This window comes from Oratosquilla oratoria, chromosome 12 (assembly GCF_046742065.1).
Source record: "Oratosquilla oratoria isolate Oo_2021 chromosome 12, ASM4674206v1, whole genome shotgun sequence".
NCBI lineage: Eukaryota > Metazoa > Arthropoda > Malacostraca > Stomatopoda > Squillidae > Oratosquilla > Oratosquilla oratoria.
The window spans coordinates 1,961,809-2,033,897 of NC_134788.1; the positions used below are offsets into that span (position 1 = coordinate 1,961,809).

Consider the following 72,089-nt stretch of genomic DNA (forward strand, 5'->3'; position numbering starts at 1 on the left):
TTTGAACAGTTTTCCTCTATCATAGACAAAATGATGTGTGGCTCTGGTGTGTAGGGGCACCCCATATAAACCCTAAAGCGGCCCTGAAAGGCTTTCATTGCGGACCTTTCTCCTAAAAATAAATAAACTATAGTGCGGCCCTCAGGAAAATACATTTATTTCGGAGATTTCTTATTTTTGTGATCCCAATTTAAATCAAATCAGTAACAAACTAATTATCTATCTTTATCGGTATAATATCACATAATATGTCTTCGATCGTATTAAATAACATGAAATAGCAAGGTTATGTGGCCCTCCATAACAAAAGAGTCGTGACTAGTGGCCCTTTGGGAAAAAAGGTTGCACACTCCTGCCCTAAAGTATCAACTGCATGCTACTTTGCCACAATTACATGCAGCTAATACCCCAGATGGGGTATTATTCATTATTATTATTATTGAGTGAGCAATCTATTATATCCTTGTAAACCCACTCGTGCCTTGTGATATCTATGTAGGTGTCATGGTATCAAAGAGGCTAATAACTTATGTATTTGAAATACTTCTCAAATTTGGCTTCCCATAAATAAAACAAATCATTAGGCATGTATTTTATTTCCACTGTTTTATTTCTTTTGTGCCAATTTTGTATTTCAAGAGTCTTCTGTGTGACAATGAAAGCTGACATGTATATATATATATATATATATATATATATATATATATATATATATATATATGTAAGCGGAATAGGAAACACAGGAGTCTTAGTCTTGAGTTTATTCCTGACTAGTTTCGCAGGTATCCTTTGTAAAAGCATACCTGCGAAACTAGTCAGGAATAAACTCAAGACTAAGACTCCTGTGTTTCCTATTCCGCTTACATCAACCTGTCAGAATGTCTCAACAATATATATATATATATATATATATATGTATATATATATATATATATATATATATATATATACATATATATATATATATAATTTTATATATGTATATATATATATATATATGCAAAAATATCACAAAACCGTGTGATCTAATAAATAGCGGATAACCACAAAGGAAGCTGCAAAAGAAATTAAATTCCCAAGCACTTTTGTGATATTTCACATCTTTAGGGGAATACCTGAGGATGTCAAATATTATGAAAGCACTCGATAATTCTATTTTTTTTCAGTTTCCTTTGTGGTTATCAGCAATATATATATATATATATATATATATATATATATATATATATATATATATATATATATAAAACACTGGACTAAGACCTTGTTGACAGTTTGCACTAAATGCTAGGTTCCTCCGATGTCCTTCTCTCCTGTATGGATCCTCAGATGTGTGAGTGAGAATGACAAAGGTCACACACTGGAAAGGCCTCCCTTGTGTGAGATTTCATATGCTTTATGAGAATCTTTTTTGTGAAAGTAGAATCACATTGGAAAGAATTCTCCCCAGTGTGGGTTCTCATATGCTGTGTGTGCGAGATCCCTTGCATGAGAAAGCAGAATTGCACAGGTCACACTGGAAAGGCTTCTCTCCTGAGTGGGTCCTCATATGCTGTGTAAAAGAATACCTTCTGAGAAAGCAGAATCACAAAGGTCACACCGGAAAGGTTTCCCTCCTGTGTGGATCATCATGTGATCTTTGAGATTTTGGGGAAAAAAATGTATATGTATTGCACAGGCCACACTGGAATGGCTTCTTTCTATAGTGGACCACACAGGCCGCACATGAATGGATTCTCTCCTGTGTGGATTGTAACATGATCTCTGAGGTAATTCTTTTGAAACCTTTATTGCACTATGTGAGTCTTCATATGCTGTGTGAGAGAAAATTTGAGTGAGAAAGCAGAATCACAAAAGTCACAATGGAAAAGTTGCTCTCCTGTGTGGGTTCTCATATGCCGTATGAGAGAGACATTTTGTGTGAAAACAGAATCACAAAGGTTACACTGGAAAGGCTTCTCTCCTGTGTGGGTTCTCTTATGCCGTATGAGAGAGACATTTTTTGTGAAAGCAGAATCACAAAGGTTACACTGGAAAGGCTTCTCTCCTGTGTGGTTCATCATGTGATATTTGAGGCGATTCTTTTCTGAGAAAGCTGCATCACACAGGCCACATTGGAAAGGCTTCTCTCCTGTGTGGGTCCTCTTATGCACTGTGAGGGAAGACCTGTGTGAGAAAGCAGAATTACAAAGATCACACTGGAAAGGCTTCTCTCCTGTGTGGATCCTCATATGTTTTTTGAGACTACTCTTTTCTGAAAACGCAGAATCACACAGGTCACACTGGAAAGGCTTCTCTCCTGTGTGGGTCCTCATATGCTGTGTGAGATTACTCTTTCGTGAGAAAGCAGAATTGCACAGATCACACTGGAAAGGCTTCTCTCCTGTGTGGGTCCTCATATGCTGTGTGAGATGACTCTTTGGTGAGAAAGCAGAATCACACAGACCACACTGGAAAGGCTTCTCTCCTGTGTGAGTTTTCATATGATTTTTGAGAGAGATCTCTTGTGAAAAAGCACAATCACACATGACACACTGGAAAGGCTTCTCTCCTGGATGGGTCCTCATATGCCTTGTGAGAGAGCCCTTTTGTGAAAAAGCTGAATCACAAAGGTCACACTGGAAAGGCTTCTCTCCTGTGTGGGTCCTCATATGCCGTGTTAGAGACCCTTTATGTGGGAAAGCAGAATCACAAAGAAGACATTTGAAAGGCTTCCCTCCTGTGTGGGTCCTCATATGCCGTGTTAGAGAGCCATCTCGTGAGAAAGCAGAATCACAAAGATCACACTGGAAAGGCTTCTCTTCTGAATGGATCATCATGTGATCTTTGAGGTGTCTTTTGTGCCCTTTGAGATTACCTTTTTGTGAGAAAGTAGAATCACATAGATCATACTGGAAAGGCTTGTCTCTGGTATGAGCCATCATGTGATATCTAAGATGACTTGTGGTATAGCTGTGACGCAGATGTCATACCAGATTCTCTTCATCGTATGACACATATGGAAGCTACAGATGGCTCTTCTAAAGACATGGTGATACTCACTCTCATCCTGAAAAAAAAAAAAATGTAATTATAAGATTGACATCTCTCTGAAATTGTGTAATTCACTGTAATAGGATTGTGGATATTTCATACACAAATAATTTCATACTCAAGTCCCTTTGTACCTAAACAGACCCTTTGTACATCCCATCACCTAACATAGATTAGGTAGAAATACTAACACATATGGTGCTATGACATTACAAAGGACACAAAGGCAGAGCATCCCAACAGGAGACATTTTGGTCCTTAACTAGGTCAGATGTGGGAAAAAAGTACATAGAGGAATAAAACAATTACAAATGATAAGCAAAGATGCTTTCTACTTTATTAGAAATATGCTGGAAATCACTGAATAGCTCAATGCATACTCAACCCACCACAACCAGAAGGACTCAAATTTTGCTCTAACTTTCTTCATCACATCACAAGATTTGGAGGTTTGGAATGGCCCAGCTGGCCACAGCAGTCGGGTTTAACAAAATGCCATCACACTCCATGTTTGGGCTCACAAGACCTGAATCTACATATGACCTACTCTAAGAAGGTTTATTCAATTCATCTCACCCATTTGACTCAAATAAGTGATGTAAGTCACATTACAAAGGATTACAAAAGAGGGGCATGCCAACTGGAGACCTTTTGGTCCATTACTAGGTCAGATGCAAGGAAGAAGAAGAAAAAAAGTAAGTGGTATACCAGTGTTATTACTTTAGGAAAACATATTAAATTCATTTAAGAAATTGTAAAGGTATTTCCCATAGTTTTTGTTACTTTCATTAGAATACCTCGTCTAATAGGAAAAATACTGTGCGTCATTTTGACAAATGGAAATAAGCTCCACCACAAGGACTTGAACCTTTGTATTAGCGACTGCTTATTCTGAAACAAAGACAATAGCATCGAGCCACCCAGGCCGTACAAGACGTAACCACCTGATTCCCGACCTGGAAGTTCCCCGATGGTACTAGGGCAGCTCGGTCCCTATTCTAATTTCACCGAGTATCTATTATGGCTACCCATCCGACAAGTTGTAAAATCTGGCTTCCGCAAAATAGGGACTCATTAAATCAGGCTTCTACTGTAGTACAGTTGTGGGCAAATCAGGAGACTACATATAATTTTGAGGAAAGTCTTACTAGTGGACACACCTGGTCAAGGTCAACTGGGGCAGACATCAGAGGCCTGACCCACCCATGCTGGAAGTGATCTGGACAAATATGTCATATGATCTGCATCCAATATCTATGTAAGATTTGATGTGGAAAGGTATAACTTCTCATACTATAATTCAATGACTTGTAAATAATACAACATAGATTTGTGCAGTGAATATCAAGAAAGTTTTTACTTGCTAGAATATCATAATCAGTGCGCTGTGAATTCAGAGCAAACTCCATAAATTCTTGATTATCGTACTGACAAAGACAAAATGGAGCCCCTTCCTCCAACAAAAATGTAAGAATAATGAAGGCATACAGGACACACACACTGATAAATAAGAAAATACTTGCCAGTCTCTCTCTCTCTCTTTCCTTACAATATTACCAACATTAATACTTATTCGCAATACTTATATTGGATTCAAATTACTTAATGATAAGAACTAGCTAATAACAGAAGTAAGAATTGCAGCTGTGAGACTTGACCAGTACTTACCTAACCTACACTCTTGGGAAACATACAGATGTTTGCCTATCTATCTATCTGTGTGTGTATATATATATATATATATATATATATATATATATATATATATATATATATAATATATATATATATATATATATATATATATATACAGATAGATTTCTAATACCTACTGGCGTCACTACTAGTAGTTTGTAGTACTTATATACAGAGTTCGGAATACAATGATAAGAGCTTGCCGATGACACAGGTAAGTGTAGCCGTGAGAATGGTAAGCATCATGACAAATACCCACACATCCATTGCTCAGAAAGCCAAACACAATCATCAATGCGAAACGGGAATTGAAGTGTAGCAAATGCCAAATGCGAACACTCAACTCATGCATTAAGCTACCTTACCTCTATATGATTGCACTTACGAATTCGAGAAGAAAGCACACTTGTTTGCCCTGTGCAAGGCACAGCCACAAAAACAAGCTCTACAAGTAGCTGAACGAGTGATACTCTAGGCTAGTCGGTCTATAGCGTAAAATGTAAACACACATGATATAAGGGAGTAGGTGTAGGTTCTCTATTTTCTATATATATTTTCTATTTTCTTTTTTTCTAGCTTCTATTATGTGTTATGGATATTAGATTTTCATATAATTTATAATTCATATCTTAGAACTTATATCTCATTTTCTACATTTTCTATTTTCCGCTTTCTATTTTGCATTTACATTTTCGTATATTTCTCTGTAAATTAGAAATGCATAAATGCAAATGCAAAATATATATAGAAACATAAAATACAAAGAGAAATATACGAAAATATAATTGGAAAAATAGAAATCGGAAAATAGAAAATGTAGAATTTTAAATATATTATCTAAGATATACATTATGAAATATAGATTATAGGAAAATCTAACATCCATAACGCACAATAGAAACTAGAAATAGGATAATAGAAAATTTATATAGCAAATAGAAAACCTACACCTACGCCCTTATATTTTATCATGCGTGTTTACATTTGACGCCATAGACCGACAAGTCTAGAGTTACACTCTTTCAGCTATTTGTAGAGATTGTTTTCGTGGCAAACAAGTGTGCTTTCTTCTCGAATTCGTAAGTGCAATCATATAGTGGTAAGACAGCTTAATGAATGAGTTGTGTGTTCACATTTGGCACTTGCTACACTTCAATTCCAATTTCGCAATGTGTTTGGCTTTCTGAGCAATGGATGTGTGGGTATTTGTCAGGTAGGATCCCATTCCTGGACATTTCGGTCATAAGAGACCCGGACCAATTGTCCTTTACTGTGTATAGGAAGCCAACCCACACAGGGAATTACCTACACTTCTTTAACCACCATACGGATGATATTAAATCTAGTGTTGCATCGGGCCTATATTTCAGAGCCCTTAGGATTTGTAGTCCACAATTCTTGCAAATAGAATTTGACATCATTCATAAACAACTCTCTAACGTAGGTTATCCGGAATATTTTTTAAAGAAAGCCCTACATAAAGCCAAATCCATACATACACATACCAAGGCTTTTTCCCCCTTACAAGGGAGGTAGCCAAAAAGGGAAAGGCATAAAATCACTCCCACCCATTTCATCCCTAAATATACTCCACACCCCTCCCACCCTCCCTCTTATCTGAGCACCTCCTGGATGACGGGTCATCCCTGCACCTTGCCCACTGCCCTGGGTCAGAAGCAGTGTCGCAAGACACAGCACATCCACAGCAAAGCCGCTTCATTAAATCGGCGACCCCCCCCTCTCCGTCCCCCCATGCATAAAAGGGGAGGACGGGGAGAAATCCCTTCGGGCTGCGTCAAATTTTGCTCACACATACTACCTCACCCCCCACCCCCGCCCATTCCACCTCATGCAATCACATCATCCATATACAACCATTCTCCATTCACCCCTGTCTTCCGTCCTCTCCCGTCCTTCCTCAACAGACATTCCCCTCTTCCCCAAAGCCCCCTTCACCCCATCCATCCACCTCATCCTAGGACGTCCCCCCATGTTCACTCCCTCCACATCTGCCTTCCATACCTCTTTTACTAGTCTTTCTTCACTCATTCTTTCTATGTGTCCAAACCATCCTAATACTCTTTCATCAACCCTATCTCCCAACTCCTTTTCCACCCCTGTTCTCCTCCTCACCTCCTCATTTCTCACTCTATCTAGCCTAGTAACCCCCACCATACTTCTCAGACACCTCAAATCCAATTTTTATAAACCAAATAACTCCAGGGGGATGTTTAAATGGGGTAACAACATCATGGTACCATTTAATGAATCTATCAACTCGGTCTCCAAACTTCTACCTAATAACCAAATCAAATTGATTTACAATTATCCAAACAGCATTTTTGGAAAGGTAGTAAATGTACACCGGAGGGATGATGTGGACCAAAACTCCGGGGTATATAAATTGCCTTGTAAAGACTGTGATGATGTCTACTGGGGCCAAACTGGCAGGGATTTGTCCACGAGATTAAAGGAACATAAAAACATAATAAAATATGGACAAGTTAACTCCACTGTGTTCCTTCATGCCAGCCAAAAAGACCATAGATTAGATTGGGATAATGCATCAATTATTTTTAAATCACACTGTAGCTATCAAAGAAAAATTGTAGAATCTTCTCTAATAAAACATTATCCTAACTTTAATACTTCAAAAGGTCAGTTACCCCCCAGATTGTATTACGAAGTTAGCGGTCAACAAAATAATGTCAAGAGCGGTCGGACAAAACACCACCAACTGTCCTTCCTTGACCCAATCATTTCAAGGGCATGTCACCTGAGTCCCCCCACTTTCCCCCATCCCCTTTTATGTACCCCTCACTTCCTCATATATACTTGAACCTTAACACCTTGTAAGCATTCTGCTGAAGAGGACTACAGATAGTAGTCGAAATATACAGTTTCCCTGTACCTCCGTCATTTTGTCTCCGATAGTGGGTTAATAGTGAACTAATAGTGAATTTGTCATGATGTTTACCATTCTCACGGCTGCACTTACCTGTGTCATCGGCAAGCTCTTATCACTGTATTCCGAACTTCGTATATAAGTACCGCAAACTAGTAGTGATGCCAGTAGGTATCATATATATATATATATATATATATATATATATATATATATATATATATATATATATATATATATATATATATACCGTATTTTCCGGCTTAAAATGCGCATCGAGTTATAATGCGCACCCATGCACTTCGTTATCTCAGTACACAGATAGCGCGCACCGACGTATACTGCGCATGCCCGATCGTAAGAAAAAGTTGGAACTACATGTACCGGTATATGACTCATGTTGTGCATAGGTCCCTTATTACTTTGTAGCTTAAATATTTTGTCGGAAATATGATCTAAAAAAAGTTTATGGAAAGTAAAATACAACCACTCCTCGTTTAACGACCTACTCGGTTAATGACAACCCGGAGTAACGACGGGCTTTATGACAGACCCATATTCGTTTAACATAAATCTCTCGAAGTTACGACGTCGTGTACGATAAGTTGGCTGAGGCAAATTTGTATGATGTTATAAATGAACTTGTACGGTGGATATTAGCTGTGAGGTAAAGTGTTCTGAAGCTTAGGTCTACATTACCATCCTGCAAGTTGCAAAAACTGCCTGGGGTACAGTATATACTGGTATTGGTACATTTTTAGTTTCGACCATGGGCGCAAAATAGCAATAGAAAATTAATCATTAATTTTGTAAATTATAATGTATCAACGTAATATGCAATTTTGTGAGCGGAAAAAAAAAATAAAAAAGGTGCTGAAATAGATTTCGTAAGTAACGAAGTCGCCATGTTTGTTATAATAGATGCCGACGTCGAAGAAATGAAAGGATGATGAATTCGTCTAACCTAAACTAAACTAACCTAATCTGTGTTTAATAAATCATTACCTGCAAATTAAATGTCATCCGGCTCGTCCTCATTGGACCACAAGGTATACACACACTCACAAATATTGCAAACTACAGCTATTCACACAACACTATACCCGACATCTGGAAGCATGGTAAAATAATCGCCATTCCAAAAACGAACAAAGACCCAACAATCCCAACATCGAACCGCCCAATCACACTTCTCTGCACCCCCTCTAAAGTCATTGAATGCTTAATACTTCAACTTGTCACACCACATATTCCCCTTGCTGACTCACAACACGGTTTTAGGCCACTACACTCCACAAACACTTTTCTGATAAACTTCACACAAAGAATTTTAGATGGCATCAATTCAGATAGGCCCCACCACAGAACACTTCTTATAACATTATACATTAGTAAAGCTTTTGATGTTATCCCCCGCCACAACCTAACAAATAAAATATATAACACAGACATGCACAATAAACCAAAAGATGGCTGGCCAATTATCTGGCAGGTAGGAATGCTTACGTGTCATATAATGGCCAATCATCGCACATCAGAAACATTAAGAATGGAGTACCACAGGGCTCTGTTCTATCCCCACGCTCTTTAATCTATACATGCATGACTTACCCACACCAGACACCTCAGAAATACAAATCTCTTCCTACGCAGATGACATAACAATCACATGCGCACATCGTAACACAAAGCTGCAAAAATAATCCAGCCATACATTGATACACTCAACACATGGTTCATCACAGACTCAAAATAGCTCCAACCAAATCTACAGCAACACTTCTCACCAACTGGACAAAAGAACACAAAGACATACCTCATCTCTACATCAACAACACTCTAATAACACACACAAACACGCCAAAAATTCTTGGTGTAACATACGATACATCCATGTCTTTCAAACAGCCCATCACAAACATAAAAATCAAATGCACACATAGACTTAACTCACTTAAGTCAATCGCTGGAACAACAATTGGACAAAACAAAGAAACTAATACAACAATATACAAACAATGCATACACTCAGTGATGAATTATCCGAGTCCTACATGGGCTCCTAATCTCAGTGAGACACACCACAACACCCTTCAAATCATACAAAACAAAGCCCTAAAAACAATCACAGGCTGCACAAATACAACACCTACAGACCATTTACACCATGAAACAAAAGTCCTCAAAGTCAAGGACCACCTCGACATGAGAGGCACACAAACACTTGCCACAACCACCACAAACACATCACACCCGCTACACTACATAGCAGAACACCCACACACACCAAGAAACATTAAAACAAGACCCAAAGACCTTTATCACGCACAGATACTTTTATCTCTTCCTCCACAACCACCAAATACCAGCCTCCGGAAACATATTCATAATCATATCACTTGTCATTATATGCACTTAATGTATATCAATTCTTTGCCAAATAAGTTTGTTATATATATATATATATATATATATATATATATATATATATATATATATATATATATATATATATATATATATATATACATACACACATATATATATATATATATATATATATACATACATACATATACCAAGGCTTTTTCCCCCTTACTAGGGGGTAGCCAAAAAGGAAAAGGCATAAAATCATTTCCACTCATTTCATCCCTAAAAACACTCCACACCCCTCCACCCTCCCTCTCATCTTAGCACCTCCTGGATGACGGGTCATCCCTGCACCTTGTCCACTGCCCTGGGTCAGAAGCAGTGTCGCAAGACACAGCACATCCATCAGAGAAATTCATCCCCCACCCACCATCGCGGGTCACAGTTCTATCAGACTCTAGATCCAGTCTGATAGTTATTCAAAGAGGCCACTGCACCTCGCGCCTAGTCATCATCAACGATATCGTACACCTCTCGGCTGAGTCTGCCAGGTCAGGAATCCGCCTCCGTCACCAATGGGTTCCATTTCACGTGGGACTTGACGGTAAGGGAGTGGCGGAGAGTGCAACCAAACAAGGTGCCCAGACACTCAAAGAAAGCTTAATCCCAGTCCAGCTTACAGTCAGTGACGCACTTAAAAATATAAATCGTGCCGCCTGGATGGCAGACGACACTGTCACTGTTGCTCCACGTGATGGCCGACGTCCTGCCTCGGAGCGATTTCCACGACCCTAACCTCACTGTCCCCACACAATAAGTAGCACACCCAGTATACCGGTATATACTGCATTTGTGGCACAGAATTGTTATTATTCCGGCACTACCTCCTCCTCTGCCCAGCACCGCACGACCATTTCCGGCCACTAAGGGCCCTTCTGGGTGAATAGTGAAAAAGATCTTGGCATAATTATCAGTAACGATCTCAAATCATCTAAACAGTGTATTTCAGCCTCTGAGAAAGCAAATAAGATTTGTAGGACTGATTGCACGATCTTTTGACTTCAAAAGTCCATCTCTCATTAACAAGCTACATAAATTGTTAGTCCATCCATATTTAGAATACGCTGTTTCCGTATGGTTACCGCATCTCATTATACATTGATAGATTGGAAAAAATACAACGGCGAGCCACAAACCCTATTCCAAATATAAAAAATAAATCATACAAAAACTAAAACATATGAATCTGTTTTCCCTAAAAAAACATAGACTCGGTGACTTGATACGGATTTCTAAGGTTCCAAGGAGAATTGGCATCAGGTAAAAATCTTCACACTAAATAAAAATCCAAAAAGAAATAATGGTCTCAAACTGTCTGGAAATAGATTTAATTTGGAAGTGGGTGGAAACTTCACCAAATGTGTAGTTAATGAATGGAATAAACTTCCTGCAGAGGCAGTGCAATTTAGTTCAGTTCGAAGCTTTAAGATTCGTTCAGGTAAACACCTAAGCAGGATGCTGTAATGGCTGTCATTTATATTATTTTTGTTTTTATTATTTGTCTATGTTTATTTGCTTATCACTTATCATTAGTTATGCCAATTATTTTCTACTTACCTATTTGTTATTTAACTTTGTCTAGTTATTTCATTATCATTTATATTATAATTTCTGTTCATTTACCATTATTTTTTTTATTTTTTTTATTTATTTAATTATTTTTTTTTGCATCCGACCTAGTTATGGACCAAAAGGTCTGTCGGCATACTCCTCCTTTGTAATGAGGTAGAGATGATGATTACTCTCCACCAGATGAACATGTGTGAATCAATTATTAGCCATCATCCCTCACAAAATGATCTTGTAAACTTCACGATAACAACAAATTCAACACAAGGAAGAACAAGCACATACAAGGGATACTGCTTGACACCATGAACAAGCTCTTCTTTGCACAAATAATAACAAAATAAAACCGTTCAACAAACTGGATTTATTCGTTGTCAACAATGAACAATTCATCATATGACATCTAATATTCTTGTAAAGACTTCACTGAAATGTGATAGTAGTGCCTCAAATGATAAACACTACTGAGTATATTATCGTAGATATATTTACAGCAACACAAATTACAAGTTACATGGGCAAATGTTCCAAAACACTTTACATAATAGTAAACAGAACTGCACCCTTCATGATATGTAGATATCTATAATCACCACTTACACCATTCTAAAAATTGTGATTTTTTTCTTTTTCTTTTTTATAATCACAAAAACTTTTGTGCACTTAATGGAACACTTAGGAATCTTTGGTTATGAAAAAGCAAAATTGCAATAATCCAATGGAACCAAAGGTCACTCAAATAACTGCACAACTGAGATTAAAAAACTAACATTTACTCTTACAGCTGACATTATGCGTGTGTGATGACTCATTTACCAAACATTAGATCAATACTTAATAGCTGAAAATACCATCATACAGGAAAATGAAATCTCTCAGGTCACATTGGAAAGGCCTCTCACCAGCGTCAATGATCATGACCTAACGCTGTACAAGATCAACCTTTCGTGAAGAAGTGAGTCACTACGTGACATTTCAAACAAATCCTTCATGAGAAAGCGGAAAAGCCGTCTTTCCTGTGTGGGTCACCATGTGATGTCTAAATTTACTTTTATTCTGAGATAGCTGCATCACACATTTCACACTTCAAAGGCTTCTCTCAAGTGTGGTTCACTATATGTCGTTTGAGACTACTCTTTTGTGAGAAAGCTGTATCACACATGTCACACTTGAAAGGCTTCACTCCAGTGTGGGTCACCATGTGGTTTTTGAGAGTACCCTTTTGTGAGACAGCTTTATCACACATTTCACATTTGAAAGGCCACTCTCTAGTGTGAGTCACCATGTGTCGTTTGAGACTGTTCTTAAGTGAGAAAGTTGCAGCACACAGGTCACATTTGAAAGGCTTCTTTTGAGTTTGGTTCAATATGTGTTGTTTGAGACGGCTCTTTTGTGAGAAATTTGCATCACACAGGTCACACTTGAAAGGCTTTTCTCCAGTGCGGGTCACCACGTGTTGTTTGAGATTACCCTTCTGCGAGAAAGTTTTATCACACAGTTCACATTTGAAAGGCTTCTCTACAGTGTGGGTCACCATGTGTTGTATGAGATTACACTTTTCTGAGAAAGTTTTATCACGCAGTTCACATTTTAAAGGCTTCTCTCCAGTGTGGTTCACCACGTGTCTTTTTAGATCACCCTTCCCAGAGAAAGCTGCATTGCTGCACAGGTCACATTGGAAAGGCTTCTCTCCAGTGTGGATCATGAAATGTCGTTTGAGGCGGCCCTCTCGAGAGAAAGATTAATCACACAGGTCGCATTGGAAAGGCTTCTCTCCAGTATGGGTCACTATGTGTCGTTTGAGATTACTCCTCTGTGAAAAGGCTGCACCACACAGGTCACATTGGACAAATTTCTCTCCAGTGTGAGTCATTGCGTGACATTTAAGATGACTCGGGATATAAGTAGGCTGTAGACTCCACACCAGATTCTCTTTATAAATGATGGATATATGGAATCAAGGAAATTTGTATATTTACCTTGACCTGAAAGAAAAGATATAAGTTTGACATTTAATCTGTTGAGAGCATGTAATAATAGTAATACAAATGTACTGGGACATTAACCAAGCTGCAGTAAGGAATGGGAACAAACAACTCTTATCAAAGGAGCTTAATGGAAAAAGAAGTAAATGAAACGCTGAGCAAATACTAAAAATCAAATTCAGCAGAAAATGGATATAGAGACTGGATCAGTATAAAGTAATCAGGAAAGAAGGTCAATAATGCCGAATAAATACTGCATAGTTGGGAATAAGTAATGTTCGACAAATTTTCGCTGATGACCACTACAAACACACACACACACACACAGACACAAACACACCCACATACACACCCACACACACAGACACAAACACACCCACATACACACACACACACACACACACACACACACACACACACACACACACACACGCCCAGACACAAACACACCCACACACACACACACACGCCCAGAGAGGGAAATAACTGTCGATCACGAGCCCAACACGTAATCCAAGACCATGGTGAATCACACACACACACACACACACACACACACACACACACACACACACACACACACACACACACACACACACACACACACACACACACACTTTCGTCGGATGGACGGCGAAGATTGGAGTTCCGAAGAAAAATCAAATTTTACGTGGATCTCAACGTCAAGAAAGTACGAAGATTGGAGTTCCGAAGAAAAATCAAATTTTACGTGGATCTCAACGTCAAGAAAGTATTTTATTGTTTCTTACAGGGAAGGGGAAAGCTTGTGATGTAGTGGGAAGGTGAGAAAAAAGGAGAAGGGGAGGGATTACTGAGGGAAATGGAAGGAAATGAGGAAGGGGAGGACTTGGTCCAGGAGGCCAGGCGTCTTGTAAACAAACGAAGGACTGAGGATGTTGGAGAAGAAGGGATTAACAAAAATGTAAAGATTAGAAATATAGATAAGAGCAGCACAATGGATGGTGAAGATAATAATTTCCAGGGATTTAATGGGGGGGGGGATACCAACCTCCCCCGATTAGCAAGACTAGAGGAAAAACTTGAAAAAATGAACGAACATTGAGAGAGTAGGTTCGGTAACAGCAAAGATTGCGCAGAGAGTTGTAAAATTGGAAGAACTAGAGAAGGTGAACAAAATCTTAACCAAAGAAACAGAAGAATTAAAAAGACAGTTAAAAGATGTAAAAGATGAGAATGAGGAATTATAGAGGAATAATAAAGACAATAAAAAGGCCGTAACAAAAGAAGCACAGGGTTGGAAAAAAAATCCAAGAAAACAGTAAAGTTGCATTTACTGACATAATAAAACAGCAAATGAAAGAACAAACTGAAGACTCAGTTATTAAAGTGATGAGACAGAAGGAGAATATAGTAAGAGACTTAGTAGATAAAAAGAAATATATAATTATATTAGGAATGGAAGAGAAATATAACCTAAATAGAACCACAAGAATCAAAGAGGAAAAAAGAAAAAGTAAGCAGTTTACTAGAATTAGTTCAGGAAGATGAACCTGAAATCATGAAACAAATTGAAGAGATGTATAGACTCAGAAAGTATAGTACAGATAAGACCAGACCAATTAAGATTAAATTCAGGTCACAAATGACAGCAGATAATATCTTAGCAAAAACAGGGAAACTGCAAGTGAACAATATAAAAAGGTATGGATAAAAAGAGAAATGAATAAAGAAGAAAGAGAGGAGGAAAAAATTAAAAGACAAGAAGCTAAGAAAAAAAAAACGAGAACAGAACAGAGTCAGAAAAAGAGAAATTCTATCGGAGAGTAGTGAATATGAAAGTAAGGAATTGCGACATACTAGAGAAAAACAAAAGGGAAACAGAGAATACAATGGAAGTGGCAGATAACTAAAAGTGTCTTACACAAATATAGATGGATTGATAACAGGATTGAATGAGCTGAATGATTATCTGAAGGAAAAAGAACCGGACATAATGGGAATTGTAGAAACGAAATTAAAAGGTCCACTACCACCCAACAGTCTAGGACATGATGCATATAATCATTGGATTAGAAACAGAGAGACAAAGTTAGGGGGTGGAGTTATGTTCCTGACTAAGAAGGATATAAACGTGAGGTGTGTCACATATGGAAAGAATACAGTAGAGATGATTATGATCGAAGTGGAAGACAGAGATAAGAAGAGCAAAAAGTTTGTGATAAATTATGTGCCTCCAAAAACAGCCTCGTGGGAAGAGAGTGAACATAAAAGTATGTAAGAAGACACACAAAGATAACATTAGATAAGATAATGGAAGATGGAGGAAGAATAGTTATAATGGGCGACTTTAATTGCAAAGAAGTCTTTTGGGAAGAGATGACAGTAAAGGGTGGAGACGGCTCATGGGGAAATGTTCTACTCAAGATGATTATTGACCATACAATGACACAGTGGATACAGGAGAACACTAGGTATAGAAATGAAGAAGAACCATCGAAACGAGGCCTAATAATCACATCTGAACCTAGAATAGTGGAAAAGATTGAATACCAGGCACCAATAAATAAAAGTGACCACATATTGATTGCGCTAGAACTAAATGAGGAAAAATACATGAAAAGAAATGAACAATATAGAAAAGGAAGAATGATGTTTGATTTTTTTTATATAAGATAAGAGAATTCTTTCAAAAAAGAAACTGGGAAAGAATATACAAAGAAGAAACAAAAGTGGAAGAGAAATGGAATATTTTGACAAAAATTTATAAAAAAAAAAAAGGAGTGGAAAAGTATGCCCCAAGACAAAAACAAGAAAAAGAATATGTAAAGTGCTGGTACAACAAAAGTTGTAGGGAGTTAAAAGACAAAAGAGACAAACCTTGGACCAAACTGAAGAAAGACAAAAGACCTGAAAAATGGAAAAAATATGCTTGTTATAGAAATGAATATGTACATGTGTGGAGAGAGGAAAAGAGAAAATATGAAAAAGATGTCATAGAAAAATGTAAAGATCAACCAAAATAATTTTATAGATTTGTAAACAACAAACTGAAAAATGAACAAGATTTAGAGAAATTAAGACAAGGAGTTGAATACACAGAGGAAATAGAAATGGCAGAAATTATGAACAAACATTTTAAATCAGTGTTTATAAGGGAGAACAAATAACCTGAAGAGATCAAATGGAAAGAGAAAGTTCCCCCTATGGAAGAAATAGGAGTAACAAAGAATTAAATAATGAAACACTTGAGTAATCTTGATGTCAGAAAATTGCATGGACCAGATGAAATAGCAAACTGGATTTTGAAAGAATGCAGGAATGAACTGGCAGACAAAATACATAGCATAATAAACAGTTCCTTGGAAGAAGGAAAAGTTCCAGAAGATTGGAAAAAAGCAAATATAGTACCTATCTATAAACGGGGGAAATAAAGAAGACCCTACCAACTATAGATCAGTCTCTCTAACAAGTATAATAGCAAAAATTTGTGAAAGAATTGTCAAAAGTAGATGAGTAAAATATTTAGGAAAAAAACAACAACAATGTGCTAAATCCAAGGCAATTTGGATTCAGACAAGGACGATCATGGGTCACCAATTTAATATGTTTCTATTCAAGGCTAATAGATATAATACAAGAAACAGATGGATGGGCTGATTGTGCATTTCTAGACCTAAAAAAAAAAGCTTTTGACAAAGTACGACATAAGAAGTTGCTTAAGAAATTAGAAACTGAAGGAGGAATACAGGGCAAACTGCTTAAATGGATGGAAGACTTTTTGCAAGAAAGAAAAATGAGAGTAGTGATAAGAGACCAACAATCAAAATGGGATGAAGTAATAAGTGGTGCTCCACAAGGAACAGTTCTGGCCCCAATAATGTTTGCTATTTGTATTAATGATATGGATGAGGAAATTGAAAGTTATATGAGCTTCTCTGCAGATGATGCAAAACTATTAAAAAAAAAAGTGAACACAGAAGAAGATTGTGAGTCACTACAGAGTGATCTAAATAAAGTATGGGAATGGAGTAGGAAGTGGGATGTGGAGTTCAACACTAAAAAGTGTAGTATAATGGAATTTGGAAAAAGCAAAAAACAGAATAACAGGATCATATAAATTGGGAGAAGGAATAAGAAAAAAAATTAAGAATGAGAAGGACCTGGGAGTCATTGTTATGAATAATATGTCACCTGAGAAACATATGAATAAGATTTTTGGAGAAACTTATAATCTAATATGAACAATCAAAGTGGCATTTACATACCTGGATGAAGAAATGGTGAAGAAAATACTAGTCACTCTGATAAGACCAAGATTGGAATATGCAGCAACGATGTGGTCACCAAGTAAAAAAAAAAAAAAAAAAAAAAAAAAGTATAAAAAAACTTGAAAGAATAGAAAGAGCAATTACAAAATTGGCACCAACGCTCTCAAAACTATGAAGAGAGACTAGCAAAACTTGAGCTACAGACACTAGAGCAAAGAAGAGAGGAGATTTGATAGCTATTTACAGAATCATGAAAGGCATAGAAATCATTGATAGTGAGGGTCTAATAAAATGGGATAATAGAAATACAAGAGGACACGGAAAGAAAAATCAAGAAAGACAGCTATAGGAGAGCTCTGAAAAAGAACAGCTTTCCTCACAGAGTAATAGACAGTTGGAACAAGTTAAATGGGAAAGTAGTGTGTGCAAAAACAATACATGAATTTAAAAATAGTTTAGATAAAATGAGATATGAAGACGGGACACCACAAGCATAGCTCCCCTTCCCGTAAAATACAACCAAGTAAATACAAGTAGGTAGGTAAATACACACAAACCAATCATGGCTGTCATAACCCAACATCTGAGAGATTCATGAGAATCTGGTATCTATTTCTACAATAAATATTTTGTATTTCATTTTTCGTACAACCCCCTCCACACTCCCCTAACCATAGGGTTGGCGGTAAAACGAGTAGCACTTTTCAATAAAGTATAAAATTTGGATTTCTGATACCCTGGTTTGAGAAATGAATTCTCATCAATATATCCTAGCCTGTCCCTACCTACACTTAGGTTAGGTATGATTCTCCCCGCCCAATACTAAAACACGGTTAGAGTAGCTTATCGAGTTGTATCAATTCAGTTAAAACAGCCACATGAAATGAGTCATAAGTAATTTACATGAATATTTGTGCCCCGTAACAACCTTACCCTTAATTAGTATGAGATTTAATTTCTTAGGTTATGGTGAACGACGCTAATTCTAGAACATTTCGTGAAACTTCTAATATCTCAGAAGTATCATGAAAGTATGCCAATACAATGCAGTATCTACCATAGTTCAGCATGTAAGAGAACAAAAAATTGTACCAAAGAAGCTTAATCGAAAAGGAAGAAGTAAAAATAATGGACGACTGAGCATATATAATGATGGAAGGCTGACACAGGAAATTTGTAGATTATCAGAGAAATTAAAAGTCAAAAGAGTATTACAAAGAGAAAGAAGTAATGATAATAATAATAATAATAATAATAATAATAATAATAATAATAATAATAATAATAATAATAATAATAATAATAATAATAATAATAATGATAATAATGATAATAATAATGATTAGAATAATGATATTAATAGTAATGATAATAATAATAATGATAATAATGATAATAACAATAATGATAATAATAATAATAATAATAATAATAATAATAAATTGGAGTACAAGTTGATATATGGCTCATGTGTTTCTAGTGATAAATGTTGTGATATGAACCATGGTGTACTTCATTTCCTTCGGAAGTGCGTAGTTTTATAGATATTAATTGCTAAAGTAATGCACTTTGGCCTACCTCTCCTCCCGAACGATCTGGGGGGGGGGGGGAAATGTGGGAAACCGGGGTTTTTGGGTGGGGGGGAATGTACACACGGAGTATTGACTGTTGCACTATATGTCTAACACACAAATTAAAGCGTGATATCCAATAACACGATCCGAATTTCCAAATAGTATGTAGGGATACCGGGTCACAACTATTAATCCTTCATATTTGTTATTGTTATTGAATCACGCTTACAACGAATAGCTATATTAGCTACTTTTGCACAAGTTACCTATTCCTTACGCCACTCAGGTCTACCTACGTTCAATTGTGTTCTTGGTGTGGAAGATTATTACATCAATTTACCTCCGCTACCAATATCACTCAGATATGGTACAAAATATTAACAAACATAAGCGCGAGCGTAATCTTTTTTTCGCTACATTCGAGCGTTATTCTCAGAGTATCGTTGCCGACTGCCTTTTTTCGCGCTACATTGGAGGCATGTTCGGTGAGTATCGTTGCCTCATCTGCTACATTCCCAACTGTAGTGCTTCGGTTTGGGTTACTTATGTTCACAATTATGAAACGATTTCCTATGTTAGGTAAGGTAGGTTAGGTTAGGTTAGGTTAAGTAACGTATTAACAAGATCTCCGTGACCTATTAACATTGGAGTCATGTTCGGTGAGTATTGTTGCCTCATCTGCTAAATTCCCATCTGTAGTGGTTCTGTTTGGGTTACTTATGTTCCCATGTATGAGACTATTTCCTACGTTAGGTTAGGTTAGGTAGGTTAGGTTAGGTTAGGTTAGGTTAAGTAACGTATTAACAAGATATACGTGACCTATTCACAAGATATTAATGTACATCAACGCGAGCGTATCGTTGCCACACATTTCGTTTTCGCTACATTGGAACTGTAGTGGTTCTGTTTTGGTTACTTCTGTTTCCATGTATGAGACTATTTCCTACGTTAGGTTAGGTTAGGTAGGTTTGGTTGCCACACCTTTCTTTTTCGCTACATTGGAACCCTGTTCCGTTGCCACACCTTTCTTTTTCGCTACATTGGAACCCTGTTCCGAGAGTGGTTCGGTTTGGGCTACTTATGTTCCTACTTATGAGACTATTGCTTACGTTAGGTTAGGTTACGTAGGTCAGGTTAGGTTAGGTTAGGTTAAGTAACGTATTAACAAGATATCCGTGACCTATTAACAAGATATAAACGTACATCAATGCGAGCGTATTGTTGCCCCACCTTTTTCTTTCGCTACATTGCAACCGTGTTCCCAGAGTATCGTTCCCTCATCTGCTATATTCCCAACCTTTGTGGTTAGGCTTTGTTTTGTTACGTTGGGTTAGGTTAGGTTACGTAAGTTAGGTTAGGTTAGCTTACGTTAGGTAAGTTAGGTAACGTTATGTATTAATAAAATATACACATACATCAACGCGAGAGTACTCGGTGAGTATCGTTGCCTCATCTGCTACATTCCCAACTATAGTGGTTCTGTTTGGGTCACTTATGTTCCTACTTATGAGACTATTCCTTACGTTAGGTTAGGTTCGGTTAGGTGTGAAAAATGGTTTGGTTTGGTTACGTAACGTATTAACAAGATATACGTGACATATTAACAAACCTCAACGCGAGCGTATCGTTGCCCCACCTTCTTTTTCCGCTACATTGGAACCCTGTTCCGAGAGTATCGTTCCCTCATCTGCTATATTCCCAACCTTTGTTGTAGAGGCTTGGTTTTGTTACGTTAGGTTAGGTTAGGTAAGTTAGGTTAGGTTAGGTTACGTTAGGTAACTTAGGTAAGGTTATGTATTAACAAAATATACACATACATCAACGCGAGCGTACGTTATACGCTTGTGTAACCTCATTTGTTTTACGCTCACTTCACACAGCCTGATTGGCTGCTAAGTTTCCGCCGCAATTACGTTACTCATGTCTTCCTACGTACAATTGTGTCCTTGGGGTGGGCGAGCTTAGGTTACGTTACGTTAGGTTTGGTTAGTTTACTGTTAGGTTACGTTACGTATTCACAAAAGATCAACATACATCAACGCGAGCGTATGTTTGGCCCATACGCGAGACGCACTTCAATTGTTTTGACCTAGCGTGACCCACGCATGCTACATTGACCTGACAGTTTAACAATGGCCACCCAGTGCAGTGGATGTTCCAACACCTACTTCGATACGATCCAAGTGTATTTACGCGACGACGCTGCCGCAACAAACTTCCTAAAAACACACGGAACAATCAACCTCTTCAACACAAGCCTCTACTTCATCAGCATAAGGTAATCATAATGCTATTATTGTACGGTTCGGAATACCTCTACTGATGTGTTATATTGCTACGTTCTGAGGCTGCATAGATTAGGACAACTTCATATATGTCTCATGTGTTCCTAGTCATAAATGTTGTGATATTAACGCTGGTGTAATACATTCTCATTATATAGCCTTTCTATTTTCTTTCCGGTGTTATTAAATGCGGGAACAGTGTGGTACGAACTTTTTTATGAGGCTCACTATTTATTTCCCATGTTTTATTGCTATGTTCTGAGGCTGCATAGATTTAGACGACTTCATATATGTCTCATGTGTTCCTAGTCATAAATGTTGTGATATTAATGCTGGTGTAATACATTCTCATTATATAGCCTTTCTATTTTCTTTCCGGTGTTATTAAATGGCGGAATAGTTAGGTACGAATTTTTTATGAGGCTCACTATTGATTTCCTATCGTAGCATTCAAATTCATTACGAAGACAGGTCAGCCAAGGCATACAAATACACATTATAGCAAGGTATTTAGCGATTCGTCGCTGCAGACTGTAAACCACAAAATGGCGGCCATCTATAGACCCGAGTACGCTTCGCTAAATGTAGCGAATCATCGCTGCCGCTTGTAAACCAAAACATGGCTGCCATGTATAAGCCCCAAAACACGGCACATTCCCGTCAACAAAGTTGAATTATTTGTATTTCAATGACATTCCTGGCTATAGATCTTAGAGCTGTGATCTTGCATACGCCCATTACTCCATTTATTGCTCCTCCCCGCCCAAAAACCCCCTTCTCCCACACGTCCCCTTCAGATCGTTCTGCTAACCGAGGTAACTATAGACTTGAGTGCGCTTCGCTAAATCTAGCGATTCCTCGCTGCCGCTTATGAACCACAACATGGCTGCCATGTACAAGCCCAAATCACGGAACACTCCCGCAAACCGGTGAGGTTTTTCCCTATTTCTATGATATTCCTGGCTCTACATCGCATAAATCCGTGCTTTTGCAAACGCCCATTACCCCATTTATTGCTTCTCCCCACCCAAAAACCCCGTTTTCCCACACGTCCCCCTCAGATCGTTCTGGTAAGCGAGGTAACCCAAGTTACATATCTTTCATATTCAATATCTCAAGAACTACGCACTTGTGAAGGAAATCAAGTACACCATGGTTCATATCACAACATTTATCACTAGGAATACATGGGCCATATATCAACTTGTACCGTTGTGTTTCATATAACCAAAAAAGAAACGATAAGCATCTCAGTGACACAGAAATATATGTGGGTGTAAAAGTGTTAGAGGAACTGCACGACTCCCGTGTAACAGCAAGAAAATCTGAGTTGCAGGGTTTTTTCCAACGCTGCCGTAACTTTATTTCGGTGGCTTGCTGTGAAATTCAAAAGAGGTATGATTTCAGTGACAGTGTCATCTCAAAATTGAATTGTCTGACTCCAACTAATGCTTTTTCATTGAATTTTAGGAAGTCCGTTCCTTCTTTGGTACCCTTAGTAACTGCATTGCCCCCTCTTGTACCTCCAAAAGACAGCTCATTATTTCAAAGACTGGATGCCCAATGGCGAATATTGCCACTGAAGTGTAACAACTCAGCCTTGAATACAGAGGACAGTGATAAGTTTTGGGTTGCATTATTAAAAGATAAACCAAACTTAACAGACCTTTCACAGTTTGCACTCTCCATTCTTAGCCTACCCCACTCGAATGCAGAATGTGAGAGTTTTTAGTAAAATGAACCTTTTCAAAACTAAGGCAAGAAACAGATTGAAGACAGCAATTACTGTAAATGGGGCACTGCTAGCAACAGAATGTATGACGTGTACTGGATCATGCTGTAATTTTTTCAAACCAACAAATGATATGTATTCTCTCTTGGCAGCCAAGGAACTATATAGTAACACCTCGCATTTTGACTGAGTAACGTTATAAGCCATAAGGTATATCTTATGTCTAGAATATGAGTAGTTATTTTTAATTACATACAAATGTGAAAGTTTTTCTTTTAAAATGTTTCATTTCATTACTGATTATGAGGTCTATTATACATGATTTGCTATTGAGGTACGGTGCTTGTTAAAATGTGACTATTTGATTATTTCTAATGAAACACTACTTTGTGAAAGATCATTTATTTGAATTTCTCAATATTGATAAAAATTAGAAATGATGCATAAAGTGTACATTTAATTTATCTCAAAGGGTAGATATTAGATCTCAAAATGTACGATAATTTATACGATATTTCTTTAATAACTACCATAATTTCGTCATGAAAACAATAATTTTGAGGTCCCTGTAGGAGAAACTTGTGTTCAGAATCTGGCAACCCTTGTACTAGCGTCATTAAGTGATGATCTGCACTTGCAGAACATAGATGGCAGGCTAGCGGTAAATTTGTAACCACTAGTCTGTAACTTTGCAGAAGCTATAAATATAACTCCTCTTTGGTCAAATTATATGAAAATCACACATTCAAAAGAAAAGAGTTGAAATAATTCAACTATATGCATTCTATTACACTAATAACACAATAGTAAGAAACTTAATAGAGTGAGGTTTGATCCATACCACCAATGATCATTGAGGATGGGCTGGACGAATCGAAGCTGTGGTCGGTAATTTTGTAGAGGATAAAAACGTAACTTCTCTTTGATCAAAATACGTGAAAGTCACACCTTTGAAAGAAAATAGTTTAAATAATGCAACCATATGCTAATTTGTTACGGTATTTGTAGCTGTGGTCGGTCATATTGCAGAGGCTAAAACATAACTTCTCTTTGGTCAAATTACATGAAAATCACACATTTTAAAGAAAATAGTGGCAATAGTTCAACTATATGCAGTCTGTTACACTAATATCACAATCGTAAGAAACTTAAAAGAGTGTAGTTTGATCCATACCACCAGTGATCATAGACGGCGGGCTGGACGAATCGTAGCTGTGGTCGGTAATTTTGCAGAGGATAAAAACGTAACTTCTCTTTGATCATATTACATGGAAATCACACATTTTAAAGAAAATAGTTCAAATAATGCAACCATATATATATAGAAGTGTGTATTTGAGTAAAAACCGTCCTTGTTTGGGTTCTGTTGGTTTGTTCGGCTTTTATCGGTTTGTTCGGTTTGTTCAGCAATTAGTGACACCGGGCTGAGGAGGAGGTTACTTCTGAATGAATGAAACACTGACTGTTGTCAGAGTGAAAGAAAGAGTGGCATTCAGTACTATGGAAAATGTTGTGTCGCATGAACACAGGCCATGCACTTCCTTCTTCTATCAATTTACCTCTTACTTGGGTATTACTTTAGAAATGCACAGCTGAGCTTATATGGTAAATCTTTAGAATTGCACACCTACATGATAAGGCAATAAAAAGTTGAATATTCATTTTGTAAATTGTAAAATGTACATCAATGTAATACATGTTTACTAGGTGGAAATCTATAACACAAAAAGTTGATAAAACAGTACACTAATGAATGGAGCCATGATGACTGCTCAAGATGCCTTCTTTGTTTTGATAGATGTGGAGGTCAAAGAAATTAAATTATGACAAATTCTTCTAACCTAACATAACCTGTAATGTGGTGCATGTAATTCTAGGTCGTTGTCGTTGGGGATGTTGATGGCTGGTTTTGGCATCTGATCAGACTGTGGGGTGTAGTTTCATAGCTTGAAGAATAGAATGAAGCTCAGCTCCATTGCACTGTTTTAAAAATATGTAGAGTTGTGACATCATTTGGGGCGGGAGAATACCCAGTACATGATATCAACACCTTTGTCAAAAAACTGATATTGACCTCACTAGACAAACAACAATATGCCTCTGATTGGAGACCAAAGCCTACTGTCACCACAGTCCCTGACAACAACAAGCTTGATGACCTGTAGGTGAGGTGAGACAATTGTTAGGAGGTTAGGTTAAGTTGAAAAAAAAGTCACCCCTGATTTGTGCTTCCTCACCCGAAAACTGGCTTTCCCGTCACCTCCCCATTGTTCTAGGGGTGATTGGGGGGGGGTAAGGGCAGAAAAGTGGTTTCCACCAAATTTGAGCGTCAGATTTGAATGAAACACAAGAAACTCTAGGGGGAAATGTGCATTGAAAAAATAGTTGTGCATTTGTAAAAACTTACCTTGGCTCCCCCCTTGCCTTGAACCACAGATTTGTGAATTTGTGAAGGACACATACTCTCATTTATTCTTGTAACTAAACCACCTCCAGTTGGTCTGTTTTGTTCTTCCAATTCATTCACAAATCCTGTTATTTCATTCTTTTTTATACACATCATGACTCCCATAGCACCTCATAATCCACTACCTCCATGCAAGATTTTCTCCCTTAATTCATTACTTTCATATATGATAGCACAACTGTTGCCTCATAAATCCCCTTCATATCTTCTACTGACATCCCTTTATTTCATCATAGTACTCTCAAGGATTGTCCTGCCTTTCACTCATTGTATGAGCAATTCCTACAGGCTTCTATATCACTTTTTTTTTCTGAACTGTCACTAAATAGTCAACCCCCCCCCCACTTCCCTTTTGAATTCACTATTTCTCTTCTGCCATGTTTGTTCCACCATTATCCTTTCTATGATAATCAGTCAGTCTGTTGCACAAGACTCACAGTCACCAGGGAATTTTGTTGTTTGGAAAGAGTGAGTGGAGGGTAATGTAGTATAAGGTGCTCTGTCTTTGGTGTAGTAGTTGCATCAAGAGCAGTTGGGGTCTGTTGTCAATTCTGTATTGATACTGTTTAAGTGGAAGATACCTAAATATAGCCATACCAATGCAATTCTTACTTGTTCTGGGAATTATTTCATTTGGTTTCTGAGGGAGTTTCAAGTATAGAAAACGGCAGTCTATCATGGAGTGTCAGAGTGTGTATGTAATTTTTGTATTATTGTGGGGTATTAGGGGTAGGGTTGTAGGTGGCTGCGTAGAATATTGCTTTTTAGTGGAGCTGCGTTTTATATGTGTGTCTTCCTGCTGCCATCCAGTCATTGAGTGCAATGTGAGGTGCCTAGGCTTGGGAGAATGTACTCACACATTCCTGCCCCACATGTCCATTCCATTCCTTCCCACCAATTTTGTGTTCATAATTCTCTTGCTCCCTCTCTCTCTTCCATGTTCTAGATATCTTTGAACTTTCTTTATATTATATATACATATATATATATATATATATATATATATATATATATATATATATATATATATATATATATATATATAGCGTTTGTTGACTTAGAAAAAGCCTTTGACAGGTTACCAAGGAAGATGATTTGGGACACATTGGAAGACCCTATATATGGTGTAGATGGATTACTTGTTAGAGCAATTAAAAGTCTAAATAGTAAATGTACCAGTGCTGTAAGAACACAAACTTGCGAGGATAACTAGTTTGATGTAAATTCTGGAGTAAGACAAGGTGAGGTTATATCTCCATTGCTTTTTGTACATTTTATGGAGAGATGTATGAAAAAATTTGAGATCTGGAGAAGGAGTTTTCACTTTGGCATACACAGATGATATTGCACTGGTTGCAAACAACCCCATTGAGCTTCAAAATGCATTAACTGCTTGGAACAGTGCATTGAAAAGAGTGAAAATTAAAATGAATACAAATAAAACAGAAGTAATGATGGTTGCAAGGCAAAAAGAGATAGCAATATGGTTGGAAGGCGAAAAACTGAAATTAGCTGAAGAATTTAAACACCTAGGAGTAAAGATAGATGAAAGGTGTCAAATGGAAAAAGAAACATTTAAATAGAATACAGTACCATACAAATAAATTAAGAATGTTATATCCACTGATGCGAGAAATACTCATACCCAGGCAGGTTAAGATACCGTTGACAATTTACAAAACCATTTTAAGACCATATGGATCAGAAACATGGGCATTGACAGAAAAGCTGAAAAGTAAGATACAAGCAGCAGAGATGAGAGTACTGCAAATATTAAAATGTGTAAAAAGGTGTGACAAAATAAGAAATAAAGAAATAAGAAGAGAGCTGGAAATAGAGCCTATATTAGAATATGTAGAGAAAAGCCAATTAAGATGGTTTGGCCATGTCATGAGGATGAATGAGCAACAGTACCCATTCAAATACTATCAGTGGCAGCCACAAGGAAAGCGACCAACAGGAAGAACCAGGAAGAAATGGAGAGACGGTATCAGACAAGCCATAGAGTCAAGAGGAAGAACTATGGAGGAAGTGGAGAGAGTGCAGCTGCATGCAGATAGGGCCTTGTGGAGAGACTTCGTGAGGCATCATCGCTGACAGGGCAACGCCCTACCTGGTGTATGGTGAGAAAGGTGAGAATGTATATGTGTGTGTGTGTATATATATATATGTATATATATATATATATATATATATATACATTATATATATGTATATATATATATATATATATATTGTGACTTCATGACAGGTGTATGAATGGTAAGAATGGAAAGACACTATTGGGAACAAGAGATTTTATTCCTGACCGGTTTTGCCTTTGGGGCTTCTTCAGAGGTAATATTTACAGAGAATGAATTCATTGGTATTTATAGGGCAGTTACTGTGGTTCAAGAGGGACGCGGGGTGAGATTCTGTATGCTGCTTGGTTTGGTGGTCATGTGGGGTCAGTGTGTGGTGGGCAGAGGGAGTTGTTTGCTTTTTGTGTGAGCAATTGTCTCATGGCGTATTTGGCGGCATGTTTTGCAATCCCCTGTTCTGTTGTTGATGCAATTGCTGCTATCTAAGTATACTGCTTCTAATGTTTTTCTTTGTGGTTTGTTTAGGTTTTCATGTAAAATGTCTGCTTGGTGCCAATGAGGTAAATGTTGTTTTTCTTCTCTGTAAATATTACCTCTGAAGAAGCTTCAATCGCAAAAATGGTCAGGAATAAAGTCTCTTGTTCCCAATCGTGTCTTTCTATTCTTACCATTCATACACACACACACACACACACTTTCAACGAACGGACGGCTTGAAGAACGTTCTGAAGAAAAGTGCAGATTGTGGATCCCAACGCAAAGAGAAGTGCCTTTTTGTATTTGCAGGGTGGGGGGAAATTGCTCGTGGGGTAGTGGGAAAGTAAGGAAAGAGGAGAAGGGGAGGGATTGCTGGGAAAATGGAAGGTAATGAGGAAGTAGAGGACTTGGTCCAAACAGACCGCCGTAAAGTAAACAAACGACCACAAGACGAGCTGGAGGACGACGGAATGTCTAATGAGAATGTAAAGATTAGAAGTATAGATAGGAACAATACAGTAGAAAGTGATGAGAATATTTTCAAGGGATTTAAAGAGAGTGGGGGGGACACAAACCCCCCCCGACTGACAAGACTAGAGAAGAAGGTTGATAAGGTGATCGAGGACTTGGAGAGTAGGTTAGGTCATATGAACACCATTTTACAAAGGGTTGAAAGATTGGAAGAACTGGAAAAGGCGAATAAAAACTTAACTGATGAAATAGAAGACCTAAAAAGACAGTTAAGAGAGGTAAAGGTGGAGAATGAGGAATTGAAGAAGAATAGTAAAGAAAACAGAGAAACGATAGCTAAAGAAAGTAAAAATTGGAAGAAAACCCAAGAAGGAAATAAGGTTTCATTCACTGACATAGTCAAACAGCAATTGAAAGAACATACTGAAGACTCAGTTATTAAAGTGATGAGACAAAAGGAGAATATAGTAAGGGATTTAGCAGACAAGAAGAAATGTATAATTATATTAGGAATGGAAGAGAAACACAACACAGATAGAACCACAAGAATCAAAGAGGAAAATGAAAAAGTAAGCCAATTACTAGAATCAGTTCAGGAAGATGAACCAGGAATTATGAAACAAATCGAAGAGAAATTTAGACTCGGAAAGTATAGCACAGACAAGACCAGACCAATTAAGATTAAATTCAAGTCACAAACAACGGCAGAGAATATCTTATCCAAAACAGGGAAACTAGCAACAATTGAACAATACAAAAAGATATGGATAAAAAGGGAAATGAATAAAGAGGAAAGAGAGGAAGAAAAGCAGAAAATACTGGAAGCTAAGGCAAAAAACGAGAACAGAACGGAGTCAGAGAAAGAGAGATTCTATTGGAGAGTAGTGAACATGAAACAAAGGAAGTTCGACATACAAAAGAAAAACATAAGGGAAACAGAGAACACAATGGAAGTGGCAGAAAACTAAGAGTGTCTTACACAAATATAGATGGATTAATAACAGGATTGAATGAGCTGAATGATTATTTGAAAGAAAAAGAACCAGACATAATGGGAATTGTAGAAACAAAATTAAAAGGCCCACTACCACCCAACAGTGTAGGACATAATGCATACAATTATTGGATTAGAAACAGAGAGAAAAAGCAAGGGGGTGGAGTTATGTTCCTGACTAAGAAGGATATAAACGTGAAAGGTGTCATATATGGAAAGAATACAGTAGAGATGATTATGATAGAAGTGGAAGACAGAGATAAGAAGAGCAGAAAATTTGTGATAAATTATGTGCCTCCAAAAACAGCCTCATGGGAGGAGAGTGAACATAAAAGTATGTTAGAGGACACAAAGATAACATTAAATAAAATAATGGAAGATGGAGGAAGAATAGTTATGATGGGCGACTTTAATTGCAAAGAAATCTGCTGGGAAGAAATGACAGTAAAGGGTGGAGACGACTCATGGGGAAACGCTCTACTTGAGATGATTATTGACCACACAATGACACAATGGATACAGGAGAACACTAGGTATAGAAATGAAGAAGAACCATCGAGACTAGACTTATTAATTACATCTGAACCTAGAATAGTGGACAAGATTGAATATAAAACACCAATAGGTAAAAGTGACCACATATTGATTGAACTGGAACTTAATGAAGAAAAATATATGAAAAGAAATGAACAATATAGAAAAGGAAGAATGATGTATGAAAAAACAAACTTTGATAAAATAAGAGAATTCTTTCAACAAGAAAACTGGGAAGAAATATACAAAGAAGAAACATCAGTGGAAAAGAAATGGAATATTTTGACAAAAATTTACAAAAAAGGAGTGGAAAAGTATGTCCCAAGACAAAAACAAGAAAAAGAATATGTAAAATGCTGGTACAACAAAAGTTGTAGAGAGTTAAAAGATAAAAGAGACAAAGCCTGGACCAGATGGAAAAAAGACAGAAAACCTGAAAAATGGAAAATATATACCAGTTATAGAAATGAATATGTACAAACATGCAGAGAGGAAAAGAGAAAATATGAAAAAGACGTCATAGAAAAATGTAAAGATCAACCAAAACTATTCTACAGATTTGTAAACAATAAACTGAAAAACAAACAGGACTTGGAGAAATTAAGACAAGGGGGAGTTGAATACACTGAGGAAATGGAAATGGCGGAAATTATGAACAAACATTTTAAATCAGTGTTTACAAGGGAGAACATACAACCTGAAGAGATTGAATGGAAAGAGAAAGTCCCCCCTATAGAAAAAATAGAAGTATCAAAGAATGAAATATTGATACAATTGAGTAATCTTGATGTCAGAAAATCACATGGACCAGATGAAATAGCAAACTGGATTCTGAAAGAATGCAGGAATGAACTGGCAGACAAAATACATAGCATAATAAGCAGTTCCTTGAAAGAAGGAAAAGTTCCAGAAGATTGGAAAAAAGTAAATATAGTACCTATATATAAAGGAGGAAATAAAGAGGAACCTACCAACTATAGACCAGTCTCTCTAACAAGTACAATAGCAAAAATTTGTGAAAGAATTATCAAAAATAGATGGGTAAAATACTTGGAAAAAAACAATGTACTAAATCCAAGGCAATTTGGATTCAGACAAGGACGATCATGCGTCACCAATTTAATATGCTTCTATTCAAGGCTAATAGATATAATACAAGAAAGAGATGGATGGGCTGATTGTGCATTTCTAGACCTAAAAAAAGCTTTTGACAAAGTACCACATAAGAAGTTGCTTAAGAAACTAGAATCTGAAGGAGGAATACAAGGTAAATTACTAAATTGGATGGAAGACTTTTTGCAAGAAAGAAAAATGAGAGTAGTGATAAGAAACCAACACTCAAAATGGAATGAAGTAATAAGCGGTGTCCCGCAGGGAACAGTCCTGGCCCCAATAATGTTTGCTATATATATTAATGATATGGATGAAGGAATGAGCTTCTTTGCAGACGATGCAAAACTACTGAAAAGAGTGAAAACTGAAGAAGATTGTGAATCACTACAGAGAGATCTAAATAAAGTACAGGAATGGAGTAAGAAGTGGGAGATGGAGTTCAATACAAAAAAGTGTAGTATAATGGAATTTGGAAAAAGCAAAAACAGAATAACAGGATCATATAATTTGGGAAAAGAAGGAATAAAAAAAGTAGAAAATGGAAAGGACCTGGGAGTCATTGTTATGAATAATATGTCACCTGAAAAACATATAAATAAGATTTTTGGAGAAACTTATAATTTAATAAGAACAATCAAAGTGGCATTTACATACCTGGATGAAGAAATGGTGAGGAAAATCCTAATCACCCTGATAAGACCAAGATTAGAATATGCAGCAACAATATGGTCACCAAGTACAAAAAAATGTATAAAAAAACTTGAAAGAATACAAAGAGCAATAACAAAACTGGCACCAACACTCTCAAAACTATCATATGAAGAGAGACTACAAAAACTTGGACTACAGACACTAGAGCAAAGAAGAGAGAGAGGAGATTTGATAGCTATTTACAGAATCATGAAAGGCATAGAAATTACTGATAGAGAGAATCTGATAAAATGGGATGACAGAAATACAAGAGGACACGGAAAGAAAATAAAAAAAGACAGCTATAGAAGAGATTTGAAAAAGAACAGCTTTCCACACAGAGTAATAGACAGTTGGAACAAGTTAGATGAGAAAGTGGTGTGTGCAAAAACAATACATGAATTTAAAAATTGTTTAGATAAAATGAGAAATGAAGACGGGACCCCACGAGCATAGCTCCCCTTCCCGTAATATACAACTAGGTAAATACAACTAGGTAAATACACACACTTTCAACGAACGGACGGCTTGAAGAACGTTCTGAAGAAAAGTGCAGATTGTGGATCCCAACGCAAAGAGAAGTGCCTTTTTGTATTTGCAGGGTGGGGGGAAATTGCTCGTGGGGTAGTGGGAAAGTAAGGAAAGAGGAGAGGGGGAGGGATTGCTGGGGAAATGGAAGGTAATGAGGAGGTGGAGGAATTGGCCCTGACGGGCCGCCGAAAGGTGGACAAACGACCGCAAGACGAGCTGGATGATGACGACATGTCTAATAGGAATGTGAAGATTAGAGGTATAGATAGGAGCAATACAGTAGAAAGTGATGAGAATATTTTCAAGGGATTTAAAGAGGGTGGGGGGACACAACCCCCCCCCGACTGACAAGACTAGAAGAGAAGGTCGATAAGATGAACGAGGACTTGGAGCGTAGGTTCGGTAATGTTGACAGTATAATACGAAGAATTGAAAAATTGGAAGAACTAGAGAGGGCGAACAAAAACTTAACTAAGGAAATTGAAGAATTAAAACAACAGTTAAAAGAAGTAAAAGATGAGAATAAAGTCTTAAAGGAGAATAATATGGAGAACAAGGAGGGTTGGAAAAAAATTCAAGAAAATAGCAAGGTTGCATTCACTGACATAATCAGACAGCAAATGAATGAACAAACTGAAAACTCAGTTATTAAAGTGATGAGACAGAAGGAGAATATAGTAAGAGACTTAGCAGACAAAAAGAAATGTATAATTATATTAGGAATGGAAGAGAAACATGACCCAGATAGAACCACAAGAATCAAAGAGGAAAATGAAAAAGTAAGCCAATTACTAGAGTCAGTTCAGGAAGATGAACCAGAAATTATGAAACAAATCGAAGAGAAATTTAGACTCAGAAAGTATAGCACAGACAAGACCAGACCAATTAAGATTAAATTCAAGTCACAAACAACGGCAGAGAATGTCTTATCCAAAACAGGGAAACTAGCAATAAGTGAACAATACAAAAAGATATGGATAAAAAGGGAAATGAATAAAGAGGAAAGAGAGGAAGAAAAGCAGAAAAGACTGGAAGCTAAGGCAAAAAACGAGAACAGAACGGAGTCAGAGAAAGAGAGATTCTATTGGAGAGTAGTGAACATGAAACTAAGGAAGTTCGACATACAAAAGAAAAACATAAGGGAAACAGAGAACACAATGGAAGTGGCAGAAAACTAAGAGTGTCTTACACAAATATAGATGGATTAATAACAGGATTGAATGAGCTGAATGATTATTTGAAAGAAAAAGAACCAGACATAATGGGAATTGTAGAAACAAAATTAAAATGCCCACTACCACCCAACAGTGTAGGACATGATGCATACAATTATTGGATTAGAAACAGAGAGAAAAAGCAAGGGGGTGGAGTTATGTTCCTGACTAAGAAGGATATAAACGTGAAAGGTGTCATATATGGAAAGAATACAGTAGAGATGATTATGATAGAAGTGGAAGACAGATAAGAAGAGCAGAAAATTTGTGATAAATTATGTGCCTCCAAAAACAGCCTCATGGGAGGAGAGTGAACATAAAAGTATGTTAGAGGACACAAAGATAACATTAAATAAAATAATGGAAGATGGAGGAAGAATAGTTATGATGGGCGACTTTAATTGCAAAGAAATCTGCTGGGAAGAAATGACAGTAAAGGGTGGAGACGACTCATGGGGAAACGCTCTACTTGAGATGATTATTGACCACACAATGACACAATGGATACAGGAGAACACTAGGTATAGAAATGAAGAAGAACCATCGAGACTAGACTTATTAATTACATCTGAACCTAGAATAGTGGACAAGATTGAATATAAAACACCAATAGGTAAAAGTGACCACATATTGATTGAACTGGAACTTAATGAAGAAAAATATATCAAAAAAAATGAACAATATAGAAAAGGAAGAATGATGTATGAAAAAACAAACTTTGATAAAATAAGAGAATTCTTTCAACAAGAAAACTGGGAAGAAATATACAAAGAAGAAACATCAGTGGAAAAGAAATGGAATATTTTGACAAAAATTTACAAAAAAGGAGTGGAAAAGTATGTCCCAAGACAAAAACAAGAAAAAGAATATGTAAAATGCTGGTACAACAAAAGCTGTAGAGAGTTAAAAGATAAAAGAGACAAAGCCTGGACCAGATGGAAAAAAGACAGAAAACCTGAAAAATGGAAAATATATACCAGTTATAGAAATGAATATGTACAAACATGCAGAGAGGAAAAGAGAAAATATGAAAAAGACGTCATAGAAAAATGTAAAGATCAACCAAAACTATTCTACAGATTTGTAAACAATAAACTGAAAAACAAACAGGACTTGGAGAAATTAAGACAAGGGGGAGTTGAATACACTGAGGAAATGGAAATGGCGGAAATTATGAACAAACATTTTAAATCAGTGTTTACAAGGGAGAACATACAACCTGAAGAGATTGAATGGAAAGAGAAAGTCCCCCCTATAGAAAAAATAGAAGTATCAAAGAATGAAATATTGATACAATTGAGTAATCTTGATGTCAGAAAATCACATGGACCAGATGAAATAGCAAACTGGATTCTGAAAGAATGCAGGAATGAACTGGCAGACAAAATACATAGCATAATAAGCAGTTCCTTGAAAGAAGGAAAAGTTCCAGAAGATTGGAAAAAAAGCAAATATAGTACCTATATATAAAGGAGGAAATAAAGAGGAACCTACCAACTATAGACCAGTCTCTCTAACAAGTACAATAGCAAAAATTTGTGAAAGAATTATCAAAAGTAGATGGGTAAAATACTTGGAAAAAAACAATGTACTAAATCCAAGGCAATTTGGATTCAGACAAGGACGATCATGCGTCACCAATTTAATATGTTTCTATTCAAGGCTAATAGATATAATACAAGAAAGAGATGGATGGGCTGATTGTGCATTTCTAGACCTAAAAAAAGCTTTTGACAAAGTACCACATAAGAAGTTGCTTAAGAAACTAGAATCTGAAGGAGGAATACAAGGTAAATTACTAAATTGGATGGAAGACTTTTTGCAAGAAAGAAAAATGAGAGTAGTGATAAGAAACCAACACTCAAAATGGAATGAAGTAATAAGCGGTGTCCCGCAGGGAACAGTCCTGGCCCCAATAATGTTTGCTATATATATTAATGATATGGATGAAGGAATTGAAAGCTATATGAGCTTCTTTGCAGACGATGCAAAAATACTGAAAAGAGTGAAAACTGAAGAAGATTGTGAATCACTACAGAGAGATCTAAATAAAGTACAGGAATGGAGTAAGAAGTGGGAGATGGAGTTCAATACAAAAAAGTGTAGTATAATGGAATTTGGAAAAAGCAAAAACAGAATAACAGGATCATATAATTTGGGAGAAGAAGGAATAAAAAAAGTAGAAAATGAAAAGGACCTGGGAGTCATTGTTATGAATAATATGTCACCTGAAAAACATATAAATAAGATTTTTGGAGAAACTTATAATTTAATAAGAACAATCAAAGTGGCATTTACATACCTGGATGAAGAAATGGTGAGGAAAATCCTAATCACCCTGATAAGACCAAGATTAGAATATGCAGCAACAATATGGTCACCAAGTACAAAAAAATGTATAAAAAAACTTGAAAGAATACAAAGAGCAATTACAAAACTGGCACCAACACTCTCAAAACTATCATATGAAGAGAGACTACAAAAACTTGAACTACAGACACTAGAGCAAAGAAGAGAGAGAGGAGATTTGATAGCTATTTACAGAATCATGAAAGGCATAGAAATTACTGATAGAGAGAATCTGATAAAATGGGATGACAGAAATACAAGAGGACACGGAAAGAAAATAAAAAAAAGACAGCTATAGAAGAGATTTGAAAAATAACAGCTTTCCACACAGAGTAATAGACAGTTGGAACAAGTTAGATGAGAAAGTGGTGTGTGCAAAAACAATACATGAATTTAAAAATTGTTTAGATAAAATGAGAAATGAAGACGGGACCCCACGAGCATAGCTCCCCTTCCCGTAATATACAACTAGGTACAACTAGGTAAATACATCAAAGTGGCATTTACATACCTGGATGAAGAAATGGTGAAGAAAATTCTAATCACTCTGATAAGACCAAGATTGGAATATGCAGCAACGATATGGTCACCAAGTACAAAAAAAAATGTATAAAAAAAACTTGAAAGAATACAAAGAGCAATTACAAAATTGGCACCAACACTCTCAAAACTATCATATGAAGAGAGACTAGCAAAACTTGAACTACAGACACTAGAGCAAAGAAGAGAGAGAGGAGATTTGATAGCTATTTACAGAATCATGAAAGGCATAGAAATTATTGATAGAGAGAATCTGATAAAATGGGATGATAGAAATACAAGAGGGCATGGAAAGAAAATCAAGAAAGAGAGCTATAGAAGAGATCTCAAAAAGAAAAGCTTTCCTCACAGAGTAATAGACAGTTGGAACAAGTTAGATGAGAAAGTGGAGTGTGCAAAAACAATACATAAATCTAAAAATAGTTTAGATAAAATGAGATATGAAGACGGGACACCACGAGCATAGCTTCCCTTCCCATAAAATACAACTAGGTAAATACATATATAAATATATATATATATATATATATATATACATATATATAAGGAGAGAGAGAGAGAGATGTATATTTGCAAGCTTTCACATCACCGTGTCAAACTAATTGTGTAATATCACCACATGAGAAGAGAAACTTGTAGCCAGTAAGTATTGATATATATATATATATATATATATATATATATGCTAATAAGAACACGGGTACGTGTGTTCACTTATGCAAAGTAGACCACTTGGAAAAAGAAACTAACGAAGCAGAGCGCTTTTGTATATTACATCTTCAGTGCAACAAGTACATAGTGATAGGAATACATAGACAATATATACATGATACAAAGGAACAAGGACAGTTTGAATAAGCGTAGCGACCAATTACCCCCTGGAGAGCGGAAGGTCATTGTCAAGTATCTTACGATGGTCGGGCGACATCAGGTCACAGTCGCCAAGGGTCACTGTTTCTACTAATTATATAGGGCGACATTAAGTCAATTCGTTGGATTACATTTTACTTGATATTATCTTACTAATTTCTTGACAAATGAAATTATCAAGTTTGTACAAGGCTTTATGTAGGTTGGTATTTTGATTACTGGTGGTAGATAGATAGATAGATAAACTTTATTTGGCAATAAATCAATGTACATGAAGTGCAAATAATGACAAGAACACATAGTTCGAAATAATAAATGTAAATTGCCGAGGATAACACAAAAAGCATGAACGCTTATTTCCATTGTGGTCCTCATCAGGTAATTTTTCTACATTAAGTCACACGGACAAACATACATAGGGGGTTGAGGGGACCAGAGACACTCATGAGTAATACCAGCCAGTACACATATGACACGTAAACATTGTTATAGATTTGCTAATATTACTGAAATGTTTGTACACATAGGAACATTGAGTCCGAATATTTGAGCACCATCCAAAAGGAACCTTGCATTCAGCAAAGGAACAACAAAATAATGATGAACTGTAACAAAACAGTATGAGTGAGTACTATATCTGAGTAGTACCATTAAAAATATATTGCATTTTTCTACATCTGTATCAACATGGATGAGTGAGTACTATATCAGAGTAGGACCATTACTGATATACTACAATATTCAACATCTGTAACAACATGGAGTTATAGTGAATCCTAATAGGGTTACCTATTAATTAAATCTAACATTTTACCTGAATCTCAGGACGGAGTGGGCAATTACTATGGGTAGTACATTATAACCTGAAGCACCAGAGGTAGGGTACAGGGGACCAGTACTCGAATGAGTAAAACAACAAGGAGAATGAGGAAAGAGGTCAGATCATAACTGTTCTTGGAACCTACCTGAGGCATATGCCATATTATGACTGGCAAAACACGGGTGGAAACCAATTTGTTAACATCAATCATTGTTATGCTTAACTAAACTTCTGAAAAAAGGGGGGGAGGTGAGGTCAGAAACAGTTATGAGTGATCGCAGATATGGGTGGTATTACTCATGGATTCAGGTATCCCTCACTAAGCTAGTAGTACACAAAGTCAAGGCTGTTCTCTGTCCATAGCTGAGACATATGAATTAAACTGCACTCTATTAAATTTCTTGCTATTATGTTGTTGGTATAATAGATTGCCTGGGCATTACCCCAATCAACTGGATGATTATTTAATTCAATATGCTTGAATATACCACTAGAATGATTGCCATCCCTAACATTTTTCTTGTGTTGTTCAATTCTAATGTTTAAGGGTTTGGCAGTTTGACCTATGTAAAATTGATTACACCTTTTGCAAGGAATTTTATAAATGCATCCTTTTTTAATTTCAATACTATTGTTGATAAGTTTATGTTTTACTGTACTATCATGTTTAAAAACTACCTTTACGTTAAATCTTTTTAATAATTCTGTGATACTTAACAAATTTTCTTGAAATGGTAAAATTAAAACATTATGATAATTGAAAGGTGATTTAGGCTGAGGAGTTAAAAATTATTTCCTTGCAAAATTGTAAGCAATATCAAGGAATTGCTTAGGGTATTTTAATTCTAGCCCAATGTTAAAAACATTTCTGATTTCTTCATCAATAAATTCAGGACTACAAATACGAAAAGCTCTTAAATACATTGAGGCAAATACTGTACGTTTAATATTATTTGGATGAGAAGAATAATAATGAATATATGAACTTACATTGGTTGGTTTATGATATACTTTAAATTTAAGGCTATTGTCATGACGTAGGATAGTGCAATCTAAGAAAGGTAAGGTACAATTTTTCTCAATTTCTAAAGTAAATTTAATAGAATCAACAAGGGTATTCAACTTAGTTAAAAAATTATGGACATTTTTTTCTTCTGGCCAAAGACATAAAATGTCATCAATATACCTAAGCCAAGGGATGTTAGGGGGGAAGATTGTGCGTAATATTTTAGTTTAAAAAAAATTCCATGTATAAATTACTTAAAACTGGGGATAAAGGGTTTCCCATACTCATGCCGAATTTTTGGGAATAGAAATTACCATTGAATTGAAACTTACAATCTTTGACACATAATTTAATTAGTTCAATCAATGTAGGTGATGGCAATGGAAGAACATGTTTATTAAGTTCATCTTGAAGGTAAAATAATAAATCATTTATGGGAACTTTTGTGAATAAACTGACTCTATCAAAACTAACCAATGTAAACTTATAATTAGGTTTAATATTATGGAGTTTGTCTATTAAATCAGAAGTGTTTGTAACATGAGAAGAAGAGATTGTACCTACTAAAGGGCTAAGGATAGTAACTAGCCATTTGGAAAGCTTGTAAGAAGCGGAACCAATTGACGAAACAATAGGTCTAGCGGGGTTGTTACATTTGTGAGTCTTAATGAGACCATACATATGTGGGACTAATTGAAATGAATTTCTGTAAGAGGTCTCTATTCTTATGAAGCAGTTCTTTTAATTTCTTATTATAATAACTATTAACTGCTTCTGTAGGATTTTTGTTAAGAAGTGTGTAAGTATTGTTATCATCTAATAAATCATTCATTTTTCTAAGATAATCAACCTTATTTAAAATAACAACTGCATTAGATTTATCTGCTTTAGTGAAATGTAAATGATTATCTTTTTTAAGACTAATAATTGCCTTCTGAAAACGTTCTGGGCAATTAGGAACAACCTCTTGTGATAAAGCACCATAAACAATTCCTTTACAAATATTGAAATCTTCAACTGATAAATCATGGTTCTTTAAATTACAGAAAGCTTTACCAATGCTGACAAAATTTGTTGGATTTGAATTGTTGGCAAAACTAAGTCCATATCCTAAAGCTGTTTTCTCATTAGTATTAAGAATTTTGTCAGAAAGATTAACTACAAATTCACTGTTAGCATGTTTGGTCCAATCACTATTATCAATAAGTTGTTGTAACTTATTTTTTAATTTCTTGGCAAGACGGTCACAAATGGATCTCATATTGCAGAAGCGATAGTCTAAAAGCACTTCCTTATCAATGGATGGTATAGTTTGTTGAAAAATATGCCATTTGACCCGTTTGATTCTAAAAGCTTCTTTCACTTCTAATTTGGCAATGTCAATACACTTCAACAAGATGATGCGTTCGCCCGACCATCGTAAGATAATTGACAATGACCTTCCGCTCTCCAGGGGGTAATTGGTTGCTACGCTTATTCAAACTGTCCTTGTTCCTTTGTATCATGTATATATTGTCTGTATTCCTATCACTATGTACTTGTTGCACTGAAGATGTAATATACGAAAGCGCTCTGCTTTGTTAGTTTCTTTTTCCAAGTGGTCTACTTTGCATATATATATATATATATATATATATATATATATATATATATATATATGTATATATATATATTCACTATAAAGTAATGTCGTAGCACATTGATGAAATGAACTTTTTATCCCACAGTTGGAGAAAAGAAGACACTAATGTCGAACGTTCTGTATATTTCGATCACTAACTGTGACCCTCTTCAGCAGAATGAATACATAGTGGAAGGCATATGCTTATATACAAAAATGTGAGGTGAGAATAGGAACAAGCTCAGGTTACATGACCGATGCTCCGCAGGTCGCGTGGGGTTTTGTGACCTTGGAGTACATGAGGTAGCGCATGGCTGACTGCTGAGGTGGTGATGCAGTCAGGTGACCACTGGCCATTAGATATATTAAAACTAGGTAAAAAAAATATTTTTGATTAGGGAAGACTCAATTATTTTCCTTTTAAAGCTACATGTTGATCTATAGATTATTTCAGCATCTTCCCAATTCATGCGGCGATTTTTATTGGCAATGTGCTGAAATACCGCGGAATTCAATTGACCATATCTAACAGAATTTTTATGTTCTTTAATTCTGGTTGCCAAATCTCTTCCAGTTTGTCCCCAATAGACAGAATCACAATCTAAGCATGGCAACTTATATACACCTGGGTTAATGTCACTTGATGGTCTACGGTGTACATTAACTATTTTCCTAAACAGTGTATTAGGAAAATTGAAGATGACATTGATGTTTTCTTTAGGTAATGATTGGGACATTTCATTTATGGAATCATTTTAGGGTAATTTTATACATTTATTATCCCATTTGTGTTTGTTAGTAGAGTGGGGAGTAGATTTGTGGAAACTTATTTTAGCCTTACTAAGGGCTTTTTGCAAAAACCAATCCGGGTATCCTAATCTTGTAAGTTGTTTTCTTATGGTTGATATTTCTGTATCTATATATTGTGAGCTGCAAATTCTTAGTGCTCGTAAAAATAGGCCCGAAGCAACACTTTGTTTTGTTTTGTCCGAATGGTAGCTGAAAAAGTGCAAGTAACTCTCAGTGTGGGTAGGTTTTCTATAGACTGTAAATGAAAAGAAATTCTGATTTCTTATTATTAAAATGTCTAAAAAAGGCAATTTATTATCTACTTCCCATTCTACTTTAAATTTTATATTGTTGGCCAAATTATTAAGTTTGGCCTCTTTCTCTTGCTTCGGTCTTTCAAAGTTGGCAGACCCACTGCTTTTAGTCTCTCCTCATAATTATGAGGAGAGACTGGCTGGCTAGCTGGTGACCAGTTTGGTTCCTGCTTTTTGTTTGTATCATCTTGGTCCTCTTTGTATCCTTCACTCACTCTGTGTGGGGACCATACCACCAATGGATCCATATCCCAGTATTGGACATGTCAGGGATTTTATTTATCTATTTATTTATTTATTTATTCATTTATTTTCCATCAACTGTTCTTCCATATAGTGAAAAGCCAGTTCAATCTTGTGCAGCAATCCGTATGTCTCTCCCACAGTTCTGCTCATATGTTTGTTGTCAGCACTCCCAAGTATTTTTCCTCTTTTGTTTTTGTACCTGGTTCACTTTCCAAGGAATGTTTTAGAGATGGTCTTTTGCCACTGTTGCTGCCCATTTCCAGTACTTTGCATTTTTTGGTACTGGACTTCATTTCTCATTCTTGTCTCCATGCAAAATAGTGCCTAGATGTTTTTAAAGCAGTGCAGATCTCGCCGTTTTTTTGTTTATTCCCCTCATGCTTTTGGCGTCACCTGCAAACACGTTGGCACAGCTTGTTGTACCTTCCATCATACCATTGACATCGACAAGAAACATTATTGGAGCTCCAATCACTGAACCTAGTGGAACTCCCCTCGTTACTCCTCTCCATCTTGACATCTTATCCTTGACCACTGTCTTCCCTTCGAAAGATATTTGACCCATTGGAGTAGTTGGCCTCCCTCCTCTCAGTTCTCTGACGTGTGTTCCAATTTCACACAAGTAGACTGTGAGGTACTTTACCAAAGCCCCTCTCCAGGTCCATGTACACACAGTTCGCCCATCCCATGTGTGTGTGTGTGTGTGTGTGTGTGTGTGTGTGTGTGTATTTACCTAGTTGTATTTACCTAGTTGTATTTACCTAGTTGTATTTTACGGGAAGGGGAGCTATGCTCGTGGGGTCCCGTCTTCATATCTCATTTTATCCAAACTATTTTTAAATTCATGTATTGTTTTTGCACACACCACTTTCTCATCTAACTTGTTCCAACTGTCTATTACTCTGTGAGGAAAGCTGTTCTTTTTCAAATCTCTTCTATAGCTGTCTTTTTTTTATTTTCTTTCCGTGTCCTCTTGTATTTCTGTCATCCCATTTTATCAGATTCTCTCTATCAGTAATTTCTATGCCTTTCATGATTCTGTAAATAGCTATCAAATCTCCTCTCTCTTCTTTGCTCTAGTGTCTGTAGTTCAAGTTTTTGTAGTCTCTCTTCATATGATAGTTTTGAGAGTGTTGGTGCCAATTTTGTAATTGCTCTTTGTATTCTTTCAAGTTTTTTTATACATTTTTTTGTACTTGGTGACCATATTGTTGCTGCATATTCCAATCTTGGTCTTATCAGGGTGATTACGATTTTCCTCACCATTTCTTCATCCAGGTATGTAAATGCCACTTTGATTGTTCTTATTAAATTATAAGTTTCTCCAAAAATCTTATTTATATGTTTCTCAGGTGACATATTATTCATAACAATGACTCCCAGGTCCTTCTCATTTTCTACTTTTTTTTATTCCTTCTTCTCCCAAATTATATGATCCTGTTATTCTGTTTTTGCTTTTTCCAAATTCCATTATACTACACTTTTTTGTATTGAACTCCATCTCCCACTTCCTACTCCATTCCTGTACTTTATTTAGATCTCTCTGTAGTGATTCACAATCTTCTTCAGTTTTCACTCTTTTCAGTAGTTTTGCATCATCTGCAAAGAAGCTCATATAGCTTTCAATTCCTTCATCCATATCATTAATATATATAGCAAACATTATTGGGGCCAGGACTGTTCCCTGCGGGACACCGCTTATTACTTCATTCCATTTTGAGTGCTGGTCTCTTATCACTACTCTCATTTTTCTTTCTTGCAAAAAGTCTTCCATCCAATTTAGCAATTTACCTTGTATTCCTCCTTCAGATTCTAATTTCTTAAGCAACTTCTTGTGTGGTACTTTGTCAAAAGCTTTTTTTAGGTCTAGAAATGCACAATCAGCCCATCCATCTCTTTCTTGTATTATATCTATTAGCCTTGAATAGAAACATATTAAATTGGTGACGCATGATCGTCCTTGTCTGAATCCAAATTGCCTTGGATTTAGTACGTTGTTTTTTTCCAAGTATTTTACCCATCTACTTTTGATAATTCACAAATTTTTGCTATTGTACTTGTTAGAGAGACTGGTCTATAGTTGGTAGGTTCTTTATTTCCTCCTTTATATATAGGTACTATGTTTGCTTTTTTTCTTCTGGAACTTTTCCTTCTTTCAAAGAGCTGCTTATTATGCTATGTATTTTGTCTGCCAGTTCATTCCTGCATTCTTTCAGTATCCAGTTTGCTATTTCATCTGGTCCATGTGATTTTCTGACATCAAGATTACTCAAGTGTATCAATATTTCATTCTTTGATACTTCTATTTCTTCTATAGGGGGGACTTTCTCTTTCCATTCAATCTCTTCAGGTTGTATGTTCTCCCTTGTAAACACTGATTTAAAATGTTTGTTCATAATTTCCGCCATTTCCATTTCCTCAGTGTATTCAACTCCCCCTTGTCTTAATTTCTCCAAGTCCTGTTTGTTTTTCAGTTTATTGTTTACAAATCTGTAGAATAGTTTTGGTTGATCTTTACATTTTTCTATGACGTCTTTTTCATATTTTCTCTTTTCCTCTCTGCACGTTTGTACATATTCATTTCTATAACCGGTATATATTTTCCATTTTTCAGGTTTTCTGTCTTTTTTCCATCTGGTCCAGGCTTTGTCTCTTTTGTCTTTTAACTCCCTACAGCTTTTGTTGTACCAGCATTTTACATATTCTTTTTCTTGTTTTTGTCTTGGGACATACTTTTCCACTCCTTTTTTGTAAATTGTTGTCAAAATATTCCATTTCTCTTCCACTGATGTTTCTTCTTTGTATATTTCTTCCCAGTTTTCTTGTTGAAAGAATTCTCTTATTTTATCAAAGTTTGTTTTTTCATACATCATTCTTCCTTTTCTATATTGTTCATTTTTTTTTATATATTTTTCTTCATTAAGTTCCAGTTCAATCAATATGTGGTCACTTTTACCTATTGGTGTTTTATATTCAATCTTGTCCACTATTCTAGGTTCAGATGTAATTAATAAGTCTAGTCTCGATGGTTCTTCATTTCTATACCTAGTGTTCTCCTGTATCCATTGTGTCATTGTGTGGTCAATAATCATCTCAAGTAGAGCGTTTCCCCATGAGTCGTCTCCACCCTTTACTGTCATTTCTTCCCAGCAGATTTCTTTGCAATTAAAGTCGCCCATCATAACTATTTTTCCTCCCTCTTCCATTATCTTGTTTAATGTTATCTTTGTGTCCTCTAACATACTTTTATGTTCACTCTCCTCCCATGAGGCTGTTTTTGGAGGCACATAATTTATCACAAATTTTCTGCTCTTCTTATCTCTGTCTTCCACTTCTATCATAATCATCTCTACTGTATTCTTTCCATATATGACACCTTTCACGTTTATATCCTTCTTAGTCAGGAACATAACTCCACCCCCTTGTTTTTTCTCTCTGTTTCTAATCCAATAATTGTATGCATTATGTCCTACACTGTTGGGTGGTAATGGGCCTTTTAATTTTGTTTCTACAATTCCCATTATGTCCGGTTCTTTTTCCTTCAAATAATCATTCAGCTCATTCAATCCTGTTATTAATCCATCTATATTTGTGTAAGACACTCTTAGTTTTCTGCCACTTCCATTGTGTTCTCTGTTTCCCTTATGTTTTTCTTTTGTATGTCGAACTTCCTTAGTTTCATATTCACTACTCTCCGATAGAATCTCTCTTTCTCTGACTCCGTTCTGTTCTCGTTTTTTGCCTTAGCTTCAAGTCTTTTCTGCTTTTCTTCCTCTCTTTCCTCTTTATTCATTTCCCTTTTTATCCATACCTTTTTATATTGTTCACTTGTTGCTAGTTTCCCTGTTTTGGATAAGATATTCTCTGCCGTTGTTTGTGACTTGAATTTAATCTTAATTGGTCTGGTCTTATCTGTGCTATACTTTCCAAGTCTAAATTTCTCTTCGATTTGTTTCATAATTTCTGTTTCATCTTCCTGAACTGACTCTAGTAATTGGCTTACTTTTTCATTTTCCTCTTTGATTTTTGTGGTTCTATCTGGGTTGTGTTTCTCTTCCATTCCTAATATAATTATACATTTCTTCTTGTCTGCTAAATCTCTTACTATATTCTCCTTTTGTCTCATCACTTTAATAACTGAGTCTTCAGTATGTTCTTTCAATTGCTGTTTGACTATGTCAGTGAATGAAACCTTATTTCCTTCTTGGGTTGCTTTCCAGTTCTTAGCTTCTTTAGCTATTGTCTCTCTGTTTTCTTTACTATTCTTCTTCAATTCCTCATTCTCCACCTTTACATCTCTTAACTGTCTTTTTAGGTCTTCTATTTCATCAGTTAAGTTTTTATTCGCCTTTTCTAGTTCTTCCAATCTTTCAACCCTTTGTAAAATGGTGTTCATATGACCGAACCTACGCTCCAATTCCTCGATCACCTTATCAACCTTCTCCTCTAGTCTTGTCAGTCGGGGGGGGGGGGGTTTGTGTCCCCCCCACCCTCTTTAAATCCCTTGAAAATATTTTCATCACTTTCTACTGTATTGCTCCTATCTATACTTCTAATCTTTACATTCTTATTAGACATTTCGTCGTCTTCCAGTTGGGCTTGCGGTCGTTTGTTTACTTTTCGGCGGTCTGCTTGGGCCAAGTCCTCCACCTCCTCATTTCCTTCCATTTCCCCAGCAATCCCTCCCCTTCTCCTCTTTCCTTACTTTCCCACTACCCCACGAGCAATTCCCCCCCCCACCCTGTAAATACAAAAAGGCACTTCTCTTTGCGTTGGGATCCACAATCGGCACTTTTCTTCAGAACGTTCTTCAAGCCGTCCGTTCGTTGAAAGTGTGTGTGTGTGTGTGTGTGTCTATTAATGATGTAGTTGTTTGATGATGTATGTGTATACCATGGGTAATGTTTTATATATATTTATATATTTCTTTTTCTCGCCTTTTCCAGGATGGATTGCCCCAATTGCCTTAACAAATTCGACGAGGATCGACGACCACGAGTGCTGTCGTGTGGCCACTCCTTTTGTCTTCATTGTCTGCGTCAAGTCCACAGTTTGAACGGCGGTATAGTGCCCTGTTTCCAGTGCAGAAAGGAAGAATACTTAGGAGATGTGGACGACATCCCCACCGGAGATCTCACAAAGGAGGAGGAGGAGGAGGAGGAAGAGCCACATTCGGGCAATTGCCCCATCCACGGAGGACAGGCATTCTCTCTGTGGTGTGCAGAATGTCGCAAGGACATATGTCCCGAGTGCAGGCCGTTCCACCAGGACCTGAAGCACCAGGTGCTTGAACACTCACAGGCCAAAAGCCTCCTTTTGTCCAAGTACAGCCTTGACGGACAAAGTTTCTATGAGTGTTTGGTCAGTATAAAGACGGCCATACAAGACGTTAAGAAAATGGCTCAAAGTTTAAGCAGTCCTCTTAGTCAAACGCTCTCCATGGTCCAGCGTCACATCAGCGAAAATGAGGAACAGAATAAGGTCGTGGAGAGAACTTCCTCCCTTGGGGCTGTTGAAGATTTGCTCCAACAGAAGTCACTTCGCTTGAATAGAAATCGAGTTGATCTCCAAATACAGGTAAATCCTATTCGCTTCCTCAATTTCTTTTTTAAGTATTTGTTTATTTCAATTGCTATTATTAGTGCCTATAAAATACTACAGACGGAAAATATCGAGGAGTAAAAGAGGATTTACCACATAATAGTTTTGTTGTTTAATGTCAATCTACATGGTTGAGAATCTCGGTGATGATAATCGAGAAGAGTTGGGTACATAAAGAATGCCCAAGAAAAAAAAGAAAAGAAAAAAAAATTAACTCACATGCAGCCAAATAAGACGAGCAAATAGAATACATGTGTTTATTCAAAATAAATAAACCTCAAATTGTATTTCACCGAGATGACGTAACGCTTCAGTTTAGTAAAGACATGCGATATGACGTAATGTCTGCTACCTGGTAAGTCACATCACGGCAGGGTCAAAACAAACCTTCAGAATACATTCAAGATTGTCCGTCTGAAGTTGTTAGTTCCTGACCTAAATAATAAGAAACCCTCGTAATAACTGGAGGTATTAACCAAGGTCTGGAAATAATACTACAAGCGGCAACGAAAGAGGATAAAGGTGTCGCATTTTTAAAGTTTGTCATGTCGACATCCTTTACTTTAGCTTGTCCATTTTAACTGGGCGAAAGATTATCTGAATGAGACATGAGGATTAGAAATCAACAATTCTAAAAATCTAGCGTGGAGAGGCCATGACAAATGCTCACAAGCATTATAAAGGAGGAGCATGCCAACAGGAGACCTTTTGGTCCATTACTAGGTCGGATGCAAAAAATATTTATATATATATATATATATAACTGATAAATAAATAAAATTTATTATAATATAAAGACATTAAAATAAATGCATAGGTATAGTTAGATAATAGACAAACAGGTAAATAGTAAATAATAATAAAGTGACAGATAAATAATGTAGGTACCCCCGAATCCACGCGCGGCGCCACCGTCGACCATGTATTGTTTTCATGGCCATATGTTGCGGCCCACTAGCGTTTATTTAGTTCAATTCGAATGCTTCCCGCGCTTATCGCATGCGAAATATATTCAAATTATCTTGTTGTTTTGCAAGTGTAAGGCTAATTCTTGAAATAGAAACAAATTTTCAGCGATTTAAACGAAAATTTGGTTATCAAACTCGGCAACATAGTTTTCCGAGTAAAAATATTAAGCTAAGAAATTACTAAACATAATTTTAAGTTAGATAAACAAGTTTATCAACCTATTTTCTCCCGGACATGAGAAGCTTAATATCGTGTATCACTTCATGTTTAAGCTTATCGCCCCGGAATGTAGCCATATCACCCATGAATCTGATGCGTCCAGTTCGCGTTCGATTTTGTTTACTTGTTACCACTGACGACCAAAATCACACAATGACGGTTTTTGCTCAAATGCATAATTTATATATAAAAAATAGCATATGGTTGCATTATTTGACCTATTTTCTTTAAAATGTGTGATTTCCATGTAGAATGATCGAAGAGAAGTTACGTTTTTATCCTCTACAAAATTATCAACCGGCAACCAATGCCGTCATTGTTTGGGTTTCGTCGGCGTTGGTTGCCGGCTGATAATTTTCCAGAGGATAAAAACGTAACTTCTCTTTGATCATTTTACGTGGAAATCATCCATTTTAAAGAAAATAGGTCAAATAATGCAACCATGTGCTATTTTTTTTATATATAAATTATGCATTTGAGCAAAAACCGTCATTGTGTGGTTTTGGTCGGCGTTGGTCGACGTTTAGCGAGACCCACCATTGACAGCTTCATGGTTGCCATGAAAAGGCAAATATGGTATGATGGAGATGTTTCACATTGTTTTTGACATGCTCATGTGATTTGTTGATCCATAAAACCCAAGTATTCCGAATTTTAATAAAATTAGACCAGTGGTTTAGAGTTAATGTGTATTTCTTTACCGAAATCTTTACAAATTACCACCCTTAATTCTAACACTTTGCTATGGGAAAGTCTAGCCAAAAATGCGGGCTAAGAAAATGATTCAAAAAATCGTATCTCCCTTATTTTTAAAGCTATTTCAAAAATTTAAAAAGCATTTTGTTTCTAATAAAGTTGTCTTTCAAATGCAATAATAATTTAAAGGTTTTTATTTTATTTTGTGGGGGTACCTAAATAATGATACATGAAAATCAATCAAATAATGATAAAAACAGACAAATAATAACAAACAAATAATATAAAATAAATGGCAGTCATTACAGAATCTTACCTAAGTGCTTATTTAAACGAATCTTAAATCTTCGAACTGAACTACATTGCACTGCCTCTACAAGAAGTTTATTCCATTCATTAACTACAAGGTTGGCAAAGTTGTTTCTATCCACTTCCAAATTAAATATATTTCCTGACAATTTGATACCATTATAACTAGTCTGATTCTCATTCAGTGTAAAAATTTTATCACTATTGATGCTATTAATTCCCTTTAGAATCTGAAAGACCTATATCAAGTCACCTCAGAGTCTACGCTTTTTTAGGGAAAACAGATTCATATGTTTTAGTTGATTTTCGTATGATTTAGTTTGATATTTGGAATCATTTTTGTGGCTCGCCCTTGTACTTTTTCCAATCTGCCAGTGTCTTTATTAAGATTCGGTGACCATACGGAAACAGCATATTCCAAATGTGGACAAACTAACGATTTATATAGCTTGTTAATGAGGGCTGGACTTTTGAAGTCAAAAGATCGCGCAATCAGTCCTAGAATCTTATTTGCTTTCTCAGAGGCTGAAATGCACTGCTTAGATGATTTGAGCAGTCAAGAGTTTTTACGAGAGTAGTAGAGCTTGTGTTAGGATTAGAAATGGAGAGAGTGAGTGGTTTGAGGTAAAGGTGGGACTTCGTCAGCGATGTGTTATGTCGCCCTGGCTGTTCAATTTATACATGGATGGGGTGGTGCGAGAGGTGAATGCAAGGGTGGTGGGTCGGGGATTGGAGATGGTAAAAGAAAATGGAGAAAAGTGGGAGATAAGCCAGTTGTTGTTTGCTGACGACACAGCGCATGTAGCAGGATCAGAGGAGGGATTGAGGAAGTTAGTGACAGAGTTTGAGAAGGTATGTGAAAGACGGAAGTTGAAGGTGGGTAAAAGTAAGGTGATGAGATGCACAAGGGGAGAGAGTGGCAGCAGGCTGGAAGTAAGTATTAAGGGAGAGAGACTGGAGGAAACGGATATTTTTAGATACTTGGGTGCGAATGTGGCAGGAAAGGGAGGAGTAGGGGTGGAGGTAGAATGTAGATTGAGAGAAGCGAGTAAATGCCTTGGGGGGTTAAAAAGTGTAATGAAAAATAGACATTTGGGAATGGATGCCAATAGGATATTGTATGAAGGAGTGATTGTGCCGACAGCACTGTATGGGGCAGAAACATGGACCATAAGAGAGGAAGAGAGGAGGAGTTTGGATGTGTTTGAGATGAAATGCCTGAGAAATATGATAGGGGTTACTAGGCTAGATAGAGTGAGAAATGGAGGTGAGGAGAACAGGGGTGGAAAGGGAGCTGGGAGATAGGGTTGATGAAAGAGTATTGGGATGGTTTGGACACATGGAAAGAATGAATAAAGATTAGTAAAAGAGGTGTGGAAGGCAGAGGTGAAAGGAGTGAACATGAGGGGACGTCCTAGGATGAGATGGATGGATGGGGTATAAGGGGCATTGGGAAAAAGGGGAATGTCTGCTGAGGAAGGACGGGAGAGGACTGAAGATAGGGGTGAGTGAAGAATGGCTGTGTGTGGATGATGCTGTGATGTATGAGGGGATGTGCTGTGTCTTGCGACACTGCTTCTGACCCAGGGCAGTGGACAAGATGCAAGGATGACCCGTCATCCAGGAGGAGCCAAGATAAGGGGGAGGGAAGAGAGTAGAGGGGAGTGGAATATATAGGGGATGGAATGGGAGGGAGTGGTTTCTATGCCTCGTCTTTTGGCTACCTCCCGTGTAAGGGGGAAAAAGCCTTTGGTATATGTATGTATGGTATGTGTACTGATAATCATGCCGATATCCTTTTTACTATCCACTTTTGTTAACGAATTTCCAAATAGTTTGTAATTTTACTACTGTTATGTTTACCGATGTGCATAACCTTGCATTCACTTGTGTTAAATTACATTAGCCACAAATGCTCACTGGATATATACTCACAAGACAATTGCTCACATTCTTAGTTGAAAAAGAGACAAATGCTCACACAACTTATTTTTTTGATAGTTTTCAAATATTTGTTCCCATTATTGTTTTCAAAGGATCATAGTTAATAGAGCAGTTCACTATATGCTGTGTGTTGAGTACCTTTCCCAGTTCCTGTATAGGGTAAACAACTATTTTAGCTATATACAAGGATGTCATAATTCATAGTTAAGGGAGGTCTCACTATTGATGACGACTATGAAAACCCAAGATCGAACATCAACCAGGACTGGGATAGAAGTCACCAAGCTAAGAACTATAATGAAGACACAAGCAAAGCAATCAGTGAGTCGTCCAAACCAACTTCTGACTCAAGCTCTGCTACAAGCCACTGAGGAGGTCCGTGCCAACATTGTCATGAGAGATCTTCAACGACAACGGCGTGGGTGTCTTCCTGAGGACCCTGCATCACTTCGGGACCTAGTCATCACAGAGAACTGGACACAAACTGGTGGAGCAGCTCTTAGGCCCTTCCTCATCCATGACTCAGGTCCAGAGGAACGACAACGCGTTGTGGTCTATGCATCCGAGGAGCAACTGCGACATGTTGCACAAGCTGACACCTGGTGAATGGATGGCAATTGCTCCATCAGTCCAAGCATCTTTGAACAACTTACGTCATACGAGGTCCTCTTGCGTCGATGCCTTCCTCCCTCCCTGGAAAGAGTGCTCGGGCTGGCCAAGAACTGCTGCAAGTTGTGGTCGACAAAATGGAAGAAATGTCGGACAATCTTTCCTGACCCCAGGCTCTTAGTCACCGACTTTGAGCTGGCAGCCATTCAGTCGGTATCAGCAGTATCTACTAGAACCTCATGTCACCACGCAAGGCTGGAGAGAACGTGGAGAAAACTTCAAAACTTGAGCCAGACCGAGCTGAACCGCACAGGTTGAGGATGTGAAGCGCTTCGGCTTTAGAGCCCCAGACCAGCCAGGACCAGGAAGGCATGCGGTCGTACCTCAAGAACAGAATACCCGAAGGCCTGGAGGACCTAGTTTGCTACTTTGAACCGACATACGTTACTGGTACCTTCCCCCAAGTCCAGCCACCACGAGTCCGTCGAGATACTCCACTACCTCCTCTACGCGTGTGGGGCACACTCCAGCCCGCTTCGACGTTCCTGTCTGGAACGTTCATCAGGCCGCTCTTGGAGGACAAACACGAACGAACAACAGAGTTGAGAAGGATGGAACACATCATTTCCATCATTAGTAGGACATCATCATCCTTCATTCTGGACATCGGTTGAAGCTCTTCGTAGGGACTGCGCACTGATATCGACACTGCACCCCTCTGGAATAAAGACTGATAGTGCAACTGGATCCATATGATAATGTTGTGGTACTGTAAAAAGCTACAAGTATTGGGAAATGAATGAATATTTGTTGAATGATCAGTTTCTTTAAATATTGATATGTATGTTATTCACGATAAGAAACATAAAGAATAATTTGTGAGCATTTGTCGCTTTTCAGCTAAAGGTATGAGCAATTGTCTTGTGAGTATTTGTCCGCGCAGTGCTAGGACCTTCTAAAACCCATTTTCATGACGACGAAACTGTTTACAAGAGGATGACGCAATATTCCCAGTCCCTCAGGTATCCAATAAAAATAATGTTACCCCTTAAACACTATTTCTTTTGATCTACTTTTATGTTGTATCCCTATGACAGATGCAGGGTCCCATGTCGACACTAGGAGCGTTCGAATCATCAGCGGAAACTCTTCGGCGACTGCTGGGTGAGGCAAACAGCAGTTCTGGCGCCAGTTCTGGAGAAGGAAAGGAAAAGGGAGAAAAGAGAGCGGGGAATACGAGTTCTAACAAGAAGGTTTGTTTTAGTTGGAAGGTCCGTTTTGACCTGTCACAGGTTTACGAAAGAATGAGGCAACATTCCCAGTCTCCAGGTGTCCAATTGAAATAATGTTGACCCCCCCCCCACTATTTCCCCTCTCTTCTTCTCGGTTACTTATTTACTGTGTCCCTATGACAGATGCAGGGTCCCGTGTCGACGCTGGGGGCGTCCGAACCATCAGCGGAAACTCTTTTACATCAGCTGGGTGAGGCGAACAACAGTTCTGGCGCCGTTGGAGGAGAAAAAGAAAACGGAGAAAAGAGAGCGGGAAATACAACATCTAAAGAAGCAGCGGCTGATGAATCGAGTGTCGTTGTAAAGAATGAGCATAGTGTGGTGCCTTGCGATGAATTAGTTGGTTTTGACCTACCACATGATCACGAGGCCCATTACACGACGTACGTAAAGGTCCAACGCACAGGATCTGAGGGGTACGTTGTTGTTGCTCATATTGTCGTTATTATAGATCGTAACTGTCTCCCAGTCGACAGCTCCGCACGAGCATCCACGTTGTTCTCTTTTCAAGGAGGGCCAGAAACAATAAATTCAAATAAAACATAATTTGTCAGCTTGTGAATGTCGTCTCACTCGGTTCAATTCTTCGACTACATTTTTTTTTTTAAATCCATATCTAGGTTTAATCACACCATTGTTTTCCTAAGTAACCTTCCCTTCCCTTTTTCCCTATATCCAAAATAATTCAATAACTCGCACAGCAGTGTGGTATAGCCTGAATGTTCCATATGATATAACATGAGAAAATATTGAGAAAAAGGGGCTTCTTTAGAGTGTCATCACACTGGGCTTCCACGGGCTTCACTGCCAACGCTGGCAATTGGGAGTTCGTTCGTTCGAGTGAAAACGACTTCTGTTACAATATTATATTTTTCAAATCTCCAAATATCAAATTGGTTTTCTGTCATAATATAATACAGCAAAGCTGAATGATGCACTACCAAGATATTGTAAACCTAGACGAACATTAGACATAGTCAGTGTTGAAATGCTCGTAGACAAGTCTAGATTTCTGTAAGCGAGGTCACCTTCTTGTTGTTCGAATGGAGGTTGGAGGGAGGAGGATGTGGGAGGAGAAGTAGCCCAGTTAGTGGGATGACCTTGTACGCGACATGACGTCACAGATCTCTCCAATGTCGCACATCCTCTCATGCTTTCCTCGTTTCAGGTCTCGTCCTGGAGGCTTCAGGTTCTTCTTTAGAGATGACGCTGACCGTGAAGTGTTCGCGATTTGTTGTAATGCCGGAACTGGGCGTGTGTTCACCTGTGCTTTGGAACCGACGACGGGGCAGTTGGGACCATGGAGGGTTCAGTGTGATTTTCAGCCGAGAGATGCCCATCGCCTCACCATTGTTGAAGGTCCGACACAGGTAAGTTAAAACAAAATAAGTGAATAGATTAATAAATGAATAAATAAAGTAGAATAATTATAATAGAAAATTCAGATCTATTTCGTAACAACAACAATAATAATATTGATAATGATGATGATAATAATAATAACAATAATGATGCAGTAATAATAGTATTAATGATAATAGGTAATAATACACTGATACTTGGATGAAATGTGAAACTAATTAGGGTTTTGAGACCAAAAAGTGGCTTAGATATGACTAATTAATTTTTTTTCTCAAGATAAAAAAAAGAAAAAAAAAATGCATCTAATACACTAAAGGAATTGGCCCGGGACATAAATGGCCACAATTTCCCGAAGATCAATTAAGTAAATAGGTGTAAATATTGTTGCACAGATTCTTTAAAAACATACGAACGTAAACATAATTTGAATGCAGCCTCTATCTGCACCATCGAGGATTCTTATCGGCTAAATATCCACACGCTGCCATATATATAGGTTATTTGACTCATAACTACCTGAATAGCCCCAGGGGCTGGGCGTTACCGGCTATGTAATCATTTCCAATGATAATACTAGTAATAATACTAATGACAGCAATAATGATAACAATAATAATGATAATGATGATGATGATGATGGAGTGGTGGTGAAAATAATAATAATAAGAACGGGGAGCTAAAGGTGCCTAGTCTGGGCTGCATTTCCGTCAAAGCATGACCGATTTCCATTTCCTCAGAGTGGTCCGTATTACTGTGTATGTGTTTATATACATATTATTATCAATATTATTTTTTCATTACTACTATAATTGTTTTTATTGTTATTATTATTATCATTATTTTTATCAATATTATCATCTTTTTATTTTTTACTAGTAATTATTATCATTATTCTTATTATTTTTATTCTTAGTGTTCATTATTTACGTTATTATTGATAATCATTGTTATTATTTTAATTTTTATTATTTTTTTTAGTTTTTATTATAATTTTAATTTTTCATTAGTTACTAGACCACCCGTGACCCGTTGGGTCAAATAAAATCTTAAATGGCTCCTCTTTTTAAAGGAGGTTACTATTAGCTTAAGACTTACCAGTTGTGTGAGGTCCTCGTGCTCTCTCGAAGGAAAGTAAACTGGATACAGGCGTTCTCAAGAAATTAAATAAGGAGAGCCTCCTTAATTAATTATGCTTATGTTATGTCACGTCTCGTCACCCCACTCCCACTCATTATATTATCATTATCATTCAGGGAGTCCCATGGGACTTGAGCGAGTAACAACGTTTATAAATATAAACTTTATGATAGATATACTATGTCACTATCACCGTATAGTATAAATTACAGAAAATAAGTTTCTACATCAAACTGAATATAATTTAGAGCTCTTACCTCTATTCAGTAGACGAAGGCAGTGACTTGAAATGCAGAAGATTGTGACGTCATGTCGTCATTGCTTGGAACTGTACGTAATATTCTAATATACTCATTATGCCTCATAAATGCTAAGTCATGAGTTGGCTATACTTTTAAATAATAACTATGAAAAATTTAAATATTAATGGTCAGAAAATATGTAATCGGAAAAGTGGAAATTAAAAATTTGGCAAATTGGAAAATTAGTAGTCGTGACGTCACCCGCTCAGAGCTGGGGTTCTTTAGGACCCACAGAGCTGATGTCATGACGTCATGTCTCTTCTGATTGGCTAGTCCTCAGTTGTGATGTCATATCTCTTCTTCTGATCTATTCTTCTGATTGGGTGGTCCTCAGTCGTGACGTCATATATCTTTTTCTGATTGGCTGGCCCTCAGTCGTGACGTAATATCGCTTCTTCTGATTGGCTGTGTGACGATTTCAAGCAAGCAAGCGTGATGCCAAACAAGATTATCAGACTTTTATAAGTATATAGATTATAATTTCTATTATTAATTATTTTCATTTTTATTATTATTTTGATTTTCATTATTAAACATTTACATTATTAGTTATTTTCATTTTTATTATTATTTTCATAATCATTATTATTTATTTCTATTTTCATTACTATTTTTATCATTATGTTCATTCTCATTATTAATTATCTTCATTATTATTTTCTTTTTCACTATTTTCGTTTTCATTAACCATTCTAATTTTCATTGTTATTTTCATTTTCATTATAAATTATTTTCATTTTCTGTATTGATTATTTAGATTTTCCTTATTATTTTAATTTTCATTATTAGTTATTTTAATTTTCATTATTATTTTCATTTCTATGATTAATCATTTTCATTGCTATGATTATTATTATAATTATTATCATTATAGTTTTTATTAGTTATTATTGTAGTTATTATTATTATTATTTTATCATTGTTATCATTATTGTTATTACTATTATTATCATTATTATTGTTATTATCATTATTATTATTATTATAATTGCTTTTTTCTTTACGTTTATTCCTTTGTTTTTCAGTACACAACTCTCCTCGACGGAATCACCGTGGGCATCATCTCCAAAACCGGTCGTGGCAAGTTAGCCATGATGGAAGTCAACAACTTCTTTGACACCAATTTGAGAGTCCACAAGTTGGTGGTCAAGATGGGGTGATGATGCAAAGTGTAACCACTTTGAAAATAAGATGTATCTATATATATACATACATATATATATATTGTCAGTGTATTTGGGCAGGAGTTTTTCTCTAATGCATGTTTCATTAAAAGTGATGGCTAGTTGTGCATTAATAATTTTCTTAATGGTATTTTCCATATACCTTATTAAGGATTTGTTTTCCTTAGGAAGGAAATTTATGACTTGGCTGTATGTAGTCATATTAGCTAGATCGCGATTTCGGGTTCAAGACCCTTCTTCAGTAGCTATAGGGATAAGAATTAATCCGAAGATTCTAGTAAAGATCTAAGTTTTATACTAGGGTTCATATACTTGCTAATCACTGGGGGGAGGTCACCTGGTATTACGGGCAGGGACGAAATGTCACGTGCGCTAGGGAGCCTCCGGGTTTGTGTTGTGGCGGGATGTGGCGTTTTGTCTCGTAGTTGGACGAGTGGCGTTTTGTCTCGTATTGGCGTTTGTGGTGTTATGTCTCATGTTTTTATTTGTAACGGTTTGTCTCATGCTTGGAAGGGCTTTAAGGTCTTCTGTTTGTACATTTAGGTTTGGGCTCAACTCTTTAATATACAACGCTTCTAAAATTGGGAGGCGTCTATCGTCAGTACATAAATCCAAAATCTCGGTGTTTTTCTCTAGTGTCTCTCTTGCTAGTGTTATGCCGTGGGCTTCTCTTAAGTGATTTTTAGGGGCTCCAGATGTCAGGTGGTATGAGAGGCGACGGGATAACCTCATTGTCGTCATGCCAATATAGGTGGATGGGAGGGCTTCACAGTTCCCTCGTGTACATGTGAACCTATAGATGACATGTGATTTCTGAAGTTCCTTTCTCTCTTGTAGGGGGCTGTTTCTAATAAGAAGGTGACTAGTTTTCTTAGTTTTATAATAAATCACTAGATTTAGTATTTTTTCTGGATTGACTGGTTTAATGTTTCTTTTTATAATTTGTTTCATAAGGCGTTCATCTTCTTTATAAGCTGACGAAAAAGTGGATTTATAATATATGTTGATTTTCTCTTTGTTTTGTTTATCATTGTTGTTGTTATGCCAGCCGTCCATTATTTTCTTTGTTTGAAAATGTATCTCTTTTTCATTAAAGCCGTTATTGATCAGAACTTGAGTGGAACGTTCGATTTCATCATGCACTTGTGTCCATGTGCTGCAGTGAGTTAGTGCTCTTCGAATATAGGCACTGATGGTAGAGTCCTTATATCTTTGTGGGCACTCACTGGATCCATTAAGGCAGTGTCCATGGTTAGTGGGTTTTGTGTACACTGTTGTATTAAAAGAATTCTCATTTTGTTTCACTAAGAGGTCGAGGAAGGGTAAAGCTCCGTCAATGCTATCCTCCATAGTGAAAGTGAGTTCATATGTCTCTTGTAATAGGTGGCGGAGTTTTTCAGCTTCATTGCTGTTATTGGTTTTAATGAAGACATCATCAATGTATCTACAGTAAATATCTGGCTTTTCTGTTTTACTGAATACTTCTTCTACGCAGCCCATGAAGAAGTTTGCCATTAATACTCCAAGGGGGGATCCCATTGCAACTCCATCAATTTGGCAATATTTGTTTCCACGGGGGCAAGTGAACGGGACTTCTTTTGTACAGCATTCAAGCAGTTTACGTAGTGTAAGTTCTGGAATGTCTAGTATAGGTGTAGTGTTATCGTGGTACACTTTGTTGATGATGTAATCAATTGTTCGATCTACGGAAATACATATACGTACATATACATATATATGTATATACGTATATATACATATATATATATATAAGTCTATATATATATATATTTAAGTATATATATATATATATATATACAGGTAAACGTCGACTTACGATGGCATTAGGTTTCGATAGATCCATCGTAAGACGATTTCATCGTAAGTCGATCCCCAATTTGTGTATCACTCTGTTCCGTGGTCACTGTGCCTAGCCTACCTGTATATTAACCACCAGAGATACTGAATATAGCCTATTAAACATGTACAGTAGTTTATTTAATTATTCTTATCCTTTTTGCCATATTCAACCACTATAATATGTATTTTCAGTACGGACTTAAATCTCGCGGGCAGCAGCCAATGCTAGCCGTACGACGTGTCGTAATAATGCTCGCATCATAAAATATAGTCACCGCTTATATCGATCGTTCTCTCTTTCACCCGCGAATTTTGAAAACCACAGAGAATGGGATTCAGGGCACATTTGAGAGAATGTAAAAACACAGGGGCGACTACAATAAATATAATCAAGACGCCGATATGGCAGCGTCGCGAATCCACTTGCTCCTCATAACGCCTACGTGTGCGGCACCGTATGGAAGGGGTTAAATATATCATATCGTCGTCGTCGTCGTCATCGTAAAGTCGAAAAATCGTAAGTCGCGGCCATCGTAAGTCGACGTTTACCTGTAAGTATATATATATATAAGTTTATATATATATATATGTGCATATATATATGTATATATATATATGTATATATATGTATATATATATGTATATAAATATGTATATATATACGTATATATATATATATGTATATATATATGTATATATATATGTATATTTATATATATATGTATATATACATGTATATATACATATGTATATATATATGTATATATATGTGCATATATATATATGTGCATATATATATATGTATATATATATATTATATATATTATATATATATATGAATATTAGGGAGGTAGCCAAATTCAAAAGGCATGGATGGTGGGTCATTCGTGTATTCCGCCCACTGCCTTGGGTCAGAGGCAATGCAGTAAGACGCAGCACATCCACAGCAAGGCCGTTTCAATTAACTGGTGTCCTCCCCTCTCTCAGTCCCTCTGTACAGAATTAGGGAAGACTGGGAGAAATCCCTCTGGGCTCCGTCAAAATGTCATTCGCACATAACTACTCTCAAAAATCCCGCCTCCCGCACCCCCTCCACTGCATCACAGTGTCATCAATACACAGCCATTCTCCATTCACCCCTATCCCGTGCCTACTCCCTAACATGGTCCACAGGCATCCCCCTCTTATTCAATGCCCCTATCACCCCATCCATCCATCTCATCCTCGGTCATCCCCTCATATTCACTCCATCCACCTCTTTTACTAATCTTTCTTCACCCATTCTTTTCATGCGTCCAAACCATCCCAATACTCTTTCATCAACCCCATCTGCCATCTTTTCCACCCCAGCTCTCCTCATTTCTCACGCTACTCAATTTTGTAGCCCCTACCATACTTCTAAGACATTTCATCTCAAACACGTTTAAACTTTTTCCTCTCTGCCTCTCCTAAATTCCGTGTCTCTGTCACACACAGTACTGTCAGCAAAACCACCCCTTCCTATTGATTTTTTTTTATCCATTCCCAAATGCCTACATCTCATAACACTTTTTAATCACCCAACACATGTACTAGCTTCTCTCAATCTACAATTTACCTCTACCTCCATTCCTCGTTCATCTGGCACATGTGATGACAAGGTACCTAAAGCTGCCGTCTACTGTGCTTTCCCCAGCCTTTCTCCTTTAATGTTTACTTCCAGATTGGTGTCATCCTCTCCCCTTGTACACCATCACCTTTTACCCACATTTACCTCCAACTTTCTCCTATTGCATGCATTCCCAAACGCCACCATACCCACCCTTAATTAACCCCGCCTCTGACCCTGCCACAAGCACAGTGTCATCAGTGAGCAACAACCTGCTCACTTCCCACTTTTCACCATTTTCTTTAACCATCTCCAGGCCCCTGTCCTTTACCCTTGCCTTTACCTCTCGCACCACCCCATCCACGTGCACATTGAATGGCCATGGCAACATGACACATCCCTGATGCAGTCTCACATTTACCTCAAACCTCTCTCTCTCTCTCTCTCTCTCTCTCTCTCTCTCTCTCTCTCTCTCTCCATTTCCCATTCCAAAATAGGCCCTACCGCTCTCGTAAAAAACCTCGAGTGCTTTTTACAGCTTTCCCCCGATCCCATATATCTGCAAAACCTCCAACAGTGCCTTCCCTGTCATAAGCCATTTCCAAATACATAATGGCCCAAGAAAATGTCTTTTCCTTCTTTTCCTAAAGCTTTCTCCCATATCTGTCTTGTCACAATGGAATGTATTTTCCAAAGGAGGAGCATGCCAACAGGAGATCTTTTGGCCCATAACTAGGTCGGATGCAGAAAAAATGATAATGATAAATAAATAAATGAAAATTATAGTAATATCAATAATAATAAACAAAATTAATAAATGCATAGGTATAGATACAGGATAAACAAACAGGTAAATAGTGAATAATAGTAAATTGACATATAACTAATAATAGATAAAAATCAAGCAAATAATGATAAACAAGCAAACAATGTAAAATAAGTGGCAGTCATTACAGCATTTTGCTTAGGTGTTAAAACGAATCTTAAATCTTCGAACTGAACTACATTGCACTGCCTCTGCGGAAAGTTTGTTCCATTCATTAACTACATGGTTGGCAAAGTTGTTTCCACCCACTTTCAAATTAAATCTATTTCCCGACGGTTTGAGACCATTATTGTCGGATTCTCATTCGTGTGAAAATTTTGTCATTTTTGATGTCAATTCCTTTTAGAATCTTAAAGACCTGTATCAAGTCACTTTTGAGTCTACGCTTTTTTAGGGTAAACAGATTCATATGTTTTAGTCGATTTTTGTATGATGTATTTTTTATATTTGGAATATTTTTTGTGGCTCGCCATTGTACTTTTTCCAATCTGTCAATGTCTTTAACCCTTTAATGGTCACATGAAGAATTTGGGTGAATGAAAAAAAAAATTCAGGTCTTTTTCTTGTTTGAGATGTAAATAAAAACTTTTACTGAAGACATTTTTCTGTGTACCTAATAGATATCATGCTGTGGGGCTCAACAATTTTGTTGAGTAACCATTCACCGTAACAATCACGTGCTCAGAGGCTCCACAAATTTGTTGAGCTGATCATTTACGGAAACTTCTCCAAATACTATGATTCCTACACTACAAAGGATTACAAAGGCGGAGCATGCCGACAGGAGACCTTTTGGTCCATATCTAGGTCGGATGTGAAAAAAATCATATTAACAATAAAATAATAAATAAAAACTTTAATAATGTAAATAACAATTAAAATACATAAATAAATGCATAGGTATAGTTAAATAATAAACAAACAGGTAAATAGTAAATAATAAATTGACATATAATAATAAATGAAAATCAGACAGACAAATGATAACAAAACAAAAACAAATAATACAAGATAAATTATAATCATTACAGCATCTTACTGTAGGATATAGAAATAAAAAACCTATTTTTGTGATATAATAATATATTTTATATTTTAAGAAATTAAAGCAACAAAAATCACAGTTCCATAATTAAATAGAACTTCTTTTTCTACAAAAATACATATAATTTGTATTGTTGAAAATATATAGAAATCTGCTTATGATATTCAACAAAGCACATTTGCTTGTCCTTTAAGCATAAGAACCCATCACATTTCGAGCATTTAAATCCAGATACACCGTTGGGACAGTGAGCACAACGTCCCCTTGACTGAGCTTCTGACCCCATTGGCCTTGGCCAGTGATCTAAGCAGTCATAACGAATGTCAGCAGATGGAGTTTTTACTTTTGCTCTTGCTTTCATGGTGTTACCCTTGCCTGGAGTGCTGCTTCTAGACAGCGGTCTTCCAATATTTACTTTCTTGTTTACCAAGGTACTGGCTATTTCACAACGAAAATTCTTCAATGGCAAGACCTTCTCATTCAGCATTGCAGCTTCACGTTTGTACAAAAGCCAAGCATTTGATGTAGAAACATCTAGAATGTAGCCAAATAGATACCACCTGTGTGACCTGAGTGGTGTCCTATACAAAGCCACTAGCATGTCAGAGAGCTCAATCCCCCCCCCCCCATATGTTTGTTGTAAGCCAGGGCAATGGAGGGACAAGGGATATCAACTTTGGATTTACTTTCATTGTCAAACCTTTTGACAGAGCCTACAGGTTCAACTCCCACTGCATTACTTAGCAGTGTTACACATTTGTTGTCATGCCATTTAACAGCAATCACATTCTCTGAGGAACTAAAATCATACTGACCTCTCCCCTTCTTCTTCTTCAGTTCATTATCTGACATCAGACGTGCACCCCCATTTCTGTTCTCTCTCACTGTACCAAGGGATTTGATACCTATCTTAGATTCTAGCTGTTTGACTAGCTTGTAACAGGTGAAAAAGTCGTCACAAAATACAACAGATGACTTGGGGTCACTAATAGATCTGCTCAACACTAACATAACTTTTTTCCCCAAGCAATAGCATTTTCTAATTTTCATTCAAATCTTCAGTACAAAAGGTAGTGTTGTTACCTTGGTACAAGAGCAGATCATGAATGATACCAGACGAGCTTGACCTACAAAAGATTTTGAGACCCCATTTGTGTGGTTCATAAACTGTCTCACTTTTCCAGCTCGTGTGCCTTTATGAGGAACCATTACTTCATCTACACTTTTGAGTGCGCTACTTTCTACTTTTTTGCATTGATCACGAACATTTCAAAAAGTGGCCTAATCTTACTAAATTTATCCTCATTGTTCCTAGCATTATTATTATCTGTGAAGTGTACATATCGCTTCAGGCATTTGAATCTTTTACAGCACATGATATCAGCAACTAAGGGGTAACGCAGAAACTCACTCCAGTAATCATCGGCTGCTGGTAAATTACATATGTCCATGTAAAGTAACACTGCAAGAAACTTTTGGATTTCATTGTCATCTGTTTGAATACTGTTAGTCAACACCTGAACTGAGTACAAGTTTGTATGGTATGATATGTGGCTAACCATTTCACGTGTAAAGAACTGGGAAAAGTATTGATAAGGTGCCTTGAGATCATCTAGCTTGGTGAATTCAGTCTCTGTTGGATATATGTTATCAATATCCCTCTTCCTCCACTGTCGCTCTCGTGAGAGAGGCTCATTAGGATGCCCAAGACTAGGGTCCACTACAACAATATTTGCTCTATCTACTTTACGTCTTTTGGCACGTAGTTTGGCTGGCTGCTGTGAAGGAGAACTTCTTTCTTGATGGGCTGGCATATTATGGTCATCATTTGTGTCTTTACTCTCAATTGTATAATTATGAGGATCAAAATCTGGATCAGCAACATCATCATCATCATCATCATCATCATCATCATCATCATCATCATCATCATCATCATCATCATCATCATCATCATCATCATCATCATCATCATCATCATCATCATCATCACCATCCAGGCCATCATCAGAATACTCTGGATTATGTGGCACCACTGGCTGCAGATCCTTGTGTCTAGTCCCATAGAAAAATGCCTGATCCATTGTATAACCTGAGGAAGATATAAGAAATAATGTGAATAAGAGATAAATGACAGTCATCCATGACTGAACACTTTTCTGAAACACTCTTCTACTCATATGTCTTACCATAATAGGGTAGCTCAACAAAATTGTGGACCAACAGTCAAACTCAACAATTCTGTTGAGCCACTCCTCCACCCATGAATTTTACCATATGAATGCCGCTCAACAAAATTGTTGACCAACATTCAAACGGCTCGAACAATTATGAAGAAAACGTGACGCAGCTGCAATGCTGAGGAGGTTTGTTTACATTAGAGGTCTCACACACCAATGCCATCTGTTGCTTGATAGGTGCATTACACAATAGCTACAATATTGTTGAACTGCCAGAACAAGGGTAATTCCTTCAGTGAATGCATTTTAATAGTTTTTTGAATGGCTATAGTTGGCTCAACAATTTTGTGGAGAAAACCATTACACCTTTGTAATTACACAATCTCATAAACAACTTTACTAATACAATAATGCTAATAGTCATAAACAGGCTGTCTGAGCATATTCATTACATCCAAAGGCAGAGAATTGTTAGATTTAGGATTTTCAATCCTTTTTAAACTAGCAAGTATAGGGTCTGAAATCAAAAGTAACCAGTGTATTAGGTCTGTGTTTGATATGGAAACTTACTCGATCTATTGATCACTAGCCGCGAAAGCATGGTAACTGATGTAGAAGTCGGTGAATCTGTTGCAAATAGCGATCACAACTTAGTTAGATTCAAACTCCTAACCAATTTTAGAATAGATACTTGTGTTTCTAAAATACCCGATTTCAGTAAAGCTCAGTTCATAGGACTACGTCAGGAGCTTCAGCTTACAGATTGGGAGGCAAAATTAAACGAAAGACCTGTAGATCAGATGTGGGGAAATATTTCAAAATACGCTCACTAAGATGATTCAAACTTACATTCCTTTTAAGGACACACGTCCCCCAAATCAGTCTCGCCCAAAGTGGCTCGACAAAGAAACTGAAAAAAGTATTGCTAAAAAGAGACAGGCTTATAAGAAATATAAATGCTCGGGTGCATCTAATGACTATGAAAGTTATGTATCAATACAGAAATGTTATGTATCAATAAGAAAAAGAAAATGACAATACCAAATGAACATCGCTGATAAATTCAAAGAGAATCCCAAAGAATTCTATAGTTACATTAGAGATAAAAAGATTGTTAGGAATCACATTGGTCCACTATTATCTGCTGACGGTCAACTTGAATATTCAAATGAAGGAATGTGTGATATCTTAAACAATTATTTTAGCTCGGTATTCGTAAACGAAACACCTCAAAGTGAACTCCAAACTGAAACCTGTGAAAAGTCGAGAGTAAACTTACTCACTACGGTAAATATAACAAAAGAAAAAATTAAAAGGTGTATAGATAAACTTAAAGTTAATAAAACACCAGGGCCTGACGGTTGGCATCCAAGAATCTTAAAGGAAATTAAAAATGAGATTGTTGTTCCATTAGAATGATTTTCAAGAAATCCATCATATCCGGAGATGTCCCAAGAGAATGGAAGCTAGCTAACGTTACTCCCATATTCAAAAAAGGTGACAAAAAGAAACCAAATAACTATAGGCCTATAAGTTTGACTTCAATCGTAGGAAAAATAATGGAAACTATCATCAGAGATGCTATCGAACATTATTTAGAAAGTAACCGTTTGATAAATGATAGCCAGCATGGTTTCAGACGGAAACGTTCTTGCGCGACTAACTTACTCGAATTCTACAACACAGTTATCTCGAATTATGACAAAAGAAACAATATAGATTTAATATATCTAGACTTTGCAAAAGCTTTTGATACCGTCCCACACGAAAGACTACTTACTAAATTAGCTTTACACGGAATAAGTGGTAGCCTATTAAGTTGGACTAGTAATTGGTTGAATGGTCGAAAACAGAGAGTTGTTTTAAATGGAAAAACTTCTGGATGGAAAAGTGTTGCAAGTGGAGTTCCTCAGGGTTCCGTTTTTGGGCCACTTCTATTCATAGTATATATAAATGATATAGACCATGGACTAAAATCTACTGTTTCCAAATTTGCTGATGATACAAAACTGTGCGGAGTGGCAAATGATCACTCAAACAAATTAGATATTCAAGAAGATTTAGATCAATTACAGCAATGGTCTCAAAAGTGGCTAATGAAATTTAACACAAGTAAATGCAAGGTAATGCACATAGGTAAAAATAACAGTAAGTACGATTACAAGTTATTTGGAAATTTGTTAACAAAAGTGGATAGTGAAAAAGATCTCGGCGTAATTATCAGTAACGACCTCAAATCATCCAAGCAGTGTATTTCAGCCTCTGAGAAAGCAAATAAGATTCTAGGACTGATTGCGCGATCTTTTGATTTCAAAAGTCCATCACTCATTAACAAGCTATATAAATCGTTAGTTCGTCCACATTTGGAATATGCTGTTTCCGTATGGTCACCGAATCTCATTAAAGACATTGACAGATTGGAAAGAGTACAACGGCGAGCCACAAAACTGATTCCAAATATAAAAAATAGATCATACGAAAATAAACTAAAACATATGAATCTGTTTTCCCTAAAAAAGTGTAGACTCAGAGGTGACTTGATACAGGTCTTTAAAATTCTAAAGGGAATTGACAACATCAAAAGTGACCAAATTTTTACATTGAATGAGAATCAGACAAGAAACAATGGTCTTAAACTCTCCGGAAATAGATTCAATTTGGAAGTAGGTAGAAACAACTTTGCCAACCGTGTAGTTAATGAATGGAATAAACTTCCTGCACAGGTAGTGCAATGTAGTTCAGTTCAAAGCTTTAAGAATCATTTAGATAAATATCTAAGTAAGATGCTGTAATGATTATAATTTATCTTATATCATTTGTTTTTGTTTTGTTATCATTTGTCTGTCTGATTTTTATTTATTATTAGTTATATGTCAATTAATTATTATTTACTATTTACCTGCTTGTTTATTATTTAACTATACCTATGCATTTATTTATGTATTTTATTTGTTATTTACATTATCATAGTTTTTATTTATTATTTTATTATCAATATGATTTTTTTTCGCATCCGACCTAGATATGGATCAAAAGGTCTCCTGTCGGCATGCTCCGCCTTTGTAATCCTTTGTAATCCTTTATTTCTTTTTTCGTTTTTTATTTTTTTTTCGACTATCCATGATCGACGACTCACTCCAATCGACATGACGTCATGCCCGAGGCTCGTCTGACCGTTTGTCGGTAACATGCGAGTGGACGGCTTTACCGTATCATTGCCCATCACGTCCCTGCCCAAATCATTCCGAAGTTGTTTTAGCCACTCAAGAAGACAGGATCTTGAAGAAGAAGTTCGTAAGGTCCTTTACCAAGAGGCACTATGCCTCATTCAGTCTCATAAAGCCACACTGAATCAATTAGAAAATAAAATACAATATACCCAAGCACATTCAGTGTCTCAAATGATGCTAGAACGGTTAATATTTGAAGTTATCGAGGAGTGTGTGAGCCCTCCAAAACAGGACCTTGAAGAAGTTAGGGAGATTCTTTACCAAGAGGCACTCTGCCTCATTCAATCTCAAAAAGTCCAAATAGATAAATTAGAAAATAAAATTAAATATACCGAAGGAGATTCAGCGTCTCAAAAGATGCTAGAAGAGTTAATGTTTGAAGTCGTCTAGGATTGTATGGACGCTCCAAACCAAGAAAGCTCACTAATAAAAGTACGGCAGATTTTGAAAAAAACCCATGGAGTTTTAATGGAGAAGTATAAGAACGCTGTAAAAGCAATTAAGAAGATTGAGATTTTTAACATTGAAAATCTAATACCAAAGCCCATAATGCCCGACAAAATAAAAGATTTGAAGAAACGCGTCCGGTTCTGTAGAAGAACCGAACTGAATTGATCCCATTGAAGAATGATTGACGCGGTTGTCCGTTTCCTGTGAGGGCAAAGGTGTTTAAACAATAACCCAGCCACACCATTCAGACAATAGTACACCAAAGACAACATGTTCAAAAAATGTCAATCAGATATTCACTTTGAAATAGAAATATTTAATCCTCATCACAATAGTACAACTACTAACCATGTACCAACAATGACAGACTACAAAACGACAATAGTTCCAGAAACAACAGCAGAAAAAAAGAATAAAAAATAGTTCTCGAAATACCAACCATCAACAGCCCATAAAATTAACAAACCTACAGTCGACCTTGAGCAGGAACAACAATACGACGTCACATTCCAAAGTCTTCAGGTCACAAGAGACCTGCAAAGTGCAGAAAAGTCCATAAAAGGGCCTTTTTCTTTGAAAGTGACCTCCCTCCCTTCAGCCCATTCTTCAGATCACAGAGATATCGAAAGGGGCAGAAAACGGCGTCGTAATACGACCTTTTATCTCTGATTTTGACCTTTTCCAGCCCATTTTAAACTTGCCCACAGGCTAGGAAACGGCCATGTGCTTACCCTGACGTACTTACAGCTCAATTTCAACAAGCCCAGAGAGGCTTGGAAAGCACTTTGCACTTTGAGACTAACTATTTTTCAGTCCATTTTCATCATGCCCACAAGCTAGGAAACTGCCATATGCTTAGCCTGACCTTTTTTACAGCCCATGTCCATCATGCCCTGAGCGGCTAGGAAATCGCCATGTGCACTCAAAGAGCACAGATTCTGAAAAAGGGCTTAATTCAGACGAAGCCCCATCAGACCACTCGCATGTAGTTTTAGCCATTTCGACGCGGGACCAGTTTCCCTCAGCTGAATAAAGTCTCCAGGCGGCGGAAGCTAGAAGGACCGAGAACCGCAATCGTCAGAACCCATCGGCGGAAAGGTCGAGGAGGAGGAATTGGGCCCGAAGGCAGGAGCAGCGACAAGGAGTTGCGAATCAAGACCGCAACAGGACGGGTTCCATGGCCAAAGATTGAAATCACAAAATTTAAGACTTAGAAACCACGTAGTGGTGAGCGCTGAAGGAACGGGTTGTTTTAAGTGAAGATGAGATACCTTACTGGGTAGGGGTGATAGGTGGTAAGGGACATGGAGCTGCCTAGTGTAGGCCCTACGGTCTCTTGCAGTCTCCTCCATTCTTACGTTCAGAAACCTTCCTCAGGCTGACACGACGTGGGCTGACCCACGCCAGTGAAAGAAATCGCCTGGCGGCAGCATTAAGGAAAGGAAGCAAAGACCGACTGGTCACAGAAGACCCGGTTAACCTCGGAAGAAACGAGTTAGGACAGCAGAGAGGTTCGTCTCCCTCCTCAGCCTTCGGAGGCGTCGTCGGCCTCTGGAAGCGGGCTCCTCGAGACCGACGACCGCCCGGAGTCAAAATTTCGTGAAGAAACTGCCTCCGACGTTTTTTTTTTCGAAAATTAAAAGAATCATGACCAAGTTGCAGGGGGAGACTCCAGCATTGATGGGAGTGAGGAGGAGGGGGAGTAGGGGGAGAAGAACAAGAACAAGAACGAGAAGAACAAGAATAGGAGGAGAAAGAGAAAAAAGGAGTGGAAAGAGGAAGAGGATGAAGAAGAGGAAAGGAGGAACAGAAAGATGAAGAAAAGGAGTGAGGAAGAGGAAAAAGAGGATGAAGAAGAGGTGTAAGGATGGGGAAGAAGAGGATGAAGGAGAGGAGTCTGTAAGAGGAAGAAGACAAAGAAGATGATGAAATGGTGGAGGAAGATAAGGAGAGAAGGAAAAGAAGAAAAAGAAGAGGAAGAAAAAAATCAGAGAAGAGAGAGAGAGAAAGAGAGACGAGGAAAAGGAGGGGAAAGAAAGAGAAGTAACAGGAGGAAGAGGAGAAGAAAGAGAGAGCAGGAGAGAGAAGGAAGAGTGGGAAGAGGGGAAGAGAGAGAGCAAGAGAGAGAAGGAAGAGCAGGAGGAGAGAGAGACAGAGAGAGGCAAACAGTTAGAAAGAGAAGAAAGAGGAGAAGAATGAGAGAGAGAGAAAGAGAAACAAGATGAGAGAGAGAGACGAAAAAGAGGAGGGGAGAGAAAAAGAGAGAAGGAAGATGAGGATGAGGAGAAGAGAGAGAAAAAGAGAGCAAGAGACAGAAGAAAGAGGAATTGACAGACAGACAGTGACAGAGACAGAAGAAAGAGGAATTGAAAGACAGACAGTGACAGAGACAGAGAGAAAGACGAGGAAGGAGAACATAAGAACATAACAATAAAAGAGACTGCAAGAGACCATAAGGCCTACACTAGGCAGCTCCGTATCCATCACCACCTGTCATCCCCATCCATAAAGTTGTCTAATCGTTTTTTAAAACAACTGATACTTTCAGCGCTTACTACATGATTACTAAGTTTATTCCATTCATCGACCACCCTATTAGTAAACCAATTCTTGCCTATTTCCTTCTGAAATCTAAATTTGTCCAGTTTATACCCATTACTGCGAGTCCTGCCCTGTTGTTTTATTATGATGACCTTGTTTG

At 37.1% G+C, this 72,089-nt stretch overlaps 3 protein-coding genes across 3 annotated transcripts; 1 reads left to right on the plus strand and 2 right to left on the minus strand.

Annotated features, from left to right (window-relative positions):
* Nucleotides 1-1,231: 1,231 nt before the first annotated feature.
* Nucleotides 1,232-5,214, minus strand: LOC143030522 (uncharacterized). Its single transcript, XM_076193670.1, has 2 exons — nt 5,114-5,214; nt 1,232-3,049 (listed from the first exon to the last, which is right to left on the minus strand). The coding sequence occupies exon 2, from the start codon at nt 2,922-2,924 to the stop codon at nt 1,788-1,790; it is 1,137 nt and encodes a 378-aa protein (XP_076049785.1). The 5' UTR covers nt 2,925-3,049; nt 5,114-5,214; the 3' UTR covers nt 1,232-1,787.
* Nucleotides 5,215-11,413: 6,199 nt separating this feature from the next.
* Nucleotides 11,414-21,920, minus strand: LOC143030523 (uncharacterized). Its single transcript, XM_076193671.1, has 2 exons — nt 19,617-21,920; nt 11,414-13,617 (listed from the first exon to the last, which is right to left on the minus strand). The coding sequence occupies exon 2, from the start codon at nt 13,335-13,337 to the stop codon at nt 12,732-12,734; it is 606 nt and encodes a 201-aa protein (XP_076049786.1). The 5' UTR covers nt 13,338-13,617; nt 19,617-21,920; the 3' UTR covers nt 11,414-12,731.
* A 664-nt stretch (nt 21,921-22,584) lies between these two features.
* LOC143030896 (uncharacterized) lies at nt 22,585-58,185 on the plus strand. The gene is made up of 6 exons (XM_076194136.1): nt 22,585-22,655; nt 47,532-48,162; nt 54,030-54,185; nt 54,348-54,640; nt 55,393-55,594; nt 58,051-58,185. The coding sequence occupies exons 1-6, from the start codon at nt 22,597-22,599 to the stop codon at nt 58,183-58,185; spliced, it is 1,476 nt and encodes a 491-aa protein (XP_076050251.1). The 5' UTR covers nt 22,585-22,596.
* Nucleotides 58,186-72,089: the final 13,904 nt, after the last annotated feature.

Bases quoted from the DNA above. Each gene is read 5' to 3' on its own strand.
- LOC143030523 (XM_076193671.1), bottom strand. From the start codon at position 13,337: ATGATCCACACTGGAGAGAAGCCTTTCCAATGTGACCTGTGCAGCAAT.
- LOC143030896 (XM_076194136.1), top strand. From the start codon at position 22,597: ATGAACCACAACATGGCTGCCATGTACAAGCCCAAATCACGGAACACT. The intron at 22,656-47,531 runs GTGAGGTTTTTC...CGCCTTTTCCAG, and splicing joins CGGAACACTCCCGCAAACCG to GATGGATTGCCCCAATTGCC. The intron at 54,186-54,347 runs GTTTGTTTTAGT...TCCCTATGACAG, and splicing joins ATACGAGTTCTAACAAGAAG to ATGCAGGGTCCCGTGTCGAC.
- LOC143030522 (XM_076193670.1), bottom strand. From the start codon at position 2,924: ATGATGGCTCATACCAGAGACAAGCCTTTCCAGTATGATCTATGTGAT.